Here is a 60,948-nt window from a genome sequence, read left to right as displayed (position 1 = left end):
GATTGGGGATGATCAGCCATGATCACATTGAATGGCGGTGCTGGCTTGAAGGGCCAAATGGCCTATTCCTGCACCTATTGTCTATTGATCTCCATTCCCTTTGTCCTGTTTTCACACTTTACACTTCCTTATCTATGTATCTCTCTCCCCTGACATCAGTCTAAAGAATGATCTCAATCCGAAATGTCACCAGAGATGCTGCCTGTCCTGCTGAGTTACTCCAGCATTTTGTGTCTATATTCTATTCTAAGTTCTGTTGTGAGAAGAGATTACTTGGTGTGGAGTGAGGTAAAAATTCAAGGATGTGTTCAAAGCCTCCTTTAGAAATGCAACTTTATCACACTCTCATGCGATCCCCTGCGGTCAAAACCAATCACAGATGAGTACTTGGGATTACATTGAGCATTTAGGGAGACACACATGCCCTGTGTAAGCGACCATCTGACTAACTACCTACCAGCCATCTTCTGCCCTGTGTGTGAAAGGGTATGCAGTTCCCATGTTGGGTGTTGGCCCCATTAATCACCACAGAACACACGAAACTGAAGTGGAATAACAAAACATTCTCGATTCGAATTATCTGATTATAAGTATCCTATTGACAAAGTCTTCCAAAGCCATCCAGTGGGTTCCTTGTAGTTTAACGGGCTACAACTGAATCGGGAGCCAAAGAGAAATGTGCCCCAAATCTATAATGACAGAAACACTCAGCAGGTCGCAGGCAATGTCTGTGGTGAACAGAAAGAGTCCATGTTGCAAGTGGATCACCTATCTATCATTGCAACCCTGATCAAAACTTCCAACGAGCAGTCGCCTCCTGGAAAACTTCGCTCTCCACTTGTGATGTTATTTCCAGCCCAGTCAGCAGATGCTGGTATTTGGAGCAACGCACGGACTGCTGGGGGTACTCGGGGGGGGGGGGGGGGGGGGGGGGGGGGTCGAGCAGCATCTGTGGAGGGAAATGAACAGGTGGAAACCCTGCGCCGCCCTACACAACGTTTATTAATCCAAGTGACTTTTTTTGAAACCGCGTCAATCGCACTTGATCGATTCGGCAGCCCCGCTGTGTTTGGATCCAGTTTTCTTTCTGGAATCATTGAGCAGTTTGTGATTCATTCAGGTCATCGGCGGCTCTCCGGTGTCACCGACGCCCAGCGTCTGGAAACGTCCAGAACATGCCCACGTGACGAGGACGGCAGCGGGATGTCGCTCACTCAGCGGGCAGGGCGAGTGCCCATGCGCAGTGCCCCAATTCTGGTCCTCCAGCGAGTGCCCATGCGCAGTGCCCCAATTCTGGTCCTCCGGCGAGTGCACATGCGCAGTGCCCCAATTCTGGTCCTCCAGCGAGTGCCCATGCGCAGTGCCCCAATTCTGGTCCTCCAGCGAGTGCACATGCGCAGTGCCCCAATTCTGGTCCTCCAGCGAGTGCCCATGCGCAGTGCCCCAATTCTGGTCCTCCAGCGAGTGCCCATGCGCAGTGCCCCAATTCTGGTCCTCCGGCGAGTGCCCATGCGCAGTGCCCCAATTCTGGTCCTCCAGCGAGTGCACATGCGCAGTGCCCCAATTCTGGTCCTCCAGCGAGTGCCCATGCGCAGTGCCCCAATTCTGGTCCTCCAGCGAGTGCCCATGCGCAGTGCCCCAATTCTGGTCCTCCGGCGAGTGCACATGCGCAGTGCCGTGAATCTGGACCTCAGGCGAGGAGGCAGCAATAGTGAAGGTAAAGTGTGCGTTCCTGTGGAGGCTTTATTCTGACACGGTTATGAATGAATCCATGTGTTTCTGTCAACATAAACAGTAAACTGAGATGATCTAAATCCGAACCCATGCTTTCCAAAGATTAAATAATCACAAAAGCAAAAGCGCACATTTGGAGTAGAGTGTACTGGTCAAAGATCTTATTACTATAGATCAAAGATCTTTGGTACTGATCGCTCTGTTATAGGCCAGCTGAATCTCCCAGTTGCTAATCATTTTAACTCCCTTTCCAATCCAACCTTCCCTCCGCAACTCCCTGGTTAATTCATCCCTTTCCCACCCAAACCACCCCCTCCCCAGGTACCTTCCCCTGCAACCTTCCCCTGTCCCTATACTCTCCTCCCTCGACTCTTGTCCAGGGACCACGACAGTACTTTCAGGTTAGGCAGAGGTTCACTTGCACCTCCTCCAACTTCATCTACTGTTTTTCAAGATGTGGACTCTTGTACATCGGCGAGACCAAACGTAGACTGGGCGATCGTTTCGCGGAACACCTTCGCCCAGCCCACCTGAACCAAGTAGAGCTAATAGGACGATGTTTCAATCCCTGTAGTAAGTCGGCACTCTTGATATTGGCAATGGGATTGGAGTGATGAAAGGTAGGGTAGGTTCGTCATCGGGGTCATCATGTTGGCACCCTCCTTCTTTGATGTTTCATTGATAGGCCCACAACGTCTCCAGAGGGCTCAACGGTGATACCTGGCATCCCAGGTACACCCCCTCAGTTCCTACCCTCCTGTCTTCATCTTGCAGCCCAATTGTTATATTTCCTTTTAATCCAAAGCCAATTGCTTCTTTTTTCTGCTGAAATTGACAATGACTTGATTGCTTGTTGGAGGGAGTGACCCCTCATCCCCATTTTCTTCAATAGACTGGTTGTAGATGTAGCAACGAATCCCCTGCATCCCACTTCTACAGGGAAAATCTTGGTCTTCCAGCCATTCTGGGCAGCTTCAGTTGCCAGTTCAGAGTACTTGATCTTTTTCCTCTCATAAGCTTCTTCAACATCATCTTCCAATGGAACTGTCAATTCCACAACGTATGCCAACTTACCAGTTGTGGACCACAGGACCATGACTGGCTGTAGTGTTGTAGCCACAATGTCTGGGGGAAACACAAGCCTTTTTCCAAGTCCACGTTCATTTTCCAATCCCGATCAGGCTGCAGCACTGCATTTCATTGTCTCTGTACTGTACACTGCACAATGACAATAAAGTTGAATCTGAATGTGGAATTTTAACAGTGATGTGACATTGATTTCTTCACATTGATATGTGTTACCTATAAAAAGATTATGCAGGCAATTGCCTGGTTTTATACCATACCGTTTGCACTGACCATATGTGCATGAAATGGGGGATTGTGCCTGGCTGGTAATGTCAGTGTCATTTTGTTAGGTTTTGCCAAATGTCTTCTTGAATAAACCACTTGTGTAGAAAATAATATGCCTTCTGTTTTGATTTGACCTGACGTAAACCTGCACAATAGTTCAGGCTAACTACTGTATAAATATCTGCATCAAAATATTCCGATTTGGAGAACTGCAATAAGAAGAAATTATGTCTGCTAGCCATTCCTTCTTCCATATCTGTGGCAATCAGTTCATACAATTATAAAAGGCAAAATTATGCTTGAAATTGCAAATAACAACACAAAATGCAGGAAACACAAGTTGGCTGAGCAGCATCTGTGTGAAGAGAAACTAAACGTTTATTGTCAGTGGCTTTTATGAAATGAGAACAAATAGAGATCTGTAACACATTTTGTTGTGCAGAGAAAGAAGAAAGGATAAAAGAGGAAAATCTGGTGGGGTGGAAGGCAGGGGAACTGAAACAACAAATATGTAAGATAAAAGGAGTTGTACAAGGGAATAACTAGTTAGTCTGGTGAAGGAATGAATGGGAGAAGCAGAACAGTCCTCTGAAATTACTGGGCAGTAATCAGTTTACCAGAATCAGCTGTGAGGTCATCAATAAATGTTTTTATTTCAGATTTCCAGCAATGTGATCACAGACTGATCTTTTTGCTGCTTTACCTGCCCAAGTCTACCACGTTTCACTTGCACATTCATCATTTTGGTTATGTAATTACTTTTACCTTTCACTTTTCACAGGCCACCTTTTATTGCTCTGTCCCCTTCCCCTATGGCATTTCAAATCCTGTTTTAATCCCTAACTTTTCCTATTTGCTGATGAAAGGTCATCGTCAAAATGCATTAGATCTATTTCTCGCTGCCCCGATGTTGCTCGTTCATGAGCATTTTCAAAGTTTTATTTCTTTTTTTTATTTAACCCAGCCTTACATTTGATGAGCTTTATGAAACAACTACACCATCATGGACATGTTACTCTGGGAATAGATTATGCAAGTCGAGTGGAGTTTGTTGTAATATGTACAACTACGGTGAGATACGGACACAATGGAAAAATCACTGGCATGTGGACACAGACAAATACACAAAAACAATTTATACATAAAGTAAATGTAAAGTGGATGAATAGGAACAAAGTGTAAAAGAAAACGACATTAGTCCAAATTTTTAAATAAATAAAAAACAGGTCCATGATACTGCCAGACGTGGACGATGGTTTTCCATTGTGGAGGTAGGATTAGGGTTTTGCAGGTTGGTCGCAGTGAGGAGAGGGCATGGCCTAGATGGGGATTCTTGATAATAGATGTTGCCTTCTTGAGGCAGCACCTCTTTCAATGGAGGGGAGGCCTGTACCCATGATGGACTGGGCTGAGTCCACCATTCTCTATAGCCCCATTGCCATACCAAGCCATGATGCAATCAGTCAGGACATCTACAATACATCTGTAGAAAATTTCAAATCATAATGCTTGATGAAGCCCTCATTTGCATTTCTTCCATTTCCTGCGCTATGTTGGCAATGGCCATCTTTTATGTCATTTAAGCTCCCCTTTGAAGAGTCAAGAGTGTTTTAACATCATATGTCCCAGATAGAGCAATTAAATTCTTACTTGCTGCAGCACAACAGAATATGTCAACATAGTATGACCTCCCAGCTGATAATATGACAAACGAGAGAGAAAAAAAAGTTCAGTGTGTATATATACACATACATATTTATATATATATATATATATATATATATATATACACATGCACATTCTTACACAGATTTGTCTGAACTCAGCCTTCTCTGCTGTCAGGGTGATGCCAAAAGCAAACTAGATGAACAGCACCTCATATTCTGCCTGGTGAATTTTCCAATTTCAGGTAACCCTCATTGCTTGTGCTCCTTTCTCTCTCCTTCTGATACAACCCAACCGAGCCTCACATTACACAGTTTCCCCTTCCCCACGTGGTTGCATCTGCCTGTCACCTACACACTGTACCTATTGTGTCTCCTATCCCAATCCCCAACTGGTTCCATCTGCACATTGGCCAATGTAAAGATATGGAGGTATGGTAAGCTGGTTGTCAGTGTGTATGTGTGAATTGATAGCTTTCAGGTGACTTTGCCAGGGCCATGAATTATGCCAACCATGACACTCTTTCTGACTCTGCTCTGAGCCCAGAGGGAGTTTGGAGCCAGACCACAACTTGTAAATATGCTGAGTAATATGGGCACAGGTTAATTCTTGCAAGTTGAAAGGCTCCAAGGGAAATAGGTGAGTTTCAGGTAACACAAAGTTTGTTAATTGAATGAAGCATATTTAATTGTTTGAGGATTTTCCTGTTTTTTTTTTAACAGTTTGCATGTTTCAAGATACACCAAAGTATGTATTTTTTAAATGTTTTTTGAGTATTTGTGAACATGTATTCACAAGCATGGAAAGTCTTCTGATAGCTTTGACAGCTGTTGAGCACATGGCTGTGGGCTGCCACAGCGTTGTTAGGGATGTGGCATGGTTTCATGGTGGGAATGCTGTTCAAAGCTCAAAGGAGGAGCTGACTTTAGAGAACAAGCTGCCATTGTTAAATGTGATTTTGTCAGAATGGCACAGCACTCACCAACTAAAATAATCATCTTGCTAGGTCCAGACTGTAACTTATGAAACACATCTGTAGATGAACATTATGAGAGACTGAGAATAGACTTTTGGGGTAACCAATGGAAATAATGCAAGAGTAATATGAGAAATTATTGTTATGTGGCTGATGTGTCTATGGTTGGATAGATTAGAATGAAATCATTGTGGCGATTAGCTGGAGAACTGTTGGAGGAGGATAGAGTTGTTAACTCTTGCAAAGATCGTTGACAGATTAAAAAGAATGAGGAGGGATAAATTATCTATTGTATGAACAGCATCGAAAAGAGATTTCATTTTCATGGCAGGACAATCCTGTCTGTGGCGATTCAACCATTCAGCAAGGATTTATGAAGTGCAGCGCATTCATTACGCTTGAAGTGAAAAAGGATATCGGAGTTGGGGCAGTAGTTCATAAGGATGGAGGGATGAGGAGATTTGCTTGAAGGGAGGTGGGATGAGATGGATTTAAAAGAAGGGAGCTCTGTTCCTGAGGAAAAGGAAACAGTGATAACGAAGAAGAGGACAGCTGGGAAATTAGTTGCTCATGGATGCATTGAGGGAGGAGTAAGAGTACCTTTTGACATGATGAACAGTACAAAGCTGGGGCAATATGGGGAATGATGACAGGATTGAAAGGGACATGGATGGAGAAAGATACGTAGAGATACGACTGAGGTGACATAATGAAGAAATGTGAGGTGAGGGCACCAAGAGAAGTGAGACATGCAAAATGCAGAGCTTGAAGATGGAAAACAGCCTGGTGATAACATTTACTTCACCCTAACTCTTTGTAGTGTGTTATTTTTGTATCCGTTTGTCACAGTGATTTTCATCTTGTTCCTCTTAGGATTTTCAGCAATGTGGACAGCAGATGAAATTGCCAGTATGTGCTACGCACATTATTCTACCAAGCTACCAAAGAAAGGTCTGCCAAATCCTGGACAAGAATGGACTCTGCTTGCAGCTGTGGTAAAAGTTGAGGAGCAGCCAAACAGGCAATCAGTTTTCAACAGTGAGAGCAATGATGGTGAGAAAGCAGAAGATTTCTGGAACCTGACATAATTAATCTTTCACTGATGTGCATTTTAAACAGTGAGAACTTTGACATCCAAAAGATGTAAATAGGCCGATTTGTTTTGCAATTACAACGAGAAATTGCTGCTTTTACTTATTTCCGACTGTTCTTATCTATCATTTTCAGAGGTATACAACAGATAGTCTACGGGCCACAGCTGACCTTGGAGGCTTTGCTTTCTGGCCTATCCCACAGCTTGTGATACTGGGTTGGGTAAATAACAAGTCCTTCTGATTGTAGACAAAAATGCTGGAGAACCTCAGCGGGTGAGGCAGCATCAATGGAGCGAAGGAAATAGGCGATGTTTTGGGTTGAGACCCTTCTTCTGACTGATGTGGGGGTGGGAAGAAGAAAGGAAGAGGCGGAGACAGTGGGCTGTGGGAGAGCTCGGAAGGGAGGGGAAAGGAGGAAGCAGGGACTACCTGAAATTTGAGAAGTCAATGTTCATACCGCTGGGGTGTAAACTACCAAGCTGCTCCTCCAATTTACGGTGGGACTCATTCTGGCCATCGAGGAGGCCCAAGACAGAAAGGTCAGATTCGGAATGGGAGGGGGAGTTGAAGTGCTGAGCCACCAGGAGATCAGTTTGGTTACTGCGAACTGAGCGGAGGTGTTGGGCAAAGCGATCGCCAAGCCTACGCTTGGTCTCACTGATGTAGAGCAGTTCACACCTAGAGCAGCGGATGCAATAGATGAGGTTGGACTTTATCCTTGGATGGAGTCAAGGGGGGAGGTAAAGCGACATGTGGAGCATTTCTTGCGGTTCCAAGGGAAAGTACTAGGTGATGAGGTGGTTTGTGTCGGAAGGGACGAATTGACTAGGGAGTTACGGAGGGCGCGGTCTCTGCGGAAAGCCGAAAGGGGAGGAGATGGGAAGATGTGGCCAGTGGTGGGATCCCGTTGGAGGTGGCGGAGATGTCAGAGGATTATCTGTTGTATGTGATGGCTGGTAGGGTGGAAGGTGAGGACAAGGGGGACTCTGCCCTTGTTACGAGTGGGGGGATGGGAAGTGAGAGCAGAGTTACGGGGTATAGAAGAGACCTTGGTGAGAGCCTCATATATAGTAGAAGAGGGGGACCCCCGTTCCCCAAAGAATGAGGACATCTCCGATGCCTTCTGATTGGTGCTTTTTCTTTCCATGTGGATGTTAGATAGTCTTGAACGTTTCAAGCTATCTGTCATTTTTTAATTACATTTGTAAAACGCACCTTGTAAGTAGCTAAACTTGCCAGCAGCAAGTCATTTGCCACATTGTCAAAGCTGTATGGAAACAGGAAGATTATTCCAGAATGTTAAGTTTGCATCTTTAGTGGCATCTTTTGTTAATAGTATATTCAAATACTCACCTGAAATTGGCAACCCATGAATACCGCTCCCTCCGCGACTCCCTGGTTAACACATCACTTCCCACCCAAACCATCCCCTCCCCAGGTACTTTCCCCTGCAACCGCAGGAGATACAACACCTGTCCCTATACCTCTTCCCTCAACTCCGTCCAAGTACCCCGACAGTCTTTTCAGGTGTGGCAGAGGTTCACTTGTAACTCCTCCAACCTCATCTTCAGTATCCGCTGTTCCAGGTGTGGACCCCTATATATCGGTGAGACCAAGTGCAGGCTCGGCGAAATTTTTCGCTGAACACCTCCGCTCAGTCCGCCTAGGCTTACGCGATCTCCCGGTTGCAAAACAATTTAACACCCCCTCTGAGGCTGGTTTCTTTCTTCCCATTTGTTATTCTTTCTTATAAGTGAACTGCTGTTGACATCAAGTGAGAGTGTTCAGTACCCCATCTATAGCACAGTGGATCTTAGACTTGGAGGTGAGAATAAATTTTGAGTGAGAACAAATATTTGTCATGGTTGGTGGGGAAAGGAAGTGAGATACTGTGTATTGAACATCTCATCATATTTGATGAGGGTACACAAAATTACATAAATGGGCATGTTTTTGGCATATTTGGCTTACAAAATTAACCTTTCCATATTTCACCACTTTGGATTGGCATTGGTGATTTTAGTTTATTCATTTACAGCATGTGAACATTGTTGGCAATGCCAGAATATATTGTACCTAATTGCCCCTCATCTGAGCAAGTAGTTAAGAATCAATGACATTGACGGGTCGCACATAATGCAGACTGGGGAAGCAGAGTGCTTTCCTTCCTTGAAGGATATTGAAGGTTTTAATAACAGTCTACTTTCATCGCATGGTTTTGAGTTTTTAAAAAAAGTCCAGATTAATTTAATTTAATTTATCTGTATGCTGTGATTTCATGTCTGCTATATGTGGTACTGAAGTCTGGTTGCTGAACCAATAATGTTCGTTATAATCACATGTTAATGTTTCAAGCAAAATAATCTGGGATTTTTTATCAAACTAATCTCTCTCTTGCAGTATACCTGGAAGTTGTTGCTATGGGAACTGGATCAAAATGCGTTGGACAGACAAAAATGAGTAAAAGTGGTATGTATTTTTAAAAAATGAATGATATAATGGTACTTCCTAGTTTAACATTTGTATTGTATTCTATTTGTTGTAAAGTTTTAAATAGTGTGTTTCATTTACTAAACTCTTTATGTAGTACTGAAAATGTTCATACTGTATAGGATTTTGCAAAATGAAATCAGTGATAAACTTTTCATAGCCGAAATCTACATGTGTACAATAATGGAGAGAATGTGTTTTATATTAATTTTAGGTATATTAGGTTTGTTAATCCATTTCTATTTTCACTGAGTTGATTAGTAACCTAGGTTTATAGGATGAAACTAGACTAAGTGGGACCCGTTGGGTCCTATGTTCACACAGGAGGGCGGGTCCCCCAACGCAATATTCCACCTCCACCAATTCCAATATTGGTGGCCAGTGGGGGGTGGGGGCTTTCTGGATTGCTAGTATGGGTGTTGTGGGCCGAAGGGACTGGTTTCCAGAAGGCTAGCATGGACATTAGGGCCAAATGGATTCTTGGGCTGGCAACTCAGTCACTCAGGTCTGGTGGGCTGGCAGCTCAGTCACTCAGGCTTGGTGGGCTGTCAGAGGGTGTGTGTGGGGAACGGGGTGTGTGTGGGTGGGTGCGTGGGGTGATGGTTGTGTGGGCGGGGGGGTTGTGGGGGGAGGGATGTGGGCAGGGGGAGGTGTGTGTGGGTGGGGGGAGGGGTGTGTGGACAGGGGGCTTGTGGGGGAAGGGGTGTGGGGGCAAGGGGGGGGTTTTCTGGGGGAAAAGGGTGTGGGAGCGGGGAGGGGTTGTGGGAAGGTGGGGGGAGGGGGGTTGTGGGGGAGGGGGTGTGTGGGCGGGTGGGGGTTGTGTGGGGGGCAGGGTTGTGGGGGCGAGAGGGTTGTGGGGGGAGGGGTGTGTGTGGCGGGGGGGTTATGAGGGGAGGCGGTGTGTGGGCGGAGGGGTTGTGGTGGGAGAGGGGTATGTGGGGAGGGGGGTGAGAGCTCGGAGAAAAGATGGGGCAGAGCCATGGGGGAGAAGGGGGTATCACGGGGAGGGGGGCAGGAGTCAGCGAGGCGGACCAGAGGGGAAGGGGCTGGAGCTGGCGGTGCAATGGGGACTCACAGCGGGTGCTGATCGCTCTCCGCCGGGGTCAGAGTTTCCGCTTTCTGTTTGGCGACATCTCCGACTCCGCGCCGCTTCCGGTCCCTCTGAAAATTGTGTCTGGTTGGAGACCTCCGCCGGCCATCCAGAGCATTCCTCTGCTCCAGTAAAGACGTGAAGGTGCAGGAAGGGGAGTGACAGGAGAAGAGACCAATACGCGCGGCACTGACTGGCAGGAGAGGAGATCGATCTGCGCAGTGCGGTTTTTAAGATTTTTAAACCTCGCTAATTTTTATAATATACCACTGGTCGGATCAAACTTGTTGCACTCGCAGCACAAGAGAACGGCGAATGAGCTGGCAAAAAGTCATAGCGCTATCGCGTACTGCTTTTGCGCAAATAGAAAAACCGCGCAAACCGGAAGAGCACAAGATCAGAGTTTTAGTTATGTATTGATAGATAGATGGTGATCCCCATTACTATTTAAAAAAACTAATATAGATGAGCATTTCCACACCCCATGAGTAAATTGAAAACAAATTGGTTTGCTCATTTTCATCGTGTGGTACACCATTAGAAATTGGTTTCTTTCTCTCAGAATATGGACTGGATAAGTGACTGGGGAAAAGGGTGACTTTTTTCTCTTGAAAAGGAAGAAAAGGCAGAAATGTTCTTACATGAGCCATAACTTAGCTTTGTATTTGTTTTAATTTTTCCTGCCTGGATGAAACAAACTTGTCTTTTCTTGGAACCTCCGGCATTGGAAATAAGTTCCAATGGTTCCCGCTTCCTTTCAGTTACAATGTAGTCAGAAGAGAATATGATGCTTGCTAATTCTTTGGTAAATTCAATGTGTGAAACTGTAATGTCTTTAATATTCCATCCTGAAATAGTTTTGTCAGCGTATAGATTCCTATCCTTAAGAATAAGCAAACACCATATTCACTTCTGACTTAAGTGCTCTTTTGCAATTGAAGAGAAGTGGGAACAGAATTTTGCCTCTGAGATTTATAGGTTCCTTTCAAAACTCCCCTTGCACTGATGTCTGTGCCATTAATAATATTTTGATGAAAAATATTTAAAAGTTTGGGATTTAAAGAATATGTCAATTTATACAAAATTACTGATAATTAACGGTAAGCATACAATCGCATCCAAAAGCTTAACATTCTGTCCGGATGTGCTGTTGTGACAATTGCATTGCCAATGAGTTGAAGGATTTTATCTATCAAATGCATTACAATTCTACATAGGTGGTTCAGAGTTAGCAGCAGCAGTTTGTACTCTGCAATTGTTATGTAAGGGAAGCAGCTACACAATTGTCGGGTTTGAGATTATTGATGTCCAGTGCACAGAACATCTGTTTTCATTTAGAAACAAACAAACACTGGTTTACAAAAGAAGTGGATTAACTCAGCGGGTCAGGCAGCATCTCTGGAGAACATGGATAGATAATGTTTTGGGTCGTGATCCTTCTTCAGCATGATTGGAAGGGGATACGGAAAAGAAAGGTGGAAGAGAAGAGGACAAAGCCTGGCTGGTTGATGCAAGTGAGGAGGGCTTTTGGTTGGACAAAGGCCAGAAATGATAAGGCAAGGATATAAGAGCTGTGCATTGTAAAGCGAGAGGAAAAAAATGAAGGGGGAAGGAGATGGGAGAAATAGGTACGAGTCAAGGTGGAGCATTACGGAGGGGGCTGGAGGTTATATGGGGAAAGAGGGGAGGGTTACATAGTTGCCTAAAATTGGAGAATTCAATGTTCATACCGTTGGGTAATAAGCTATCCAAGCGGAATATGAGGTGTTGTTCCTCTAGTTTGCTTGGGACCACACTCTGGCAATGGTGGAGGCCCAGGACAGAAATGTCAGTGTGGGAATGGGAAGAGGAGTTAAAGTGGTTAGCAAACGCAGATCCAACAGGCCTCGGCGTTAGTGTTTGCTAAAATGGTCGCCAGATCTATATTTCGTCTCAGCGATGAAGAGGAAGCCATACCAGGAATGCCGGATGCAGTAAATGAAGTTAGACAAGGTACATGTGAACCTCTCTCTCACCTAGAAGGATTGCTGAGGTCCCTGACTGGAGATGAGAGGAGGTTTAGGGACAGGTGTTACATCTCCTGTGGTTGCAAGGGAAAGTACCTGGGGACAGGGTGGTGTGGGTGGGAAGGGATGAATGAACCAAGAGGTTGTGGAGGGCGTGGTCCCTCCAGAAGGCAGAAAGGGATGAATATTTTTGCCATGACCTGTGGTGGGATTACATTGAGATGACAGCAATGTCAGAGGATGATGTGTTATATGCGGAGTGAGAGCAGGACTATGGAACACAGAGGAGGCGCATTTATAACAGCATGGTTGAAATCTCGTTTGCCACAGCATCTCGGATGTGCTAGAATGGAAAGCCTCAACTTGGAAGTAGATGCGGCAGAGGCAGAGATATTGAATGTAGGGGATAGCGTCTTTGGAGAGGCAGGGTGGGAGGAAGTGTAGTCCAGATAATCGTGAGAGTCAGTAGATTTGCAGTAGACGTCAGTCGATAGTCTCTCCCCTGTGATGGACACAGAGAGGTCAAGAAAGGAGAGGGATGTCAGATATTGTCCAAGTGAATGTGAGGGCAGGGTAAGTTAATGGTAAGTTAGTGATTAAGTTCTGCATGGGTGCACGAGGCAGTCCTGTTGCAGCCGTCGAAAGACTTTAGAGATACAGCATGGAAGCAAGCCCTTTGGCCCATTAAGTCCACGACGACCAGAGATCACCTGTACATTAGCACTATCCTACACTAGCAACAATTTACAATTTCACTAAAGCCAATTAACCTACAAACCTGTGCATTCTTGGAGTGCAGGAGGAAACCGGAGCAACCAGAACAACCGGAGAAAATCCATGCAGTCACGGAGCACATACAAACTCGGTACATACAGCAGGCGTAGTCAGGATCGAACCCAGGTCTCTGGTGCTGTAAGGCAGCAACTCTACTGCTGTGCTGCAGTGCCACCCAAGGATAGTGGATGGTGCCTCTGTACATTAGCATCAAGGCCTGTTCAACGTAAACAACAAAAGGCAGGCATAGCTGGGACCCATGCGAGTGCCCATGGCTACACCTATAACTTGGAGAAAGTGAGAGGAGTCAAAGGAGAAGTTGTTGAGGGTGAGAACAAGTTCTGCCAGGCGGAAGAGTGTGTTGGAGGGAAGTTGATTGGGTCTGTTAAAGAAAGAACAGGAGGGCTTTGACCCCTTGCTGATGGGGGATGGAGGTGTAAAGGGGCCGAATGAGGCAATGTAGGGCAGGAAACTGAAGGTTAGTGAAGAGTTCAAGGGCGTGTAAGATGCTTTGGATGTTACGTCGTGTAACCTCATCTGGTGTTCCCGATGTGGTCTGTACATTGATGAGACCAAGGTTAGACTCAGCGATCTTTTCGTCGCGCACTTATGTTTGGTCATGGTCTGCTGGATCTGCCAGTTGCTAACGATTTTAACTTCTCTTTCTATTTCCAAACCGATCTTTCCTTCCTTGGCCTTCTCCATTGCCAGAGTGTGTCCACACACAAACCGACAAAACAACACCTCGTATTCCGCTTGGGTAGCTTACAACCCAATGGTATGAGCACTGAATTATCCAATTTTAGGTACCTACATAAACCTTCCCCTCTCCCTTCTTTCCCCATGTAAACCCCAATTGCTCCAACTGGACTCATACCTACCTCTCCCCTCCCCTTTCCCTTCAACTTACATTCCTTCGTCTAGCCTCACAATTTGCAGCTCTTCAATTCTTTTGCCTTTTAATCTCTGGCCTTTTGTGTTCAACCATCTGCCTATCAAAAAACTCTCCTCACTTGTATCAAATTAATACCTGCCAGACTTTCTTCTGCCCTTCCAGCTTTCTTCCCCTCCCTTACAATCAGTCTGAAGTAGGTTCCTGACTCCAAACATCATCCATCCATCCATGTTCTCCAAAGAGACTGGCTGACCCATTGAATTACTCCAACACTTTATGTCTTCATCTGATTTAACCTGCTAAACACGTGAACATCACCAACTAATCATTTGTCTTGTAAAAATTTGACCTTCAAAGCTTAATTATAGCATTTGCAAATGTGGGCACATTCGCAATTCTCATTATAAAAATATTTGTGATTGTACCTTGATTTTGATCTCTTCATGTCATTTACCATGTTTTCTCCAAATATTTTCTAGGCAATATTGTTAATGACAGCCATGCAGAGGTGACTGCACGACGTGGGTTCCTGAGGTGAGCAGTTTAGTTTAGTGATAAAGCGTGGAAACAGGCCCTTCGGCCCTCTGAGCATGCCGACCCCGATCCCCTGTACACTCGCACTACCCTATACACCAGGGACAATTTACAATTTTTTTTTACTGAAGGTAATTAACCTACAAACCTGTACGTCTTTCAATTTTGGGAGGAAACCGGATCACCCAGAGAAAGGTCACTGGGAGAACGTACAAACTCCGTACAGACACACCCATAGTCAGCATCGAATCACCGGTGCCGCCCACTTCGTCGAGTACTTTCCTTTTTTGTAAACAATGCCACTTTTTTATAAATTATCCTATTTATACTTTCATTGAAGTGGGAAAATTTAAATCACTGTTAGATCTGCAAAGATAAAAAACTGGAGGAATTATTTTTATTCCGGTGCTAAAAACAAAGATTTCTTAACTTGTTTTTAAAGATGCTAAATATTTTCATGAGTACATGCTGACAGACTATGTGACATTTTTACTGATCATCGATCCTGACAAAAAAATACAGGGAGTCTCTGGGAATACCAAGTAAGTATTCCATTCTGGGAGCTGCCTGTGAGGTGATTTCTCCATGACAGAAATCTCTGTTTTCTATGGTCGCTCATATCGTATTGCTATATATTCGCTTGCTGTAATTTAATTTCATGCAATAACATTCTACTGCTACCCATAATTAAACTAATGGAATATTAATCCAGTCATTCATAAATACTCTTAACATTTATGAAAATGAAATCAGACAGAGCCTTGGAGGAGAATGAAACAACTAGGAAAGAACTCACGTGTGAATAAAGGGACCAGAAGGACCTATGATGTCTTTGGCGAGTTGGCTGTAGGAAAATAAAGAGTAGCCAATGTTGTTCCTTTGTGTAAGAAAAGAAATAGAGAAAATCCAAGGAATTATAGGCCAGTGAATTTGGGTCAGTTTGTAAGGAAGATATTAGAGAGGGTTAAATGATTAATTTATCACACTGTTATGTGAAACATTTTGTTATGTACATGTGTAGTTTGACAGAATAACAATTCCTCATGCCCAATTTATTAACATCATAATTTCAATTTTGATATAGTGAAGCAGAAAAGTATTTATACGTTTCTCCAGTCCCAGTTATTTCATGTTGCTACAATACACTATGCCGCAATATCATCTATGCTTACTTTTACTGAAAGATGTGTTGTAAAGTTGAAAAAGATATTCAAAGGTAATAAGTATATCGCATTCAACCACAAATTGAAAACATTACTATTAGTCACATGTTGATACCAGATGTTAGTAATCCTGCAAATAAATATATTTACCATTATAAGTTTTCACTTTTTCCCTTTGCATCGAAGGTATTTATATTGTCAACTTAAAGAAGCATTCACCAACAAATATAGCATCTTTATCAAAAGCGGACAAAAAGCAAAATGGAAACTGAAGCCTGGCATTACATTTGTGTTCTTTACAAGCCATACTCCATGTAAGTTAACTAATAGCGCTGAGCATTTCAACTGTTTAAAATTTTGATAAGGGAAATCTTTTAAGCAGTCCTAGGAAAGGGAGGGTAATGGGAATTTGAAGTACCGTATTTCCTGGCAATGAAGATGCTATTTTTTACCCAAAAATAAGGCACGAAAATGTACCTGCGTCTTTGAGGCCGAAGGTTAGGTTGTTAGCCAAGAAAGATAGACTTGGCTATCCCTCAGTACAGCAACATCAAGAACGGCATGTGGGGAGTCTGGCCCGGGTCAGCACAGCCTGGGCTGCACAAATTGGCTGGGCCGCCAGTGGTAAAGTTGCGGGGAGGGCAGGAGCGTTAAGAAGGAGGGGGTCGGGGATCATGCCAGCAACTCAATCACTCACCGCTGTCACGACGCTCCTGGCGCAGAGCCACCGCATTGTGGCCGGGGAGGGAAGTAGCTTGGGTGGCTGCGAGTGGCCGCCAGGACCGGACAGTGGAACCAGCCGCCACCTGAGCGCCTTCTGCCGGCCAGCTCACCTCTGGCAGTGCTCTCCGTCTGAACACCTCGCTCCTGCCGCTCGCCGGCCTCGCTCATGTTAGCCGCTTCCCGCAAATCCTTAAATTCCTTCGACGCAGGTGCGTCTTAATTGCCGGGAAATACGGTAGATTTTGCTAGAAATTAAACGATTGGATGCAGATGGCAATAAAAGAATGAGGGAAAGATACGGAATAGTACATTCCCGTGAATCTGAATTAGGTGGCTTCAACTTTGAGTTCCACTACTTGCAATTGGCCAATGTATGATTCTTTTATTAAAAAAAAAGAAAAATATTAATCTATTATTTATATTTTAAAAATCAACACTTTTTGGAAATATTTTATGTAAACATATCAATTGGTGGTTTCATGTTGTTCACTTTACCTTTGATAATCTGATAAGAAAACATGTCAATGATTTTATATACTTCTGAACAGGACCATGGACAGATGAAAGATACTTAGTGCAGCAATTATTTCATTGAAATTACTGTGTTGGGCAAAATTAGTTTTCTGGCAATTACTCTAGATTGGTTTCTGAAGCATCGTCTTAATTAATTAAGATTAAGGTGACCCTCGTTTTGCTCCAAAACATAATTCACAAAAGTGATAGAATTATTAATCATTTATGATATCTGCATTTCTTCAGCTAGTTAAGTTTTTCACCTATTGTTTTCATTCATGATGTATGTAAAGTGGTAAATAAATGTTATCTATTTCATGATTATGATTTGTCACATTATGAACAATCATTTGTTTTGAACGAATCTCACCAATCATCCAGTAATCTCTTAGTGCTGCAGACATTAAAGAAATTCTGTACTATTGAGTTATTGAATTTCTGTAGACAGTAATTTCGGAACAATGGAATTCTTGGTTGAAATCTGGAACAGACAATCTTTCCAAATCAATTTGTATCAAATTGGCAGTAGAGTAGAAATGTCCAAGCTGTTGTTTGTTTTCTTCCCGACTGCATTCTCTCAATGTCTAAAATGCAGTGTTTAAAGTTTGTAGCGGACAAATAGTTTTAGTACGTTTAAATACTGAGATTTTTACGTCCAGAAAAAACATCATGTCTTTCATGTGCCATTATCACAGCATCCCACTGCTTCTGAATTAGTTCCAGAAATATTTCCTTTCCTGTTTCATATTGAAGTTTTATTTAATTTGTTTCATACATTGGCAATTAAAGCTGGATGAAAACTATTCTTTATGCTTCCTCAGTAACAGCTCAATATTTTAATACCATCACTTAACATGGGAAGGTATTAAAAAACAGATATCAGCAATGGAATTGTGTAAAGTAATTAGTCATTTAGAAATACAATTATAATTGTATCATTTTTTTCCTGAGATGCCTCAGCAATTTTATTTCTGTCTACATTTCTTCCAGTGACATGTGATGTCTAATGGCAATTGAAAACTTTGAGTGATTTAAGTAGAAATCTTTACCTTTTATTCATGTAGGTGGTGATGCTTCCATTATTCCAATGATAGAAAATCACAACAAACCTTTAGTGAAAATGAGAGTTGTGGGGAGTGTTGAGCAAAAAGTTATTGCTGTTCAAGATAATAAAAATATTGAAGACGCACAAATATTAAATTATGAAGAGCACTTACTGGACAAAAGACAGAAATGTGATTCAAGTTCAGCAGTGATTCCTGAAAAAAGGATTAAAAGAGCTAATGAAACTGGAGACATATCTGGAAGCAGCAGCGTTTGTAAAAACAAACCCGATCATCAGTCTGCAAAAGGAGGCATGGACATCCAGATCAATGATAATCAACCCTGTGGAGCAGAAACAATGTCTGAGAGCAATCACGATACCTCACTATTTCAAAGTGCATTTGCATTGAACACACAAAATAACAAACAGAAACAGATTGAAGTTTCCGATATATACCGAACTGGAGCTAAATGTGTACCAGGTGGCCTTCAAGATTCGCTTGGGCCTGGAATTAATTATCACTGCGTTGAATCCTTGAGAGTGAAACCAGGAAGAGGCAACAGAACATTATCAATGTCATGCAGTGATAAACTTGCACGTTGGAATATTCTCGGTTGTCAAGGAGCACTTCTCATGCATTTCTTTGAAGAGCCAGTGTATTTCTCTTTTATTGTAGTAGGGCACTGCCCATATAGCGATGAGGTAATGAAGAGAGCTATAATAGAAAGGTAATAATAATTTCTTTTAAACAACATGAAGCCATTCTGACAAAATATTCCGTCATTTTAAAAAAGTATCTAATAATTAAATATGCAACATTTATTGCTCAATTAAAATTTTCAAGTGCAAAAGTTATCTGAATTATCTTGATTAAATAAAATCAAGCAATTAAAAATGGTATTAAACTGCACCGGGAGCTGCATTCAGTCAAATGTAATGAATTTCATTTATTTATCACGGTTACAGTTTATTTGCTCACTCATTGATTGGTTGACACAGGCAGTATGCAAACATAGAATGGAAAAAAAACTGTGGAACCTGGTGGGGCTGCCTCAGGAAGAAGTGGTATGGAGGAGCAGTGTGGAATTGTGATATGGAGCCTGACCTCCCTGCTAGCACTAAGTTAATGTCATTCAAAAAGGTTGTTCAAGAAATGTGTATTTGTTTATGATGACTTCAAGTAACCCTTGCTTTCCCTCTCTCTCCATCCCTCCCCCTCCCCAGTTCTCGACCAGTCTTACTGTCTCCGACTACATTTTATCTCTGTTTGCTTTGTTACCTTCTCTCAGCTAACACTGATCTATTCTACATTTTCCTTGATCTCTATTCCCTTTGCCCTGTTTTCACACCATCACACTTCCTTATCTATCTATCTCCCTTCCCCCACTGACGTCAGTCTGAAGAAGTGTCTCGACCCGAAATGTCACCCATTCCTTCTCTCCAGAGATGCTGCCTGTCCTGCTGAGTTACTCCAGCATTTTGTGTCTATCTTGGGGTATTTGTTTTTGTAATGATGCCTTTTGAAATCCGAGCATGTGCGAATATTAATCAGATTACAGTAATTGAGTATTTCTTGCATTGGCCGAATAAAACACGGTGATATCCATTTTTATGATGCAGGGGGAGGGGGCGGGGGGGGGGGGGGGGGGGGGATATAAATGTTGCCTTATTTCAATGTTATTTTGACTTTGCATGTTCCTCCCTGGAATTATTGCTCACAGAACATTAAAGAGGAAATGTAATGAACTAAAAAAGAAAACAATGAAGAAATAATTAAGTAAATGTATATCTGTACTTAACCTGCAATTGCTTTCCACCTGAATTAGCTGCCAAACATGAAAGCAGTGAGGCTGCAGTGTGACCCTTCACATTAAATCTTTTAATTCTTTAATTGGGAGTGTTAATGGTGAAAGCATTTTGTTTTAAAGCATCCATCTTCTACATTATGTATTACTGAAATTGTGCAGAAGTAAGGAACCGCAGATGCTGATTTACACAAAATGACACAAATTGCTGGAGTAACCCAGTGGGTCAGGCAGCATCTCTGGAGAACTCTAGGTGATGTTTTGTGTTGGGACCCTTCTTCAGGTGTAGGAAGCTGGAAGAGAGGAGTGGCAGGGCTAAATGTGACAGGTAATAGGTAGACACAGGCTGGCGGGGGGGGGGGGGGGGGGGGGGGCAGGGGGGGGGGTTTGAAAGGCAAATAATTAGAACAAAGGGCAGAGATTATAACAGAAGGTGTGAGACAGAAGAATTGAAGAGTTGCAGATTGTGAAGCCAGAGGAAGGAATGTGGCAGGAGGGGGAGGAAATAAATAGGTGCGAGTCCATGTGGGACTATGCAGTTCTCTCTTGTTTGAGTTTCTTCATATATGGTTGGTAGTAGTTGGACTATATAAATTATTGTAGAAATATTATTTGGGGCAGTAAAGGATGAGACAGTAAATGCAGTTTTGTAACATTTAAATAAATTGAGCTGTAATTAGTAAGGTGCTTGAAATCATCAAACTTTGCAGAATTAGTTCATGGCTTACTTAAGTATAGGATTTGAATTTCATGAGTGATATTTTTGGTTAAAATAGTTCATTTATAGGGTCCAAAAATTCATATAAGATATTTTTTAGTCTTGAAGTTAATACACCTACATTTTTGATATTTTGAATTATGCAATGTCCATCAGGTACTGAAGATATTTTTAAAATTAGATTAAACTCAGAACAGGAATTTGTCATGTTAAAAGAGAGTCTAAGATCTGTATCAAATCTTTACAATATTTTGGATATTATTTCCACAATTAGGGAAATTATTACAATTTAAACTGGAAATTATAATTTCAGCAACGTTTTTAATTATTTCAGTTCTGAGAGAAATGCGACCTTTAAAGAATAGTTTTAATATTTTCATACAACTGGAATAATTTGGAATATGGGATGGAGTCCTTCCTTACCTCTTGAATGACTTTTTATGGTTGTTCCATTCACCTTGAGTCCAAACCCCACTCCAAAAATGTAAGCATCTGACCCAAGGCCGACATTTCATGCAAAATGGAAAAAGCCCTGTACAGTTGGAAGTCTTCCTGAAATTCAGATATTAAACCAAATCGTCTCGTGAATGGAAAGGAGATGGATGGAAACCATGGTGTTGCATGGTTCTTGTGGGGAATTGGCCAACTTTTGTCCTTCAGCCAACATTATCACGTCAGATATCTGATAATTTATCTATACTCTTAGTGGGATTTTGCCATATTGAAAATAATTGACATGCTTACCATTATTACTAAAATTAATACATTAAAAAAAGACAGTTAATTGATTGTAAAGCAGTTTGCAATATTCCGAATCTTACAAAGAATGCATAAATGCAAGTTTTTTTTCTTCAAGTACTGATATGGGTGCCATGTTCTCTCCCTACTCTGAGAATGATTTCAGTTGCAGGGTAATGATATTTTGCTGCTGCAGTCTTGGATAGTAGTATTGAAGTATTCTTCTGGTTAACAACAGTTTTGAAGATGAAATCTGCAAACGTTTAATTATTTGTCTTGTTAAACTGTGGGTCTGAAAGACTTCTTTCACTATTTACTGCAAAATGACTACTTCAATTCATCCAACCAACTATTTATGGTATACTTGTTGCTTGTGTATACTTGTTAATCTTAGTTGGAAACTGGTAATTGCAGTTTAGACTTGCAGATTAGACTTGCTCTCAACATAATGTTTTGAGTTGCTATTTCTGGTGGTCCTTTGACGTGTAAAATTAACATAGTTCTCTAAACTGTTCCTTTTCCAAAGGTGTCGTCATGTAGCCTCGCTTCCAAATGAATTCAGAGTCCAAGATGTAAAGATACAACAGTCTCAGTTGCCGTTTGTACATAGTCGCCATTCAGCATTGAGCAACCATGATCCCAGTAAAGGGAGACTTGTACCTTGTGCAGCAGGTATTCAGTTTGATTATTTTTTTTAAATACTTATGCAAATGCTCCTCAGAATTTCAGAAAAACATACCAGAAATGGGATTGGATGCTTAGTTTCTCGTGCCTGCTTTGCTATTCATTAAGATCATGGCTGCCTTTCTCCTCATGCCTCTTTCCCGGATGGCATCCTAACTATTGTCTATTGTCTATTGTCTAACAGGTTTCAAGACCAGCCCCCCAGCTCCAACTGCAAATAGGTCTAAAGAGGTTCATAGGTGGGGTTTTCAACTGATACAGGACCACAGTTCTTTAACCTTGAATGGGCAGCTAGAAGTGCCTTTAGTCACTTTAGCCTCAGCAGGTCGGGCGGCATCTCTGGAGGATATGGATGGGTGACGATTTGAGACGATACAGAATAGAGTCTGAAGAAGGGTCACCTGTTCTTTTTCTCCAATATGCTGCCTGACCCGCTGAGTTACTCCACCATTTTGTGTTTATCTTCGGTATAAACTAGTATCTGCAGTTCCTTGCTACACATTTATTGCCGGGGCATCAGGCTCTTGTTTGTCTCCCTTCAGTCTTCTTCTTTCGTGTCTTCTTCTTAAGTGCAAGGTCTGCAGTAGTACATGGATTATCCAGCAATGGGCATTGCAGTAGGTGTTGCATTGTCTTGGTCTGTGTGCCACAGTCACAGGTTGTTGTACTCTCGATGTAGCCCATTTGTGCATTGTCACCCTTGACCGCCCGACCCCGTTTCGCAGTCGGTTGAGACATCTCCAGTTCAACCAGTGTCATCAGCACCTGGTGGTAAACGCTCTGCTGCTGGGATGGCCATCTTGGTGGAAATAGGGACAGTGGCTAATCTGTTCTTCCACATCTGGAGGCGAGCTTCAGTTGGTGTTGTTTCCAATGGGGTGACGCTGGTCAGGGAGCCCTTATGGGATTTTAACCACCTAGGAGGGGGCACATGGTTGTGTAATGGGTGTCTATCATCTGTCTGTTGTTTTGGACGCTCTGTCCTACTTGCAACAGCTCTCCTGATGTCTGGGGGAGCGATGCCAGCCAGTAGGTAGACGTTGTTTATGTCCATAGATCGGAGGCAACCAGTAATGCTACGGCAGCTGGCATTCAAGGATGAGTCGATCTTCTTTGCATGTGTAGAACTCTCTAAAGCAGGGCAGGCGTATTCTGCAGCAGAGTGGTAAGGCTGTAGTACGTACTGTTGTTGGGTTGGCACCCCATTTGGTGGTGGTGAGTTTGTTCAATATGTTGTTGCGGGTGCCCACCTTTGCTTTACTTTCTTCCACATGTCCCTTCATATTGCTTCCTCTGGACATGCATGATAAAATATTGCATGTGTATGATTCAGAAACAAAGTGGGTAGATTCTCATTTTATAAAAGAGCAAAATCTAAAACACTGATTGGTCACATAATTAGATAGAAAAATGTCCTCCAGGGGGAGTTTTAACATTCAGTGATGAATAAAGTGAGGATTTTCACTTTTTGACTTTCTTTTCTTTTGGCTTAGATTATGTTATGATTCCACATGTTACATCATCAACAACATGATAGGCCAGCACAGTGGTGCAGTGGACAGAGCAGCTGCCACACAGCACCAGACACCCGGGATCGATCCTTACCTCGGGTGCTGTCTGTGTGGAGTTTGCACGTTTTTGCTGTGACCACGTGGATTTCCTCCAGGTGCTCTGGTTTCCTCCCACATTCTGAAGATGTGTGGGTTTGTAGGCTAATTGGCCTCCGTAAATTGTCCCTAGTGTGTAGGAAGTGGAATAACATAGAACTAGTGTAAATGGGTGATCGATGGTCGCCGTGGTCTCGGTGGGCCAAAGGGCCAGTTTCCATGCTGTATCTCTAAACTACATTAAAAAACTAGTCATTAAACTGCAACTTTCTTTTGGAAAATGCAAGAATTTTGTTTTATGTTTAAGTCAAGCCAACTTGCTCTGCATGGTTCAACATCTGAAAACAATTTTCCTACATCCTTTCATTCAATTCACTCTCTATAATGGTCATCACATAAATCAGACATAATTTAAAAACATATATATTTTACAGCGTTAAGTTGGAGTGCTGTACCAGACCAACCACTAGATGTCACTGTAAATGGCTATAAACAAGGAGCCACAAAAAAGATACTGGAAACGCCCCAAGCGAGGTACAAATTACTATTTTTTAATTAGCTAACATAATGTCATTAATATGCAATGGCATTTCTTACTTTTCCTCACGCATATGTTCTGTACATTTAAATATATATTACCGAATAATAAGCTAATGGTATTTTGAGTGGTCGATAAGATGAGCAGACTGATAGGCAGACCAGATGAATGTAAGATGAAATTTAATACAGAAAAATGTGGTGTTGAATTTTGAGAAGGATAACAATATTGCTTATAACCCATCGAAAAAGATCCCATGAAACTGTTTGATAAGGAATTTGAACAGAAGTACATGCCAAGCCAAGGAAAATACTGGGCATAGACACAAAATGCTCTAATAACTCAGCGTGTCAGATAGCATCTCTGGAGAGAAAGAATGGGTGACGTTTCGCATCGAGACCCTTCTTCAGACTAGAGTCGGAAAAGTGAAAAGCATTATTTCTCTCCAGAGATGCTGCCTGAGTAACTCCAGCATTTTGTGTCTATCGTCGGTTTAAACCAGCATCTGCAGTTCCTTCCTGCACAAAATACTGGGATGTTGACTGAAAGCTTGAATGAAGACAGGATTTTAAGTACACCCTTTTTTAAGAGACATAAAAGATTGCAGATGCTGGAACCTGGAGCAAACTCGGATGGGGGGAGGGGGGGGGGGGGGTTAAACAGCCACCATGGAGATAGAGGGATAGTTAAAGTTTCAGGTTTACACCCTGCATTGGGATGAGTGTAGAGGAGAGCTAGCCATGAGCCTGCAGGTGATAGGTGGAAACAGTTGAGGAGGAGGATAATGGGCAGATGGAGTCAGCTAGGGGAAGGGGATAGGAGGTTTCGTGGTATAAATGTGTGGTGATGGGCAGATTGAACCAGGTTGGGGAAAGAAAGAAAAACTAAAGCAGCAGGAATGAGGTTTGGAAAGGTGGTTTGAGTGAATCTAGGTAGATCAGAAGGTAAGAGAGAGGAATGCAGGGTTCTTGAGATGAGAAAATTGAATGTTCATTCCATTTAGTTCCATTTAATCCTCTGAAACATGAGATACTGTTCTAGTTTGCATTTGGCTTTGCATCTGGCAGTGGAGAATGCCAAGGGGCATGAAATGGCATGCAACTGAGAGCACAGATACACGCCAAGTGTTTAGCTAGTCTACAGTTGGTACTGCATTCAGCACCAGTGATGTGGCTTCAAGCATGATACAGTATCGGGCTGTACAACTCTATAACATTATAACTCTATTGTATGATGGGCCATTTCAAGTACAGAAGCACCATATTCCAATTGCCGTTCAAGATTTGGATATGAACGATGCAGTCATATTTTGTTGCAGAGGCAACTGGCCTTGACTAATGCTCTGTCATCTGCTTCTGCTGCTTTCAATCCTACCTCTAGAGGGAGCTCTGAGAGAATGGATAACATGCAATAAATGGTCCGTTTCACCACACAGCCTGAATGTGTTCCAGAGCCCCACAGCAGTTCCTCATTCAGAGGCAGGTGGTGACTGCTGGTGTATCACGGGGATCAGTGCTTGGGCGCTTGCTTTTGATGATGTATATCAATAATTTTGATAAGGGAACCAAATGCAAAATGTATAAGTTTGCTGATAAGAAATTGGATGGGGATGTGGAATACGTGAGAGATGCAAACAGGTTTCAAGGTGATTTGGACCAGTTCAATGTGTGGTAAAATATAATACAAATGCATTGTAATACGAAATTATCCACATCAGAAGGCAGTTGATTAATCTGTAATTAGTGAATCTATTGGAAACCATTCTGTAGCATCTTTAAAGAAGTAAATGGTGTTACAATATAATAAACTTGATTCTTTATTTATAGGTGTAGAATTTGTAAGGCTGAGCTTTTCATGGTATTCCGAGAACTTCTCACTTTTCTTTCTGAACAGAACTACCCAGTTTCCCTTCGGTAGGTAATCATTTCAGTGGCAAAATATAGAACTATTCATAAAACCTATTCAAATGTAACTGAAATACAAGTAATTTAATATTTAAGTGTATTCAGTAGTGGACTGTTTAACAAAGGAATCCATGACATTAATTCAAGCTTACATTACAAAACAAAGATTTAAATACTGTAAAAGATTATGATGCAAGAATGTTACACCTGTTATGATATTACGTTCAATTCAAATTTTGAGAGCGCAGAATGCTTGTTTTACTTGTGTTAGCCAAAAGTACATGTACAAGTACATGAAAAATATAGCCCTGTAAAAATGAAATTCATGATTTCTCTCTGAAAGTAAGTTTAAATGTCTCAGTGTGTGTATGATTTTTCAACGTGTTGAGGTAAGTACAGAGAATTTACTGATGAAAATGTGTGTGTGAAGGGTACAAATTTGCATAACTTCTTTCCACCTTACCTCTTGCAAAGATGCAATTCCTCCATCTCTGCTACATCTGTTCCAAAGATGAGGTTTTCCATCCAAGGACATCCAAGATGTCCTCATTCTTTAGTGAACGTGGTTTCCCCCTTCTGTCATAGATGGATCCCCCACACACATCTCCTCTCGCTCCCTCACTTGCAGATGCATCAGGGACAGAGTTCCCCTCACCTTTCCCCCCCACCAGCCTCCGTATCCGACACATCATCCTCTATTTTTGCTACCTCCAATGTTCATCACATCTTCTCATCTCCACCTCATTCCATTGCCTGCAGAGACCACTCCCTCTGTAACTCCTTGGTTCACTTATCTCTTCCCACCAAACCACCCCCTTCCCAGGTACCTCCCCCCTGCAACCGCAGGATATGTGACACCTGCCCCTATACTTCCTCACTGAGCTCCATCCAGGAATACCAGCAGTCCTTCCAGGTAAGACAGAGGTTCACATGCACCTCCCCTAACCTCATCTACTGCATCCAGTGTTCCTGATGTGGGTTGCTCCTGTACATCGGCAAGACCAAGCATAGACCCGTTTCGCTGAGCTCTTGTGCTCAGCGAAACAGTTGCCAAGGCCAACTGGATCTCCCAGTTACTAACCACTTTAACTCCCCTTCCCATTCCCATCCTGATCTTTCTATCCTGGGACTCTTCCAGACCGAGGCCGCACACACAGATTAGAGGAACAACACCTCATATTTTGCTTGGGTAGCTTTCAAACCCAATGGTGTGAACATTGAATTCTCTAATTTTACTTAACTTCTGCAAACACCACCGTCCCCAACTCTACCCCCCCTCCCCTCCCCTCCCCTTTCCTGTCCCTCCCCTTCCTCCACTAAAAGTAAGAAGCTCGTTCCACCATTCGCAACCGTGTATCCCACTTGGTCTCACATCTGTCTCTAGCCAACAGGTAGCCTATCAGGGAACCACTTTGCCTGAGTTCACCAGTTGCCAACCCCGATTTGTCCTGTTTGCCCTTCACTTCCAGTTTTCTTGCCCGCTCTCCCAACTGCAATCAGTCTGAAGAAGGACACGACCCAAAAGGTCTCCTATCCTTTTACTCCAGTGATGCGCCTGCATTTTGTGCCTGTCCACAGTAGGATCATACAGAATGTCTCTCAGTGGACGATGAATACTTGCCAATTAGGGCATTGAAGAATATGGTGAAAAGGTGGAATGATTCCAATAATGCGCTGTCATAATTCATAAATAAAAAAGATGACTGTTCCGTTTCTGTTCCTAATCATTACATTTCCAGTCAATTCTGGAGATTCTTGTGGTAGGCTAAAGTTTCATATAATTGTTTCAGTCACAGTGAATATTTGGACTCATTTAGCTTGATTTCCATTGTCACAGTGCCTCACTGCTTAACGTGCAACAGTTGTCTAATTTTGCCTTTGGAACAATGGAAAAAAATGTGATCCCAACATTTTCCGAATGCAAACATAAATGATGCCAAATGGAAACACAGGAAACTGCAGATGTTGAGCAGAACATGAAGTGCTGGAGGAACTCAACGGGTCAGGCAGCATCTTGGGAGGGAATGGACAAATGCCAAATCAGTTTGCAATCCATTTTATTTTAACTGGATCTGAACTGTTAAAAAGTGCGTTTGTACTGCCAACAACTGCTTATTTCTTGGAATAGTTATATAATGTAAAAACTTTGTTTCGACAGTTTCTTGCAATATGACCGGGAGTAATTAAGTGATCAACCTTGTGTAAAGGCTTACGTTGAGTGAAAGTTAATTTTCAAAGAAAGGATAGATGTTAACTCTTTTTTAGTCATATGTGTGTCATTTGATATTGTAATCCAGAATGAAAGAAGGTCAGGAAAGTGTGATGTTTTTAAAAGTGTGCTAACGAGTTCAGAACATGCACGTCCTGATAGCGGAGTCAGGGGATATGGTGAGAAGGCAGGAACGGGGTACTGAATGTGGATGATCAGCCATGATCACAGTGAATGGCGGTGCTGGCTCGAAGGGCCGAATGGCCTACTCCTGCACCTATTGTCTATTGTCCCTGATAGAGTGAACGTCAAGGCAGATTGGATGACGAGGAAAATTGAGGCTTTGGTCAGGAGTAAGAAGGAGGCATGGGACTGGTATAGGCAGCTTGGGTCAAGTGTATCCCTGAAAGAGGTAGGGGAACTAATGAGCAAGCTAAAAAAGGAAATCAGAAGGGCAAAAAGGGGACAGGAGATGCCACTGCCAGATAGCATTGAGGATCATCCCGTACATAAAGGGAAAAATGGTAACGAGAGAAAGAGTGGGACCCCTCAGGAATCAAAGCATTCAACTGCGTGGAGCCACAGGAGATGGGCAAGGTCGTCAACAAATATTTCTCCTCTGTTTTTACCGTGGAGAAATACTGGAAGACTGAGGAACTTGGGGCAGTCACTGGAAGTGTCTTGAGAGCAGTCAGTATTAAGGTCGAGGACATTAGGAAGCTAGAGATGAAATTGCAGGAGCGCTGGCTGAGGTTTTGAGTCATCACTAAATACAGGCACGGAAGACTGGAGGCTGTTGCTGTGCCTCTATTCAAGATGGGCTGCAGGGAAAAGGCTGGGGACTACAGTCCAGTGAGCTGAACATCTGTGGCCAGAAAGTTACTAGAGAGTACTTTTTGACATGGACGAGACCAAGCGCAGGCTCGGTGATCGTTTTGCTGAACACCTCCACTCAGTCCAAACTTAACATACCTGATCACCCGGTTGCTCAGCACTTCAACTCCCCCTCCCATTCCCAATCTGACCTTTCTGTCCTGGGCCTCCTCCATTGTCAGAGTGAGGCCCAGTGCAAATTGGAGGAACAGCACCTCATATTTCGCTTGGGTAGTTTACACCCCATCGGTATGAACATTGCCTTCTCTAACTTCGGATAGCCCTTGCTTTCTCTCTCCATCCCCTCCCCCTTCCCAGTTCTCCCACTTGTCTTACTGTCTCCGACTACATTCTATCATTGTCCCGCCCCCTCCCCTGACATCAGTCTGAAGAAGGGTCGTGACCCGAAACATCACCCATTCCTTCTCTCCAGAGATGCTGCCTGACCCACCGAGTTACTCCAGCATTTTGTGTATACCTTCGATTTAAACCAGCATCTGCAGTTCTTTCCTATATGGATTTAGGTGGACAAAAGCTGATTTAGGATAGTGTGATGTATGAAATAGAATTTGATGTCTTGCGCAAGGGTGTGCATGAGCAGGAGAGACTCAAGGTGGCGTTCATGATAAAGAATCTTGTTAGTTTACTCCCGTGTCTGAGTATTATTTAAAGTCAGTTCCAAGCAACAAATACACAACAATTGGCGACTAGGATCAAAGAACACAGAAGGAAAGAAGGAGTACTGCCAAGAGAAAAGAAAAAAGTTTAAAAAAAGAGTTTGTATTTGACGACCAAGCAAAAAGATTTGGCGCCAAATGGTATTTGAATTGGCGCCAAAGAAAAGAAAGGTCGGAACGGGGCGCAAGGAAGCCAGAGCGCAAGGAAAACAAGTGGGGCAGTAAGTGTCACCGAAGAGCGCAGCTGGAAGCTAGAAGCATAACCAGCAGGACAGCGACGGTGTCAACTTACATGGAACGCTCTCCAGGGCTGTGCAGCCCACGGCCAGGCCCAGCAGCCGTCACCGACGTCGGGTGAGTCTCCAGCCCGGCCACACGAGACGGCCGTGAGCAGAGTCAGCCTGGCTGTGGGCGGAGCCAGCCCGGCCGTGAGAGAAAGCCCGGCCGCGCGAGAGAAGCGGACCCGGTCGAGAGAGAAGTGGACTCAGCCACGGAAAGGGGCCAGCCCGACCGCGAGAAAAGCGAGACACAGCCAGCCCCCGCCAGCGAGACACAGTCAGCCCGGCAGCAACAGGCAAAGCAGCAAAAGCCAACAAAAGCCAGCAACAGCCCGGTAAAGACAGCCTGAGAGGTCGCTGAGGCACCGGAGTCCAGAGACAGTCGGAACGGTGAATTTCTCACAGTCAAAGCTGGACTGTATGAATTTAATGTATGGGTCACTGTATCAATGATTTAGTTACATCTGTGTGCATGTGCCCCTGACAGGACAATGAAATTCTGTCAGGGACACATGACAATAAACTCTCTTGGGGGTCTTGACTTGACTATTACTAATTCTTATAATAGATTTATACTAATAACCCAACATTTCATGTTAATAGCAAACTAGAACATTTTAAACCATATACCTACTATGCGCACAGATTTAATTAAATCATTGATACAGTGACCCATACATTAAATTCATAAAGTCTCTGGACAGTGGGCTGGATAACTTCTTAGTGTGTAAAAGGATTAAGTCCAGGGCAGAGAACACAGTGAGAGAACAGAACATAGTGCACCTGAATAGCAACAGGGGAGCATGGCTACTTTAATTGTAAGAAACGTGCCCCAGTTAGATTCGGGGTATAATTTTGAGAAATGGACAGGTCTTGGAGGCTTGGTTCATTTTAAATGATATCACTGCAGAGGAGAAGAAGAGAGATTGGTTCATTGTAGCCTTTGGAAGCAAGGGTTATTCCACGTTGCTGCACGAACGAGGAATGTAAGGTGGCATTAATTGCTCATTTCTCGCCAAAACCACCAAGGGCATCCAGAGACAAGGAGCTTGAACTAAAGAAGGCAGGGAGCCCCTGAAAGGCATCCAGAGACAAGATTCACAAATCCAAAATGTGCTGGAGATGTGGAGGCAGCCATGAGCCGGCGATGTGTAAAGGCAGAGATAGTAGGTGTTTCAGGTGTTCTGGAACGGGTCACACCAAAAGCCAGTGTGATGCTGTTAGAGCTTACCAACAGCAGTACAATGCACATGTACTAGACAAAAGTCAAATGCAAAGGGACAGAAGTCAAAGGCAAAGGGACATTGCCATCCAGAGGGCAACCCTAACTATTCAAGCTGCCTTCAGGGGTATGAAGGTTCGGAGAGAGATCCGGGACAAACAGAAGGCAGCAACGGTAATACAAGCAGCATTTAGAATGCACAGAGTATACCGTCCGTACAGGGCAATGAAATTGGCAGCTATAATAGTACAAACCCATTAAAGAGCACACCTTCAAATGAAAACTGAACGCAAAAATTACGTGAAGGTACGCAGCAGCATTGTGCTGCTTCAGGCTGCCTACCGAGGAATGCTTGTTCGAAAGCAATTGCAGTGCATGCACAAATCTGCCAAGGTCATACAGACTTATTATCAAATGCATAAACAGCGCCAGTATTTCAAGAAACTACGCTGGTCCGCCACTGCTGTACAACAACGATACCGGGCTTGCCAGATAAGAGATGCCCATGTGAGACATTATAATAGTTTGAGAAAAGCAGTGGTTTGTATTCAGGCCTTCTACCGCAGAGTCAAAGCCAGAGAATTGGTTGAGAAAATCAAGGCGGCACGCCATATTAAGTCATTCTTAATGATGTGCATTACAAGAAAACATTTCTTGATTCAAAAGGCAGCTATAGTCACTCTGCAAACTTCATTCCGTGGGTACCGATCAAGGGTACGCTACAGAGGTATGCGACAAGCAGTCATTTCGATCCAGAAATGGTACAAAGCATGCGAAATAGGGCATTCCCAGTTTGTGCAATATCAGTAAATGAGGTATGCAACATTACCATTCAGGCTGCCAACAAGTGTATGGTGGTTAGGCAGTGGGTTAAGCAAAAGAGGGCTGCTGTAAAAGTTCAGTCAGTACTCCGTATGAGTTCATATAAGAAAGACTTCCTCAAACTGAAACATACAGCAATTGTAGTGCAGTCTTACTACCTTGCATATGAAGCAAGAAAACTATACAGAGCACAAATCAAAGACACTGTTGTATTGCAAAGACAATATAGATCCTACTACTTGCTGAAGAACCAGAAATGTGACTTAAGAAGACAACTAGATGAACAACAGAAAAGGCTTAAACAATACAAAGAACAGTTAAATAGATGTGTGACAATGAGTAAAAAGCTGCTAATAGAAAAGTCTAAACAAGAGAGGCTTGTCGATCGAGACAAAAGTATGCAGGAACGATTGCGACTTGGACACTTCACTACAGTCCGGCATGGAGCCTCCTTCACTGAGCACTGAACAACAAGAGCAGATAAATACGCAGCGCGAGGAAATTGAGCGACAGAGGAAGCTGCTAGCAAAACGAAAACCTGCAGTCATGTATCAGATGCCACCTACAAAATAATGAACAGAAACAGAGGAAAACAAAGCGAATATACGAAGCAGAAAATAAAACGTTAACTTTAGCAGAATGTCATGAACAGGAAGAAATCTTCAAACTAAGATTAGAATATTTTTAAAAAAAAGGAAGAGGCAGAGATATAGGCAGAGCTAGAACGATTAGAAAGAGTTTGCAATTTACACATTGTAGTGCCATAAGGGAACGGAAAATGGTAACACATAAAGCAAGGTGTAATGTATTTGGTTTAAGGAAAATGGGTGGAATGGAAAAATTATAAGTTCTAATTTAGATATGATTATTACAGTAATGAGGATGTATGTTAGATTACTTTAATAATACAATTTTGCAACAGTGTATAAATCAATTATACTTTAGGTAAAGAGCATATACCGTGAAGGTGAAATTAAGTTACCTGCCACCAAGTTGAAAGGGGAGGAGTGTGATGTATGAAATAGAAATGGTGTTACCTGCCTCAGAGTTAAAGGGGGAGGAGTGTGATGTATGAAATAGAATTAACATATTTGATGTCTTGCGCAAGGGTACGCATGTGCAGGAGAGACTCAAGGTGGCGTTCAGAATAAAGAAGCTTGTTAGTTTACTCCCGTGTCCGAGTATTATTTAAAGTCAGTTCCAAGCAACAAATACACAACAGATAGTCAGCATGGTTTTCGTGGGAGAATGTGTCTCACAAATCTGATGGCATTTTTTGATGACGTGACCAAAAAGATCGATGAAGGTGTAGACGTATATAAGAATTTCAGCAAGACATTCAACAAAGTTCCACTTGGTAGGCTGCTCCGGAACCATTGAGTCCCACTGTCACAAGTGTAAAAGGGATTTATTAAAGCTTAAAATGTGAATAACTCTTAAAATATAACACCAATTTAAACATTTCAGATGAGATTTATTAGTCTAATTCTTTCTTGTTGCATCTCTTGTTGCGTTCTGCAGCCGGGGGTGGGGCACGGTTTCAGGCAGAGGCTGTCGAGGGCCGGTGGGGGAAGCGTCCTGTAGCGGGGGACAGGGACGGCTTCAGGCAGGGGCCGGCGGGAGCATTCTGTCGCCGGGGGATGGGGACGGCTTCAGGCAGGGGGGGTGAAGCGTCCTGTAGCCGGGGAGGGGGATGGCTTCATGCGGGGGCCCGGTGGGGGAAGGGGGTGTGTCCTGCAGCCGGGGGAGGGGGACGGCTTCAGGCGGGGGCCGGCGGGAGCGTTCTTTAGCCGGGGAGGGGGACGGCTTCATGCGGGGCCCGGTGGGGGGAAGCGTTCTGCAGCTGTGGGAGGGGGAGGGCTTCAGGCGGGGGCCGGTGGGGGGGGGATGCGTCCTGCAGCTGGGGACGGGGAAAGCTTCAGGTGGGGGCCGGCGGGAGCATTCTGTAGCCGGGGGATGGGGAAGTCTTCAGGCGCCCCACAGCTGCGGGACGGGGAGGGGGACCGCTTCAGGCGGTGTCTGTCGGGGGCTGGTGGGGGGGAGCGCTGCCGTGGCCTACCCCTGCCGCTGCTTACCCCTGCCGCTGCCGCTCCCCACCGGCTTCAGGTAGGGGCCAGCGGGAGCGTCCTGTAGCCGGGGACTAGGACAGCTTCAGCTGGGGGGAAGCACCCTGTAACCGGGGGAGAGGCTAGTACGGACATTGTGGGACGACTTGACTTTTCTTGGGCTAGTATGTGTGTTGTGGGCCGAATAGACTGCAGCTGGGGATAGGGACGACTTCAGGTGGGAGGGGCGGGGACGGCAGCTGGGGTTGGGGATGGCTTCGGACGGGAGCTGGGACGACTTCAGGCGGGGGGGGGGGGGCTTCAGACGGGACCTGTCGGGAGCCGGTGCTGAGGGGAGCTCTGCCGTGGCCTACCGCTGCCGTGGCCTACCGCTGCCATTGGTTACTGCTGCCTACCGGTGGGGAGCATCCTGCAGTTTGGGACGGGGATGGCTCCCGGCCCCGCCTCATGCAGCGGCTCCCAGCCCCTGCACTGGCCGCACTCAGTGGCTCCAGGCCTTGGCTCCGGCCACACTCTGCAGCCTCCGGCCCCGGCCGCATTCAGCGGCTCGTGGTTCCTGACCCCCGACCTCACTCAGCGGCTCCCGGCCCCGGCTCTGCCCGCGCTCAACGGCTCCCGGCCCCGGCCGCATTCAGCGGCTCGTGGTTCCTGACCCCCGACCTCACTCAGCGGCTCCCGGCCCCGGCCTCACTCAGCGGCTCCCGGCTCCGGCCGCACTCAGCTGTCCCCGGCTCCGGCTCATCGTCGTGGACGCAGATGCTACGCCCACTCGCTCTCCACACTCTGTTCACTCTGCTTCAGCTTTATTCTCCTCGCCACCGGTGATTGACAGCGGGTGCCGGAAGGGGTGCTGCCTTCCTGGCGAATGACAGGAGGGAAGCCAAACAGCTGACAGAAGAGGAGACCAATCTGCGCAGGCACGGTTTTTACGGTTTTTAAACCTTAATAACTTTTGTAATATTCCACTGATCTGAACAAAACTTGGTGCACTTGCAGCACAGGAGAATGGCATGGCATGGCATGGCATGGCATGGCATGGATGGATGGATGGATGGATGGATGGATGGATGGATGGATGGATGGATGGATGGATGGATGGATGGATGGATGGATGGATGGATGGATGGAATCTTGATTGGTTGGGCAGGTGAGCTGAGGAATGGTTGATAGAATTTAATACTGAGAAATATTAGGTGTTGCATTTTGGGAAGATTAACATGAGCAGGAACTACACAGTGAATGGTTAGACTTTGGGGAGTGTTGTCGAGCAGAGGGATTGAGGAGTGCAGGTACATAGTTTGTTGGAAGTGGCATCAATGTAGATGGGGTGGTCAAAAAGGTTTTTGGCACATTGGCCATCAGTCCAAGTATTGAGAATCGAAGTTGAGAGGTCATGTTGCAGTTCTATAAGACGTTTGGAGTATTGTGTTCAGTTCTGGACACCATGTTATAGGAAGGATGTGGTCAAGCTGGAAAGGGTGCAGAGAAGATTTACAAGGATGTTGCCAGAACTAGTGGGAGAGGGTGAGCAGGCTAGGACTTTATTCTTTGGAGCACAGTAGGAGAAGGGGTGATCGTATAGAGGTGTACAAAATCATGAGAGGATTAGATTGGGTAGACACACAAAGTCTCTTGCCAAGAATAGGGGAAATGGAGAGCCAGAGGACATAGGTTTAAGGTGAAGGGGGAAAGATTTAATGGGAATCTAAGGGGTATGTTTTTCACATAAAGGGTGGTGGGTGTATCGAATGAGTTGCTGGAGGAGGTAGTTGAGGTGGATACCATCGCAACGTTTAAGAAACATATGGACAGGTATATGGATAGGAAAGGTTTAGAGGGATATGGGCCAAACGCAGGCAGGTGCGACTAGTGTAGATAGGACATATTGGTCGCCGTGAACAAGTTGGGCCAAAGGGCCTGTTTTCACACTGTAACTCTACGACTTGGATAGGTTAATATCTAATATTGTCAGTACATTAGTGGACTATTTAACGATGATCACCTAACAGGCAAGCCTATCAGGTACCAAACATGTGCAGAACATATTTTATCCCCAAACATTTATGTTATTATGTTAATTGTCAATGTTACATTGTCATTTTATTTTGAGAAATTAGTTCATGATGGGACAAAAGACAATTATCCTTTTTCCACCAACTCCGAAATTGCTTTATTACAGGATTTAAACTTTTTGACAAAGGAGTTTATCAATAACTAACTAAAACTAAACACCACAACCGCAAGAAATGCAACACCTGTCTCTTCACCTCCCCCCTCGACTCCATTCAAGGACCCAAGCAGTCGTTCCAGGTGCGACAAAGGTTCACCTGTATCTCCTCCAACCTCATCTACTGCATCCGCTGCTCTAGATGTCAGCTGATTTACATCGGGGAGACTAAGCGTAGGTTGGGCGATCGTTTCGCCGAACACCTCCGCTCAGTCCGCAATAACCTACCTGAACTCCCGGTGGCTCAGCACTTCAACTCCCCCTCCCATTCCCAATCCGACCTCTCTGTCCTGGGTCTCCTCCATTGCCAGAGTGAGCAACAGCGAAAATTGGAGGAACAGCACCTCATATTCCGTCTGGGGACCTTGCGTCCGGATGGCATTAACATTGAATTCTCCCAATTTTGCTAGCCCTTGCTGTCTCCTCCCCTTCCTTAACCCTCCAGCTGTCTCCTCCCACCCTCCCATCCGCCCGCCCTCGGGCTCCTCCTCCTCTTCCCCTTTTCCTTCCTTCTCCCCCCATCAGTCTGAAGAAGGGTTTCGGCCCGAAACGTCGCCTATTTCCTTCGCTCCATAGATGCTGCGGCACCCGCTGAGTTTCCCCAGCAATTTTGTGTACCTACCACTTTAGACTTGCAGGTTTGTGGTGGCCATCAAATTCTTATCAAAATACTTCCTCTTGGCCTATTTACTTTGATGTATTCGTTACTGAGTGTACAATCTAGATGAAGACATCTTTCCAGATCTTATTTGCTGTTCCATCCAAAGCCAGGATTCTTTTATCACATGTGTGTCGATGCTCTAAGAGGAAAAGTGAACATTTTCTCATTGCAAATTGAAGCCCTATGATCTGACTCTTCCTGACCATTCCATACTTATTGCGCAGACACTCTTTCCTTGGTGTCTAATTCATCCTGAGCATCCCGTTGGAGCTATTAACATAAATCTCAATGTGACATCTGGTAAAACTGAACTCAATTGGTATCAATCATAATAAAGTCCACGATTTAAGATTCAGCTCCAGAGTATTGCTGCAAGGATTACTCAGGGTAATGATCTGTCTTCAGCCTTTTCATCAATGGTTTTCTTTCCATTATAAGGCCAGAAGTGGGAATGTTTGCTGATGCCTGCACCATGGTCAATTCTTTTCACAGTCCCACAAGAAATGAAACTGTTCAGATCAGATGCATCAAAACCTAGACAACGTCCAGTCATGGAATCATAAGTAACAAATGACATTTGTGCCACGCTTACCAAACCAGAGCCATCTTCAACTAAAGGGACTAAATCACCTCCCCATGTTATTCGGTGGCATTGGAGCGCTCCACTAATTTTGTGGGACCACTATTGACCAGAAATTCAGCTGAACCAGATGGATAAATACCATGACTTAAACAACATGTCTGACTATCGCACTATTATTATCTGATTTCCTAAAGTCTTTTCATGTTCAGCAAGACACACATCAGGGGTATGATAGAATATTGCTTGGAGGACTGCAACTCTTGACAGTACTTGAACAAGCCAGGACCATGCAGAATGACAAGTCTGCTTGACTGCACCCATTCTACCACCCAAAACATTCATCTGCTCACCGCTGGTACATCGATGTCTTCTCTGTGTGTCATCTACAAAATGACTAGTTATTGCCTAGGCTCCTCTGATCGAACCTTCCAAACCTGAGATCATTGCTGCCAAAATAAATGTTTAGGAAGAAACTGCAGAAGCTGGTTTAAACCGGAAATAGGCACCCCAAAAAGCTGGAGTAACTCAGTGGGACAGGAAGCATCTCTGGAGAGATGGAATGGGTGACGTTTCGGGTTGAGATCCTTCTTCAGACTCTCCAGCTTTTTGTGTCTATCTACTGCCAAAATAAATGTGGGCAGAAAGCACTTGGGAACAATATCACGCACGTGTTTCTCTCTAAATTGCATGCAATTCTGAAATGAAAATACATTACTGGATCGAAACTGGAAACTCGACCGAGGGTGGCACAGTGGTGCAGCGGTTAGAGTTGCTGCCTTACAGCGCTTGCAGCGCCGGAGACCCGTGTTTGATTCCGACTACGGGTGTTGTCTGTACGGAGTTTGTACGTTCTCCCCGTGACTGCGTGGGTTTCCTCACACACTCCAAAGACCTGCGGGTTTGTCGGTAAATTGGCTTGATAAATGTAAAAATTGTCCCCAGTGTGTGTAGGATAGTGTTAATGTGCGGGGATCGCTGGTCGGCGCGGACTCGGTGGGCCAAAGTGCTGTTTCTGTGCTGTATCCCTAGACTAAAACTAAACTAAAACTCCCTAATCAATGACGTTGTGTGGGCACCATCGTCAGAAAGACTGCAGTGTGTCAAGAAAATGACTTACTGCTATCTTCATGAGGGCAGATTTGGCTGAGCAGGGATACTGGTATTGCCCACAGTGCCCATTTTCTGTAAATAATTATAAAATAAATATCTTCAAGGTTTCTAAATATGCAAGGTTTACAGGAGTTGGGGGCTGGAACACTGCTGCTTTTACGACTGCGTGCTTTTAAATAAGAAAGCTTTATTCTCTGTTAGCGACTTTATTAAACAGCATTTTGAAGCTTTGAGGTAATGTGAGTCATATGATATTGCCTCACGGAATGTTATTGGTCATTGCGTGGTGGTATGTTTAAGCAGAGAAACAAATCTGTCTTTAATGGCTGTCTCATTGTATCTTTCACAGCTTTGCAGCTGTTTCAGTTTAAAAAGACAAGCTGTTTCATCCCAGACTACATCTAGTTTGCTGGTGTTCTGATAGTAATTGATGCGTTGACTCCAATAATTCAGATTGACCAACATCTTGTACATGTTTGCTTTATTTTTACACGGTGCTGAATTTAATTAAGAGTGCAATAAAAATGCGCAGGTCACCGCTTGGAGTACATCTACACACCAAAAATGTATATAGATTTAGAGCCTTGAAATAGATCTTACCCACAGCTGAGGATTTCAGCTCACTTTGTGACTATTAGATAGCAGATTTTGATTTTTAGAATAGGATGGAAAATGAGTTTCATTTTGACATTGATATATTGTAACCTCATCCATAAAGGAAATGGATGGTAAGATGGTAAGTAGTTTCATAATTAAGCTCTACGAGATTCACTCTCCTTTAAATCCTTTAAAGGCGATTTACCAAACGTATCGCAATTATATGGTGAACAATGTACTGGGATGTTTCAAGAATAACTTGAAGGTTGAAGTAGTTACTCTCCAGTTATCCCATGGTATCAGTCTGAAGAAGGGTCCCGATCCGAAACATCACCCATTCCTTCTCTCCAGCGATGCTGCCTCTCCCGCTGAGTTACCCCAGCATTTTGTGTCTACCTTCGATTTAAACCAGCATCTTCAGTTCTTTCCTACACATCCCATGGTATTTTTATGGGATGTAGCGGAAATGAAACTGAAACTGATATTGTGAATGAAACTAGGTGGCCATTATCTCAGTGATTCATGTCAAGAAGTGGGGGGTTTTCAGTGCCGCTGAGGATCACACCTACAGGAAGTGTGAGCAGCTGCAGCTGCATGACCTCAGGAATTTCCTGGGGCATGAGAGTGTCATAGATGGGAGCTACTGGAAAGCTACCGAAAGTTCTTAATGTACAGGCAGAAAATAAATGGGTGACCACCAGGAAAGTGGATGGGCAGATAGTGCAGGAATCCCCTGGGGCCATTCCCCTTGATAGCAGGTATGCTCCTATGAATAATGTTTTGGGGGATGACGAGTCAGGGGAGAGTGACGCAAAAGCTGGAGTAACTCAGTGGGTCATGCAGCATCTCTGGAGAAAAGGAATAGATAATGTTTCGGGTTGAGACGCTTCTTCAGACTGAAAGTCAGGGGAAAGGGGAACGAGAAATATACAGTGGCTTGCAAAAGTATTCATACCCCTTGAACTTTTCCACATTTTGTCACGTTACAACCACAAACGTAAATGTATTTTATTGGGATTTTATGTGTTAGACCAACACAAAGTGGCGCATAATTGTGAAGTGGAAGGAAAATGATACATGGTTTTCAAATTTTTTTACAAATAAAAAACTGAAAAGTGTGGCGTGCAAAAGTATTCAGTCCCCCTGAGTCAATAATTTGTAGAACCACCTTTCGCTGCAATTACAGCTGCAAGTCTTTTGGGGTATGTCTCTACCAGCTTTGCACATCTAGAGGCTGAAATTTTTGCCCATTCTTCTTTGCAAAATAGCTCAAACTCAGTCAGATTGGATGGAGAGCGTCTGTGAACAGCAATTTTCAAGTCTTGCCAGAGATTCTCAATTGGATTTAGGTCTGGACTTTGACTGGGCCATTCTAACACATGAATATGCTTTGATCTACACCATTCCATTGTAGCTCTGGCTGTATGTTTAGGGTCGTTGTCCTGCTGGAAGGTGAACCTCCGCCCCAGTCTCAAGTCTTTTGCAGACTCTAACAGGTTTTCTTCCAAGATTGCCCTGTATTTGGCTCCATCCATCTTCCCATCAACTCTGACCAGCTTCCCTGTCCCTGCTGAAGAAAAGCATCCCCACAGCATGATGCTGCACCACCAGTGGGGATGGTGTGTTCAGGGTGATGTGCAGTGTTAGTTTTGCATTTAGGCCAAAAACTTCAATTTTGGTCTCATCTGACCAGAGCACCTTCCTCCACATGTTTGCTGTGTCCCCCACATGGCTTGTGGCAAACTGCAAACGGGACTTCTTATGGCTTTTTTTCAACAATGGCTTTCTTCTTGCCACTCTTCCATAAAGGCCCGATTTGTGGAGTGCACGACTAATAGTTGTCCTGTGGACAGATTCTCCCACCTGAGCTGTGGATCTCTGCAGCTTCTCCAGAGTTACCATGGGCCTCTTGGCTGCTTCTCTGATCAATGCTCTCCTTGCCCGGCCTGCCAGTTTAGGTGGACGGCCATGTCTTGGTAGGTTTGCAGTTGTGCCATACTCTTTCCATTTTCGGATGATGGATTGAACAGTGCTCCGTGAGATGTTCAAAGCTTGGGATATTTTTTTATAACCTAACCCTGCTTTAAACTTCTCCACAACTTTATCCCTGACCTGTCTGGTGTGTTCCTTGGGCTTCATGATGCTGTTTGTTCACTAATGTTCTCTAACAAACCTCTGAGGCCTTCACAGAACAGTTGTATTTATACTGAGATTAGATTACACACAAGTGGACTCTATTTACTAATTAGGTGACTTCTGAAGGCAATTGGTTGCACTGGATTTTATTTAGGGGTATCAGAGTAAAGGGGGCTGAATACTTTTGCACGCCACACTTTTCAGTAATTTATTTGTAAAAGAATTTGAGAACCATGTATCATTTTCCTTCCACTTCAAAATTATGCGCCACTTTGTGTTGGTCTATCACATAAAATCCCAATAAAATACATTTACGTTTGTGGTTGTAACGTGACAAAATGTGGAAAAGTTCAAGGGGTATGAATACTTTTGCAAGCCACTGTAGATGGTGATATAGAGATATAGGACAAATAAATGAAAGATACGCAAACAAGTAACAAAGATCAAGGAAAGGTGGAGCCCACAATGGTCCACTGTGGGCTAGGTGATAATGAGTTTTACAGGCAATGAAACGCAACATGGAAAGTTTTTAATGCATCAGGTTCCTTGTTTTAGTACAATTCATATCAGCAATTGTTCTCTTATGCATTTTTTCTTTTTGCAGAAACCTTAAGCTAAAAACTTACTGGGAATTCAAGGAGGCTGCAACAAATTATCAGAAAGCATGGAGTGAAGTGCAGAAGCAAGCATTTGGAACCTGGATTAGAACCTCAAGGGACTTTCTGCAATTCCATTAGATAGGAAACATCAAAATAATGTGACAGGTAATTGAGATCTATGTTATGTGGATGCTCATAGCAGATATTTTCTTTAAGTTTAACTCTGAAAATTTGCAATGAATACAACATGGAAAAGCAATGTTTTCTAACCATTGGCGTTTAATTAAACTGATGATCGACTGTTTCTAGATTGAAATCAAAAGAGGAATTTGTGGTGTCAAACTCTGATAGTAATTTGCTAGATTTTGTTTTAAATTGTATTGTGAATATCTAATCATAGTATTCAGTAGTTTATAATATAGCAGTGATATGTTAGACATCTTTATAGATGTATATTTGATTTGTAGCATTAAAAAAATAATTATTTAGTGTATATAATTTTCAGTTTCTTTCTTTTTGTGCTAATGATCCGTACTTATCAGCTACCTCTTTCTTTAACTGCATCTTTTCAATAAACAAAGTATTCCTAAGTAAGTATGGCCTGTTGCTTTGTTCATTTTGCAAATTATAAACATAACTTTTTGAGAGGCATATTAATAGAAGTAAATTACTTGTAGCAATTATACTTCAAGAACACTTCCCATTCTTCCTAAGTAAATATTTTTGGGCTTCTGTATTTTATTTTGTTTTGTTTTCAACCCCATGAGTTTAGTTTAGCTTATTGTCACGAGCTTTTGTTGCGTCAGTCAGCAGAAATTCAATACATTATACTGTTACAAGGGAACAGGTTCAAGGATCTGACTAGTAGAACAGAAAAAAGGCTCACTCGTCCGTTTAGTTACAAATCAGTTTTATTGGCAAGAGAGAACAAAAACAATACTTGGCTTGCGCACGGTCTGGTTTACAGCAGCACACTGTGTAACCAACCGGATTTGATAAGGGAACTTGAGGTTAAGGAGCCATTAGGAGGGAGTGACCATAATATGGTAAGTTTTAATCTACAATTTGAGAAGGAGAAGGTTAAATCGGAGGTGTCAGTGTTACAGTTAAACAAAGGGGACCATGGAGCCATGAGGGAGAAGCTGGCCAAAGTTGACTGGAAAGATACTCTAGCAGGAATGACAGTGGAACAACAATGGCAGGTATTTCTGGGAATAATACAGAAAGTGCAGGATCAGTTCATTCCAATGAGGAAGAAAGATTCCAAGGTGAGTAAGGGGCGAGCGTGGCTGACAAGGGACGTCAGGGATAGTATAAAAATAAAAGAGAAGAAGTACAACGTAGCAAAGAAGAACGGGAAGAAAGAGGATTGGGTAATGTTTAAAGAGCAACTGAAGATAACTAAAAAGGCAATACGGGGAGAAAAGATAAGGTACGAAGGTAAGCTGGCCAAGAATATAAAGGAGGATAGTAAAAGATTCTTTAGGTATGTGAAGAGGAAAAAATTAGTTAACACCAAAGTTGGACCCTTGAAGACTGGAAAAAGGTGAATTTATTACAGGGAACAAGGAAATGGCAGATGAATGGAACAGGTACCTTGGATCTGTCTTCGCTAAGGAGGACACAAACAATCTTCCTGATGTACTAGTGGCCAGAGGATCTGGAGTGACAGGAACTGAAGGAAATCCACATTAGGCATGAAATGTTGTTGGGTAGAATGATGGGACTGAAGGCTGATAAATCCCCAGGGACTGATGGTCTGCATCCCAGGGTACTTAAGGAAGTGGCCCCAGAAATCGTGGATGCATTGGTGATCATTTTCCAATGTTCTACAGATTCAGGATCCGTTCCTGTGGATTGGAGGGTGGCTAATGTTATCCCACTTTTTAAGAAAGGCGGGAGAAAGAAAACAGGGAATTATAGACCAGTTAGCCTGACATCGGTGGTGGGGAATATGCTGGAGCCAATCATAAAAGGTGAAATAGTGGCACATTTGGATAACTGTAACAGGATCGGTCCGAGTCAGCATGGATTTACGAGTCAGCATGTTCCCGATGTTGGGGGAGTCCAGAACCAGAGGCCACAGTTTAAGAATAAGGGGTAAGCCATTTAGAATGGAGATGAGGAAACACAGAGAGTTGTGAGTCTGTGGGATTCTCTGCCTCAGAGGGTGCTGGAGGCCGGTTCTCTGGATACTTTCAAGAGAGAGCTAGATAGGGCTCTTAAAGATAGCGGAGTCAGGGGATATGGGGAGAAGGCAGGAACGGGGTACTGATTGGGGATGATCAGCCATGATCATATTGAATGGCGGTGCTGGCTCGATGGGCCGAATAGCCTACTCCTGCACCTATTGTCTATTGTCACACCTACCTCTCTCTGCCTCCGTCCGCGGTGCTGATCGCGACTCAGCCCATCGGTAAACCCCTCTTGTACATGAACTAACTTCTGGCTTCCTGGCACCTGCCTTTATACAGGTATGAAATCAGCTGTTGAAATAACCGCCGGTAAGTCTTGGCCAATAGCGCTGCTCTCAAATTCAAACTATAACCAATGGCAGGGGACTGCTTCCGAGCGAGCCCCCCCCCCCCTTTGGGAACAAAGCGCTATCAGCCGCAGACTGGTGCTTAAAGCAATACACACGCTGCAGACTTGGCACGTAAAGGTAATACACACTGTGCTGCTGGTTTGGTGCGCAAAGGTTTAAACAGCGCTGTCGGCTTAACGCGTGGGAATTTAAACAAAGAGCTACCGGCCACAGCGCTATGGGTCACAGACTGTTCAGGCAAAATTCTCGTATAACAGATACATGAATACATGATAGAATGTATTGCAAAGATGTAGGGAGAATAGTATTGGGATCATCAACTGCGTCTCCCCCATGAAAATATAGACTTGTCAGTCATTAAAAGGAAGCAGAAATCGTTTTGTAAAGAGCCTGTTCTTTTCTCAGATTATTCCAGTGCACTTTGCAATTGAGGGTTTAGTGCTCAGGATGTTTTCTCAAGAATGAGAATGCCATGGAATCAGTACTACTATATAGGGAGGTGGCACTGACTGTGCTGCTATACCTGGAACCTGGTGCAAAAGCTGCTCCCCCTATTGCAGTGTGGGAAATCTGGCGCATGTCACTAAAGGAAATTTCTTTGAGAAATTCTACTTTGCTGGCGGTCTTGCAGTATTGAATCATCCACAGCACATTGTGGAAATCTGCCTTTCACCATTGTATTGTGCTGGCTTGGATCAGTGATGTAGCTGTTCAGTGCTACAATGTGGGACACGGGTGCACTTGGCCAGCGCTGTGAATGGGATCTGTTATTGAAGATTAGCATCAGCCACTCCATTTGTTGACACCACCCAGACCTTGCCACTGTTGAGTAGATTATTCAACACATGCATAGAGAAGTTTCTAAGCAAGGGAAAGCTGTGCTTTCAAACAAAGCAGCTTGTTGTATCACATCTAACATGAGAGTACTGGCAGAATCTCGACACGTGGCGCAAGTGTCGCCAGCAATCTTGAAAGCCACATCTCAATATCGAGCAGCCTTAGCGGGTGCAACGTCAACAGGCAGTCTCTCCTTACCAAATCATCCATCCTTTACTGCAAGAGGACCAGTGCAGTTCAGGGAATTGCACCAGGATCCCAGCATGGTTCTCCACTGACAGGGGAAGAGGGTACATACCTAATGAGTGTCCAGATAGGAGGACTAAGTACCATAATGAATCAGCACTCGGTGAGGTAGCTCACCATCAGTGTAACATCCTCTCGAAATGTATTTCTGCTTTGTGGGAAAATATGTGAAGCAGATAGTGTAGATAAAAATAGGAGCTTTAGATTCCCGGGCCATTGGGACCAGCTCTAGGCAAGGTGGGACTGTTGTGATCAATGATCTACGTCACTTGGATGCTGAGGCTGGTTGATGTAAAAGTCTTCATTCACCAAGAGAAATAGACATTCTCTTAGAGACCCTCTTGGTAGAATCTCCAAACACAAAACATATCACATTTTCATATTCTCTAAACACCAAGACAACATTAAATGATTAACTACCATTTTAATGGCTGCAATTTCTACTTAGCTTTAACATTTTGAGTGGAGACAGGTAGCTTTGCATAATTACATATTTAAAGGGAGTATACTTTAGCTGCCAAGATACCTCTGAATATTAAAATCCATTTGCTGGGATAAAGTAATACACATGGATTACTCCAAAGTATGCATCATTTGTTACAGTGTTGAGGGATGATACCAAACAACAGAATATTAAATAACCAGATAAATGGCATTGGAGAAGAGGGCTATATCTTTAATGATTTGTTAATTAAACAGGCCAGTATATCTTTCCAGATCTTATCATGGAGGTTTCAGTGAGGGCCAATTTGCATCTGTTGCCCTGTTTGGAATGCCCCACATCCAGTGACTGGTTACAATAGCCCAAAAATGCCCTTGCAAGTTAACTTATGAACAGTTCGTTTTGCCATTTTCAAGATTGGTTTTTATTTTAATAAACATCCCCTTCTTCGGCCCCCTTCGGTCTTGTCTGACCATGAGTGTCTCCAGGGTGCTATTTCCTATATGGAGGACGCCAACATCCCCAATCTACCTAATTCTATAACTCCTGAATATTTCCCAATATTCCCCCCTCCCCCTGATTAGCTAATAGTCAAATCTAAAATGGAGTCGTTCTTCTACAAAAGCATGGTCTAGTAAAACAAAAGAATGGCTTGGTGCCAAGTCTGAATGACTTTGTAAATTATATGGAACACAATATGGAGGACATGTTGTCTTTTCAATAAAGACATTGAGATGGCAGCCTGCAGTAATAACATCTGCTTCTTTTCAACGCCATAAAGAAGCCAAGATTGAAAAAAATAGCTGACGCTCTAGAGATAAGTAATAACTTGTTATTGGATGAGCTTGATTTGGACCCAACTTTTCTTATATTCTGAAAGGCTACAGAATCTTTCAGTCATGCCATATTCAGACTTGGTAGGAGTGTTTTACTGATAAGGAAAATGTATCATTGTGCTAAGTCTTCTTTGCTCTGTGAGTGGGAGCCCGAGAAGCACTGAGCAAAGGTCTACAATGAGTTTGTGCTCATTGTAGATCTTTGCCACTCGCGTCTGACGAATCAATTAAAGATTGCTACGGTTTACCTTTAACAGTTTTTGGTGCTATCTGCTTTTTAAGAAACAAACGTTGTCACCCCCCAATGGCTCCTGGTCAGAGATCTGTCCAAGGAGGCCAAGCTTTAAGAAGGTTCTATGCAGGGCAGTAAAATACCCTTCACCAAGGACCCTCTCCCCATTTCTAGGCTACCATGTCCAATTAAATTCTTGCTTTGCTTCAGCACAACAGAACATAGTAGGCATTGACTACAAAACAGATCAGTGTGTCCATATACAATGATTACGATGAAATATTCTTCCAGGCATTTGATCACATCCCTTTCTTAGATACATTTATCTTCTCAATGATTTCAACCAATGTTTATTGGTGGTGACTTTGTCGTTGATGCACTCAGCACGCTGCCTCTTCCAATGCTGGCCCATTGCTGTATATATTGCCTCCCATCTTCATTAATCCCAGGAGCCACCAGTATTTACTGTGTGGGCAAGGAGCACTAGTTGAGTAAATTCATTTTGTTTCAGGTTCACAGGCAAAATGTCATGTTCTTCGCCATGACAGAAGATTGTCCTGTTCATAATAATCATGTCTCTCAGTCTCTCATCTATCTATAGGAGGGTGGTCTATATTTAAGGGTCCGTGAGGACCTCACGTCAAAGGCACCCTCTCTTTACAGGTCCTTTGACTAGCTGGCCCTATCTCTGAAAGGGCCCAGTTAATTTGGTGTTCACTCCCACCCAAGCTGGAATGACTGCCTTCCAACATTCTGCACACATTACTTCTCTCCTCTCCTCTTGGTCTGCCTGGTCTTCAAGTTCGTTCAAGTATCTTTGCTATAACCTTGATCCTTTTTTATCTATTTTCCCAACACTTTTGTAATCTGATCTATCCCATTAAACATTGAACTCCCAGAACCAAGCTTTATTACAAATACCAATATCGTTACACTTTTCGTGGTTTCATCATGGTTTTAAGACACACACTCTCCATGTCTTCAGCATTTGCCTTCCCGTTCTCTTTCATTCGTAGACTTGCTTCTATCAGGAGTGGTCAGATGTGAAGCAGGAGGCTGATGTTCATCATCTACAGTGCCCTCCATAATGTTTGGGACAAAGACCCATCATTTATTTATTTGCCTCTGTACTCCACAGGTTGAGATTTGTAAAAGAAAAAAAAAATCACATGTGGTTAGTGCACATTGTCAGATTTTATTAAAGGCAAATTTTATACATTTTGGTTTCACCATGTAGAAATTACAGCTGTGTTTATACATTGTTCCCCCATTTCAGGGCACCATAATATGGGCACTATAATGTATGGGACACATGGCTTCACAGGTGTTTGTAATTGCTCAGGTGTGTTTAATTGCCTCCTTAATGCAGGTATAAGAGAGCTCTCAGCACCTAGTCTTTCCACCAGTTTTTCCATCACCTTTGGAAACTTTTTATCAACATGAGGACCAAAGTTGTGCCAATGAAGCCATTGTGAGACTGAGAAACAAGAATAAAACTGTTAGAGACATCAGACAACCCTTAGGCTTACCAAAATCAACTGTTTGGTACAACATTAAGAAGAAAGAGAGCATTGGTGAGCTTACTAATCGCAATGGGACTGGCAGGCCAAGTAAGACCTCCACAGCTGAGGACAGAAGAACTCTCTCTATAAGAAAGAAAAATCCCCAAACACCTGTCTGACACGATCAGAAACACTCTTCATTGGTTAGCCACTAGGGGCGCTGCATTGATGGCAGCCTCTGCCTACAGTCTGTCTGTTTTTCAATCTTTTTTTTATTTTTAGTCTGTTTTAAAAGTGTGATTTGGAGGATTCTTTCGTTTTTCCATGTAGGGGAGGGAGGGAGGGTAAAGGGGAAACCGTTTCCCAGTCTCTTTCTGGCGAGGATGTGACTATTTTCCGAGTCGCATCCTCCCTCCCCCCCCCCCCCCCCCCCCCCCGCGTACCCTGAAATGGGGAGACTATGTATAATCATTGCTGTAATTTCTACATGATAAAACCAAAATGTATAAAAATGGCCTTTATTAAAATCTGACAATGTGCACTTTAACCACATGTGATTTTTTTCTATTACAAATCTCAAATTTTGGGCTACAGAGATAAATAAATAAATGATGGGTCTTTGTCCCAAACACTATGGAGGGCACTGAACTTCTCTGAAATTAGTTTGTTAATAGGTGGACTTGGTCCCTTGGTCTGCTTGTGTTGGCAGAAAAAAAGCGAGTCATAAAAAAAGCGAGTCATAACATTTAACCTGAGTCAGTGTTTCCACTGACTGACTCACCAGGTCTGCTCATAGACACAGATGTCATTTGTCAGTAGCACTACCTAGAGCCCTATCCACCTGAGAGAGGACCCGGCCGATTCAGGCAGCTCCCTTACCATAACCTGGTGCCCAGGGTACGGCACTTCTGGCTCGTTCTGATCAGCAAAGTGCTGCTGCTGTTTTCGCTCAGTCCTTCAACATTTTAAGCTGGTTAACAGGGTCTTTTACATACTGGGTAGCTACAACTGCTCCTGCCTCCTCATCAGTCCAGCTCCCATCTCGTTCCTCCTTCTCTTCTCTGTTTTTCCTTGTCTTGTGCCTCAACGTCTCCCTGTAATTTTTACTATGGTACTATAGTAATGGTAGCTTCTTTCGCTACACAACGCTTCTCCAGCAATTTCTGTAATCTCCTGTCTTCTGCTCCTCTTTTTGCACTCAAATCCTTCAATCTGCCTTTTTGGTATGCCTTTGGTTTAATCACTGGCATCTCTGCGAGCAACTTCACTGGCTCCAATAATTCTTGTTTGTGCCCAGCCCACACCCCTGGGAATTGGAGATAAAGCAGCCCATACACACCGTCCTGGCTCTAGTCCCTGATGACTGGGTCGGCTCCAGCTATGTTGGCTGTGTTGTGTACTTAATTGGTTGTGAGTGTTTGCTGTTCCTGACCTGGCCATGTTTTTTCCTTTAGCCCAGTCTATAAAAGTCTCTTGACTCCCGTAGTACGTACATCTACTCCCAAGATAGTACCCTCATTATTTGGACAGAACCAGTAATACACAGTGAGGTGTATTTCCCTTATTTCAATTATCTTTGCCTTCATTGTTTTTCCCCTGCGCTGGTGATGTAAATAGCCTCTCCAGTCGTGGGTAAGGGTAGGTTAGTTATTGATAATGATGCCCCTGTAATAATAATAATAATAATAATAATAATAATAATAATAATAATAATAATAATAATAATAATAATAACAATAATAATAATATATTTTATTGTCATTGCACGTCAGTGCAACGAGATTTAGTATGCAGCTCCAACCGATGAAAAAGAAAAGTAAAATAAATAAATAAGCTGTGTGTCGTGACCATCCGAGGGAGACAGTCCAGGGGGGGCGGGGGGCACTCAGCAGGGCCGGTTCAGAGCCGCTATAGCTCTTGGAATAAAGCTGTTTCTGAGTCTGGAGGTTCGGGCGTAGAAGGCCTTGTAACGTCTGCCGGAGGGAAGTAGTTCGAACAGACCGTTACAGGGGTGTGATGAGTCTAGCATAATCACTAGCATATCACATTTCCAGCCCCCTAATGAAGCTTTTGGGTACATCTGTAGGTGACCAGTACTGGCAATGGGGGCTGCCAGCAACTGTTTGTCTACCTGGACGCTGTCCTCACTAGATTTCTATTATCCAGTCGTCAGTCAGAATGGACGGAGAGAGTGCTGCTGTTGTTTCTATCTGTTTTGACAGGCGACCCACATTTAATCCTTAGTTAGGACCCCACCTCCAACTATGACCCGGGAAGCCACACATCATCTCCTTTGCCCTTTTATGTCTATTACGGCAGTCCCGTGCTAAGTGTCCTGGTTGCTGCCGCGCAAAACTGTTTTAGAGTTCAGAGATACAGCACAGAAACAGGTCCTTTGGTCCACCGAGTCCACAGCAACCATTGATCGCCCGTTAACATTAGTTCTATGTTATCAAACTTTTGCATTCACTCCCTCTACACACTAGGGACAATTTTACAGAGGCCAATCTATCATATCTATATACTTTTAAAACTCTGTGTGTGTGTGTGTGTGTGTGTGTGTGTGTGTGTGTGTGTGTATGTCATTTTTTTGCCCTTTGATTCGTTACTCCGCCAAAACCACATGCAAAAACGCCGAGATTTTTACCATTTCGCTAGCGATTTCACTTTTACATTCACTCATCCACTCCTCATCAAATTTCGTCATTTTTTCTGTACACATTTTTAATAAAATCATTCCCCCCCCCACTCACTCATTTTTTCGCCTCCTGCTGGCCAGCGACCATAAAGGCTGCTGCCGCCCGGCTCTCCTCCAAAAGCGCCGACATTTTTCCCATTTCGCTAGCGATTTCACTTCCTCACTTAGCCCCCCCCCCCGACCCGGCTCTGTCACGCTGGCCTAAGCCAAAGATTGCCTGCTCCCCCCGCTGCTGTACGCCGTCCTCGCTGGTTTGTACTCTCCGAAAATCCCACGCGTCAACAGCCTGCCGGTGCATTGAGGGCGTATGCAGCGTCTCGACGGGCGTACGCAGCGTCTTGATGTCGTACGCAGCATCTTGACGGCGTACGCAGCGTCTTGACGGCGTATGCCTAGCACGTGGCATTGCGCCATGACATCAGGCCGCCCCCCCCTTGCAACCGCGTGTTGCGGGAACAGACCCAACGGGTCTGCACTTGGTCTAGTGTCTATTAAAACTGTGTGTGTGTGTGTATGGATGTGTGTGTGTCATTTTGCATGTGAAACGTATCTCCTCGAAAACCAGACGCAAAAACGCGGAGATTTTTACAATTTCGGTAGAGATTTAACTTATGAGTTCAGACATCCACTCCTCTCTAGATTTGGTCAATTATTTCCCCAGATTTTGAATAAAACTGTTCACATAACATCAAAATGTTTTAAAATCAAACTGCTGCATGAGTCACAGTGCCACCTCACAGATCCAATCACAATGGATCTCATTTACCTATATGACATCACGATGGGACAGGGGTGGGAGATTGGAACCTTCACGTGGTCCCACTAAAACCAAACTGCTGCATGAGTCACAGTGCCATCTCACAGATGTACAATCACATCACAATGGGACAGGGGTGGGAGATCTCTCTCTCTCCCTGACATTTAAAAAAAATATTAAGGTTGCCCAGCTGCTGACCTCACAATGCCTTTGCACCGGGTCCAACTGCCTCCAGGCCCCGCCTGGCCCTAACCCTCCAGCCTGGCTGCTGGTCCCGCCCCGCCTGCTCACCTCACAATGCCTTTACACCTGGCTCAACTGCCTCATTGCCCTGCCCGGCCCTGCCCCTTTCCCCCCTCCCCTCCACCACACCCCTACCCCCTTCAATCCACCCCATCCCCTCCCTACCCCTCCCTTCCCCTTCACCTCTCCCCCTCCCTTCCCCCCTCCCCTTCCTTTCCCCCCCTCTCTCCCTCTCTCCCCCCCTCTCTCTCTCCTCCCATCTCTCTCACCCCTCCTCCCCCACCTTCCCCCCCCCCTCGCCCACCCTCCCTCTCCTCTTCCCCTCCACCCCCTCTCCCTCTGTCTCTTGCCCTTCTGTCTCTGCCCCTTTCTCTCTGTCTCTCCCCATTCTCTCTCTGCCCTCCCTCTTTAACCCCCCCGCCCCCTCCCTCTCTAGACGTGCCTAAGAGTTGCGGGCCATGCGTCAGTGAATAGGGCGGTTATGGGGTGAAAGGAGCAAATTAATAATAATATAATATCAAGGGGGTAATTAGTGTTTGTGCGGGGGGGTAGTTAGTGTGTGTGATGCCGCATGCCGCCCCCCCCTCCTCCGCAACCACACGTTGGGGGAACAAACCCAACGGGTCTGCACTCGATCTAGTATTATTATAAAACTCTGATCTTGGATGTTTACGTGTGGGGATGCTTAATTGAACTTTTTCTTTGATTCACATCTCGTTTAAAACCCGATGCGGTAACGGTGACATTTTTACATATTCCGGTAGAGATTTACCTCGTGATTTCAAAAATCCCCTCATCTGTAAAATTGATCCATTACTTTCAGAGTTTTTTACCAAAATTGTTCACCAAACTGACATATTTTTAAAATCTAACGCGCTGAAGCGAGCTGGATGACATCACAATGCCTTTGCTCCTCGCGGTCAGCTGCTCCCCCTCCCCCTCCCCCTCCCTCTCTATCCCCTCCCCGGGGCAGAGAAAGAGAGAGAGGGGGGAGGGGGGGAGGGGAGAGAGGGGGGTGGGGTGGGAGGGGGTGGAGAGGGAAGGGGGGAGAGGGGGTGGAGAGGGAGGGTTGGAGGGGGGGCGATGGAGAAGGGGGATGGAGAGTGGAGGAGAGGGGGGAGGAAGGGGGGTGAGGAGGGGGGGAAGAAAGGGGTGGGAGGGGGGCCCCCCTCTCTGCCCCCCCTCTCTGCCCTGCTCCCTCTCTGCCCCTCCCTCCCTCTCTGCCCCCCCTCTCTGCCCCCCTAGCGCCCTCTCTGTCCCCACCTCCCTCTCTAGGGAGTGGTGAAAATTGGGACCTATGGGTGAGTGGTGGAGTATTGCGTTCGGGAACCCTGTGACGCCCCCCCCCCCCCCGACCTCTGAATCTCTACCCCCCTCCCTCTCCTTCTCACTCTCTACCCACCTCCTCCTCCCTCTCCACCCCCCCCCCCCTCTAGCCACGCCTGCACAGTTGGGGGTTATGCGTGAGTGGATAGGGCGGGGGATGGGGTAAAAAGAGCGAATGAATAATATTAATATAACATCAAGGAGGGGGTTAGTGTGTGTAGGGGTGGTTAGTGTGTGTGTGATGCCAAAGGCCGCCCCCCCTCCCCCCACACCCGCGCGTTGAGGGGACGGGACCAAACGGGTCCCCCTTGGTCTAGTCACCTATAAAACCCGCATGTCTTTGGGATGTTGAAGTTAAACCGGAATGCCAAAAGGCCCGAGGTCAGGATCGAACTGTGTTTCTGGCATTGTGAGGCAGCCGTTCTACCAGCTGCGCTGCTGTTCCACCCTCTATAGGTTTTCTGTATCCTTGCAGCAGCTACATTTATTGGAGCCACCTTGCAACCCTTCCTCTGGGCTATCTCCCCAGCCCATGATATTATTGCATTGTGGGTGGACCCCACAGTTATTCACGTCTAAAAGCTCCTAGTGGGCTGAGCTCAGCCCTTAAGCATTTTCAGGAAGACTGGATCTTCCTGACCAGGATTGTCTGCACCTGAATGTTCTTCGTATGCACAGTATTCATGCTCCACATTATCCATGGCAGGCTGATCAGCTTTCTGAACCACTGACATTATCATTCTCCAATGACTCTCTTCTCATCTCATTCACTGCCTCACTTCCCCTTTGTAGTTGTGATACCTCTCCTCATTGCTGGCACTCCCACGAGGTGTCAGTGTACTATCCTGCACCCCCTGGGTCATTCTGTCCCACATATTTGTTGGGCATTCCACTTTAACCAGCACCTGTATGCCTTTGGAGTACATTTGGAGAATTTCAATCATTTCTTCTGGTATCCGCAAAAATTCTGCATTGCCGCAAGCAACTCTAAGTGAGGGCAGCTGGGACAGGGAGCTCTGCTTCTCCCTGAGGGTGAGGGGTGTAAGTGTGGTAGAAATCAGCATTAAGAACTGACTGGGGATCATCAGGAATTTGGATAGCCCTTGTCTGATTTCAATAGATACCATCCTGATGTGGCAGAGAATAAATACTCGCATCCTAATTCTCATATTAAACAAAAAGGAAAGAGAAGGTCAAAAATAAAAGAGCACATACTTAAAACTACAGAGTATGCACTCTGCAAACTCCCCCCTCTGTGTCACTGAGCTTTCCATTCATATGAAATGGTAAACATTTCTATTCCATTAGCACTCTTGCATCTTATTTCCAAGACATACTTCACACACGCAAACACACTCACAAGCAAAGAGATGTGCGAGTCAAGTTTTTTACAGAGAATAGTGGATGCCTCGGACACGTTGCCAAGGATGGTGGTTGAAACAGATACAATATTGGCATTTAACAGACTTTTGGATTGACATATCAATATGCAGGGAATAGAGGGAAAGGGATTAGTTTTAAGTAGTCATCATGTCTGGCAAGTCATCATGGGCTGAAAGGGCTGTTCCTGTGCTGTAGTAATCTATGTTCAATGTCCCATGAAAGGAGATTTAAAAACGGGAAGAATCCATGCCAGGTGCAGAGAGGACAAAGTTTACATGAGGGGAAATTATAAGAACATGGAGGGATGTGGATCCAAACTAATTGGCAAAGGAACCAAAGGTGACGAAGAAATGCATATTTAAGCATAAGATAGACACAAGCATTAAGCGTTGAGGACAAATTGAAATTTTATCTGAAGGGAAATTAATGTACTATGGTTTTTAAATGAGAATTCAAGGAATACCTGAAGGGATTAAAAAATCTTGCAAGATAGGAAGAGAACAGGTGACTAGAAAAATTGCTCTTGCATTCATCCATTACGGCCTTCAAATGGTCACATGGCCAGCACCTGCGTTGTATTCTTCCTATAATTCTTTGAAGCTTAACAATTGCTAACAGGAACTTTAAAGTAGTATGTTTATCTCTGGATTAATTTCAATTAATTAACATTGAATGGAATTGGAGTAATTATTTACCAAGCTAACAAATCTAAGTTAAAGAAACTAATAGTGTTATTTGCAGCTATCAAAATATTTGAAAGGTTTTTGTGTAACCGTCATATCTATAGTGTTTTGCAAGTATCTCATGTTGATAGGTAAACTGTGAAATCCAGTTGCGGCTGAATTAATCATCAGTTCTGGTGGGAAAGAAAGCTTCAGAACAATGAATGTACTGTTCAGTGTGAGCATTGACAGTAATACAAACAAGCAAAACAAATACCATAAAATCATAATAGTGTGACGACTCTTTGCTTGCTACTCCCAGATGAGGATCTACTATCATCTACTACAATTGACACCTGTACTCTTAACAAAAGCCTTGAGACAAAACTCCCCGGAGCCCTGGTCGTTGTAGCCGGAGACTTCAATCAAGCCAACTTCAGGGGCGTACTACCAAAGTACTACCAGCATGTCTCGTCCCACCAGGGGCCAGAACACCCTTGATCACTGCTATGCATCAACGAAAAATTGATTACCGCTCTATCCCTAGACCATATTTTGGGAAATCTGATCACCAAGCTGAGCTTCTACTTCCTGCCTACAAGCAAAGATTGAAGCAGGAGGATCCAGGACAGAGAGTTGTGAAATGCTGGTCAACGGACATGGGTGACAACTTATGCTTTGAGTCGGTGGACTGGTCCATATTCAGGGATTCCGCAGCTAAGCTGAATGAGTACGGCTCTGCCGTGACTGACTTCATCAGCAAGTGCGTGGAAGACTGTGTACTGACGAAGACAATCCAATTGATCCCCAACCGGAAACCATGGATGAACCGCGAGGTACATTCACAGGCTAAGGCCAGGTCTGCTGCATAGTCTAATGACCCTGATTGCAGTCATTAGATGCCTAAGAAGAAGGCAGCCATGATTTCCACAAAGCCATCAAGGATGCCAAGAGCCAATACCAGAACAAACTTTGAGCATAATCAGGGAGAATGTGTCAAGGTCTAAATGAGATAATTGGCTGCAAAGCAAGGTCAGGCAACATCACTGGTGATGAACTGAATGCTTTCTATGCTCACTTCGAGCAGATGGCCAACAGGGTGGTGACACCTGGCCCTTCAGACTGCAGTGTGCCTCTCCCCAGTGTGACTGTAGCAGAGGTTAGATTGGCTTTCTTGAGGGTAAACCCACGAAAAGCAACTGGCCCAGATGGAGTTCCTGGCTGTGTCCTTAGTAGCTGCATGGACCAGTTAATGGGAGTATGCGCAGACATCTTTAATCTCGCTCTGCTCTGTTCTGAGGTACCCTCCTACTTCAAGAAGACCACCATCATCCCAATGTTGAGGAAAAGCAAGACCTTGTGCCTCAACGACTACTGTCCAGTGGCATTGACATCCACCATCATGAAATGTTTTGAGAGGCTAGTTATGGAACAAATTAAATCATGTCTACCCAGCGGCCTTGACCCACTGCAGTTTGCCTACCGCCACAACAGGTCCATGGATAATGCCATCGCCCTAGCCCTACACTCATCCCTAGGACACCTGGACACAAGAAACACCTATATCAGAATCCTATTCATAGACTACAGCTCTGCCGTTAATACCATTATACTATCCAAGCTTATCACCAAACTCACAGCACATGGTGTCGGTACATCTCTGCATCTGGATCCTCGACCTCCTGACCAACAGACCCCAAACAATGAGGATAGGGGACAAATCATCCTCCAAGATAATTCTCAACATAATTCTCAGCACCCTTCTTTACTCCATGTGCACCCACGACTGTGCAGCCATCTACAAATCTAATTCAATCTTCAACTTCGCGGACGACACGCCCATTGTGGGCCGGATATCAAATAATGATGAGATGGAGTACAGGGAGGAGATCGAGAAGCTTGTGTCCTGGTGTCGAGACAACAAAATTTCTCTCAATGTCAGCAAGACGAGCGAGATAGTGGTTGACCAGGTAGTGAAGCGGTACACATACCCCAGTTAGTATTGATGGTGCCAAAGTAGATTGTTGAAACCTTCAAATTCCTGGGAGTCAATATCACCACCAACTTCTCCTGGACCACCCATATTGAAGCAACGACCAAGAAAGCACACCGACGCCTCTACTTCCTTATAAGGCTTAGGAAGTTCGGTATGTCCCCTACAACTCTCACCAACTTCTACAGATACATCCCGATAAAATGCTTTCCATGGTGTATCACAGCTTGGTTTACGAACAGCTCCATCCAAGACGGCAAGAAATTGCAGCAAATTGTGGATGCAGGCCAGACCATTACACAAACCAACCTCCCTTCTATTGACTCCATTTATACTTTACGCAGCCTCGGCAAGGCCAGCAGCATAATCAAGGCCGAGTCATACTATAGCCACTACCTCTTCTCCCGTCTCCCATCAGGCAAATGGTATAGATGTGAGAAAATGTACACCTCCAGATTCAGGGACATTTTCTTCCCAGTTGTTGCCTGGCAAGTGAATCATCCTACCACAACCAGAGAGCAGTGCTGAACTACTTTGGTGACCCTGATCTTGATCAGACTTTGTTGGCTTTTCCTTGCACTAAACATTATTCCCTTATCGTGTATCTATACAATGGCTCGATTGTAATCATGTAGTCTTTCTGCTGACTGGTCAGCACGCAACAAAAGCTTTTCACTGTACCTCGGTACAACTGACAATAAACTAATTGTTCCATTCCACTATCTTGTACACTAAATGTTGTATGTGTGTATGGCTTGAATATACTCATGAATGGTATGATTGGACTGGATAGCACACAATAAAACTTTTCACTGCATCGCAGCACGTGACAATAATAAAACAATGCTATTGCAAATGCAAATTATTATTTATCGAGGCTGGTTTTTCCAGATACCCCCCATTCCTCCCCATCTTGACCATATGTTCTCACTTTTACACAGACATTTTTAACTTTTACATCTTCCCAGCCAATGAGGAAATCCAGGGGCCTTTAACACAGAAGATTTTTCGAGATTGGCCTTGGCCATGTTAATATCTATATAACTACAAGTCTCATCTTGACCACTTCCTGTCTGCGCTGTATATTGATTTTAGAAAAAACGCTATGATTTTTGGCCATCTTGCTCACAGTCCTCCTCCGCTGCGGCAGCCCTGAGGATTTGTCCGATCGATGAAACATAAAATAGTTATGAATGTTTAAAAAATCTTGAGATCAGCTGATTGGTCCTCTCGCCTGTCAATCATGATGATGAAGGTAACGCCCCTTCCGGAGGGGGCTGGAGTATAAAGCTCCAGATGCCTGGACGTTAGTCAGTCACTCAGGAAGGGCGTTAGGGAGAGTCCACAACTGTGACTGTAAGTCAACTGAACGGTGAGTCTACAATGTACTTGCAATAAATGATTTGTTAGCCCTTAATGAAAATGAAAGGAGTTGTTTGGCCTGCCCTGTGCTTGAAACTGAAATGGCAATGGAAATAAAATGAAAATGAGATGAGTTATTTGGCCTGCCTTGTGCTTGAATCTGAAATGGCAATGGAAATGAAATGCAATTAAATGAAAATGAGATGAGTTGTTTGGTCTGCCCTGTGCTTGAAATTGAAATGAAAATGAAATGAGTTGTTTGGTCTGCCTGAAACCACTCATTTTGGCCCACAAGGCCCCTATTAGCTGAGAAACTAGTCCCTTTTGCCCCAAATGCCCGTATTAGCCCTGGAGGAGCATTTTGGCTCAAAAGGCCCTTCCAAGCCAGGAAAATTCCAGAAAATGTGCCTTTCACTGAGATTTCATTCATTTTTAAATTTTTTTATTTAGTCCCTTCGGCCTATCAGGCCTGTACCAGCCCAGGAGAAGTCCCTTCGGCCCATCGATAAGTATTATCCCTGCAAGTATTAAACCTCACCCCAGTATTTTTCTCCCTCCCTTCATTGGCTCCTTGTGAGATCCAAGCCAGGATAGACTTTCCTCCTTCATTGCTGTTATCTGCAGAAATAAATGAAACATTTCTAAATTTGATTCTCCACCCTCTCCCCCTTCTCTCTCTCACAGAGTCTCTCACCTGTTTTGTGCAGAATTTCTCTGTTTCTGAGCTGCCAGCCCACCAGCCCTGAGTGACTGAGCTGCCAGCCCACCAGGCCTGAGAGACTGAGCTGCCAGCCCACTAGGCCTGAGTGACTGAGCTGCCAGCCCACCAGGCCCGAGAGACTGAGCTGCCAGCCCACCAGCCCTGAGTGACTGAGCTGCCAGCCCACCAGCCCTGAGTGACTGAGCTGCCAGCCTACCAGGCCTGAGTGACTGAGCTGCTACTTAGTCTAGTTTTTAAACAAAAGATGCAATTTTGTAGGGTTGCTATTTTGTACGGTCATTGATATGAATGGTGGCCAACTAGGAAAAGGGGAGATGCAGCGAGACCTGGGTGTCATGGTACACCAGTCATTGAAAGTAGGCATGCAGGTGCAGCAGGCAGTGAAGAAAGCGAATGGTATGTTAGCTTTCATAGCAAAAGGTTTTGAGTATAGGAGCAGGGAGGTTCTACTGCAGTTGTACAGGGTCTTGGTGAGACCACACCTGGAGTATTGCGTACAGTTTTGGTCTCCAAATCTGAGGAAGGACATTATTGCCATAGAGGGAGTGCAGAGAAGGTTCACCAGACTGATTCCTGGGATGTCAGGACTGTCTTATGAAGAAAGACTGGATAGACTTGGTTTATACTCTCTAGAATTTAGGAGATTGAGAGGGGATCTTATAGAAACTTATAAAATTCTTAAGGGGTTGGACAGGCTAGATGCAGGAAGATTGCTCCCGATGTTGGGGAAGTCCAGGACAAGGGGTCACAGCTTAAGGATAAGGGGGAAATCCTTTAAAACCGAGATGAGAAGAACTTTTTTCACACAGAGAGTGGTGAATCTCTGGAACTCTCTGCCACAGAGGGTAGTCGAGGCCAGTTCATTAGCTATATTTAAGAGGGAGTTAGATGTGGCCCTTGTGGCTAAGGGGATCAGAGGGTATGGAGAGAAGGCAGGTACGGGATACTGAGTTGGATGATCAGCCATGATCATATTGAATGGCGGTGCAGGCTCGAAGGGCCGAATGGCCTACTCCTGCACCTAATTTCTATGTTTCTATGTTTCTATGATATT

General features: G+C 44.2%; 1 protein-coding gene across 3 annotated transcripts; it reads left to right on the top strand.

The window, feature by feature from the left end:
- Positions 1–1,667: 1,667 nt before the first annotated feature.
- Positions 1,668–48,332, top strand: adat1 (adenosine deaminase tRNA specific 1). Of its 3 annotated transcripts, XM_033035725.1 has the most exons (11): positions 1,668–1,717; positions 6,602–6,781; positions 9,223–9,291; positions 14,557–14,611; positions 15,961–16,088; positions 18,075–18,783; positions 21,843–21,988; positions 24,042–24,141; positions 25,972–26,058; positions 42,115–42,274; positions 48,264–48,332. In XM_033035725.1, exons 2-10 carry the CDS (start codon positions 6,613–6,615, stop codon positions 42,245–42,247), a joined length of 1,596 nt encoding a protein of 531 aa, XP_032891616.1. In that variant the 5' UTR covers positions 1,668–1,717; positions 6,602–6,612; the 3' UTR covers positions 42,248–42,274; positions 48,264–48,332. The 3 variants fall into 3 exon arrangements, with proteins under 3 accessions (XP_032891616.1, XP_032891615.1, XP_032891617.1); XM_033035724.1 differs by lacking the exon at positions 48,264–48,332 and having other exon boundaries at positions 42,115–42,700; XM_033035726.1 differs by lacking the exons at positions 42,115–42,274; positions 48,264–48,332 and adding an exon at positions 27,519–28,448.
- The last annotated feature ends 12,616 nt before the right edge of the window (positions 48,333–60,948 follow it).

The sequence above is a fragment of the Amblyraja radiata genome, chromosome 17 (assembly GCF_010909765.2).
Source record: "Amblyraja radiata isolate CabotCenter1 chromosome 17, sAmbRad1.1.pri, whole genome shotgun sequence".
NCBI lineage: Eukaryota > Metazoa > Chordata > Chondrichthyes > Rajiformes > Rajidae > Amblyraja > Amblyraja radiata.
Note: the sequence above shows the minus strand (reverse complement) of the source record. Positions and strands in the feature narration are given on the sequence as shown.

Excerpts from the sequence above, each read along its gene's own strand:
- adat1 (XM_033035725.1), top strand. The coding sequence starts at position 6,613 with ATGTGGACAGCAGATGAAATTGCCAGTATGTGCTACGCACATTATTCT. Across the intron at positions 6,782-9,222 it reads CAACAGTGAGAGCAATGATG|TATACCTGGAAGTTGTTGCT; the intron begins GTGAGAAAGCAG and ends TCTCTCTTGCAG. Across the intron at positions 21,989-24,041 it reads ACTTGTACCTTGTGCAGCAG|CGTTAAGTTGGAGTGCTGTA; the intron begins GTATTCAGTTTG and ends TATATTTTACAG.